The 63635-nt window shown below is 36.3% G+C and overlaps 2 protein-coding genes and 1 pseudogene across 2 annotated transcripts; 2 read left to right on the top strand and 1 right to left on the bottom strand.

Moving 5' to 3' along the window:
• The first annotated feature begins 25847 nt into the window (after window positions 1-25847).
• On the top strand, window positions 25848-31399 carry LOC145048871 (long chain base biosynthesis protein 2a). Its single transcript, XM_078997496.1, has 12 exons — window positions 25848-26117; window positions 26215-26280; window positions 27241-27329; window positions 27489-27634; window positions 27732-27856; window positions 27939-28032; window positions 28134-28297; window positions 28409-28570; window positions 29274-29400; window positions 29493-29659; window positions 29789-29896; window positions 31003-31399. Exons 1-12 carry the CDS (start codon window positions 25992-25994, stop codon window positions 31096-31098), a joined length of 1470 nt encoding a protein of 489 aa, XP_078853622.1. The 5' UTR covers window positions 25848-25991; the 3' UTR covers window positions 31099-31399.
• Window positions 31400-36331: 4932 nt separating this feature from the next.
• On the bottom strand, window positions 36332-48302 carry LOC145045085 (putative sucrose-phosphate synthase 1; annotated as a pseudogene).
• Window positions 48303-49204: 902 nt separating this feature from the next.
• LOC145045084 (uncharacterized) lies at window positions 49205-55770 on the top strand. The gene is made up of 3 exons (XM_078993434.1): window positions 49205-49375; window positions 49721-49931; window positions 50842-55770. The coding sequence occupies exons 1-3, from the start codon at window positions 49205-49207 to the stop codon at window positions 55602-55604; spliced, it is 5145 nt and encodes a 1714-aa protein (XP_078849560.1). The 3' UTR covers window positions 55605-55770.
• Window positions 55771-63635: the final 7865 nt, after the last annotated feature.

The following is a 63635-nucleotide window of genomic DNA, read 5'->3' as shown; positions in this document are numbered from 1 at the left end:
TTAGTTATATAAAAAAAAAATTCTACAACACTCATCATCTACTTAATATGTATGGGTTCAATTGAGAAAATAAAAACGGTTGAGAATGAGGGAATCATTCTCAATCACTCATTTTATTCAAGCATAAAAAGACAGAGTGGCAAACTTGTAAATATAAGAACAACCTTTAATATCAAATACGTATCTGTAGTTCAAACTCATTCATCGTTCATCATCCAAATTTCTTCTCCAACTTTCAACAATCATCCAGATTTCTTCGATTAAACCATCATCAATCCATTTTTTTTAATCGGGTAAAGCCGTAAAGGGGATACAAAGCAGATGATGTCGAGAGGAAAACGAGAAGCGAATTGATGAACGAACACAGCGGGCTTTGCAGCAACCCTTCGTTCACCTCCCATCGTCGGCAGCAAAGGAGACTAAGGTGAAGATTCTTCGGTGCTCGTCTTCGTCTAATTACGAGGGAGAAGCACGGAGGTTCGTCGCCCGACTCGTAAACCGAGATGGTCTTCGTGGTTTTGACTAAACCAAAGGAGGAGGTGTTTGGTTTTGCTAGGAGATTGGGTCGGACGTCCGTTGCCTCTCATTTGCTTCCTGCCGGCGAGAAATGAAGAGAGAGGGAGGCGAGGGAAGATGGCATCGGTGTTAGTGGGTCAACGAACCAAGGCATAAAGGGAAACCGAGGTTCCAATCGACGGAAATAGTCTAGAAGATGGTGGCTTTTGGTTGTGGTAATCGACGGGAAGTGCTGAAGGATCTCGATGGGGCAGTTGCTGCTTCAATTGGTACGGTCCTCTTCTCGTTTCTTTTATTTTGATTGTAAATCAGTTAGGTGGGTGTTTGGGTGATCGATGTTTAATGGGTGAGTAAATGGGGGAAAAGGATTTGATCAGGTTTGGTGTGTTCATCATGAACAGATAGAGAAAGGGGTTTGACTAGAAATCAACGATAACGAAGGGAGTTTAGTTTGTTTCATTTGACAGGAAAGAAAACAGATGACAATTATTTCATGGATGTTTGTTTGCTATTGTTTAATCTTGTTTGGATAGAAATGTATGGTGTGTTTGGTTGGATCATTTGATAGGAAAGTCTATATGCTATTCATATGTGAATAACATATAAAAATTATATATATTTGTGAAAATACATTATAATATTCATATATGAATATACTGTGTAATATTCATATGTGAATATACTGTATAATATTCATAAGTGAATATATCATCTAATATTCACAAATGAATATACTATGTAATATTTACATGTGATATACCATGTAATACTCTGTAATATCCATATATGAAAATATTGTCTAATATTCATAAGTGAATATACCATCTAATATTCACAAGTAAATATAATATGTAATATTCATAAGTGAATACATCGTCTAATATTTAAATATGAATATACTATGTTTATTATATGCTATATTCATATAGGAATGATACTTAAATTGTAAAAAAAAAAAAAAAATAATCATAGTTTTTATTCATAACTGAATAACGAATGTACTGTAGTAAAAACCTGATTCATTTTTATTCACTTATGAATAACGATAGCTGAAAATATAAAAAAATAAAATTTTTATTTTATTTTTAAAATATAATAATATGGATGTCTATTTGTAGAGAATAAAAAATCATGAATTTTGGTATATTTAAAATCAATTTTCGATAAAAATGGCTTCTTAAAAATTAAAAAAAAAATTAAAAAACTATGTTTTTGTATATATTAAGGTAAAGATTAGCATAGTTTAAGGAAACATGTTTTGTTGGAAAACACATATCATTTCCTTTTCCATTTATGCTGGTACGACGGAGGCTTTTGCGGCAAAAATAAATGAGTGATTGAGAATGATTCCCCCAATCTCAACTTTTTTTTTCTCAATTGAACCCTCCTATATATATATATATATATATATATATATATATATATATATATATATATATATATATATATATATATATATAACATGCATGTTTTTTAACAATTTTACCCTCTATTCTTTAGTCATTTTGACACATTTGATTCTTGCAATCAAAATTTTTATATTTTTAGGAACCTTTTAATATTCAAAGTTTTGCCGCAAAAACTTTAAGAAATTGTCAAACTGTGATCACTTTTCTAAAAACTTGCTAATTTCAACCCCTTTAAATCTTTAGCCATTTTGACACTTTTGGTCCTTACAGTCTAAACTTTTATATTTTTTTCATGAAAAACACAAAAAACGGTTCGTGCAATATCCGGGTTTGTCCTCATATTTATTTTTTTTTTGTTTTTTCTCATCCCTTGTACTTTCTGTCGTCTGTCATTTTCTTCTTATTGTATAACTTTTATATATTATTCTGAATATTTATTTTTTTGTTTTTTTCCTGCCTCTATTTATCCGTCTCCGTCTGTGAAAATTATGGGTCGAATTATTTAACAAAAATGAATCTCAAATCAGACGCACTTGACCCATGCGGAACATGGGCAACATATCTAGTTATAAATATACAATATCGCATTCACACGTGCTAAGAGAAAATACCCATCTTTTTTGTTTAAATGGTTTTTTTAAAAATCGTTTGATTCAGTTCTAAAATATCATTTGCAGAAATACAGTCTCATAATCTTTAATTCAAAAGTTTTAATAATTCCAAAAGATTAGGTTGTGGAAAGTGGTCACAGTTAACCCATCGAAAAAATATTGTCATCTATGCGCCACATTATCTTCACCACCTTCCTACTAAACATTATAAATATTATAAATGGTTACCACTTCACATCATTTATATTTTTATTTTTTTAATTTCAAAACATTAGATTAAATAAAAAAACATAATTATAAACTTAATTAATCATTTTACTAATTAAAAAATCAAATAAACATATTATTAATTTTTAAAATTAAATAAACATAGTTATATATAGTTAAGGGTTTTACTTAATTCAAATAAAAGTGAAAAGGTATAATAAGATCAAGACAAAATTGCAAAAATGGTCCCTGTGGTATGCAAAATTTTGGGGTTTTAGTCCAAACCACGAGTTTTTTGGAACCATAGTCCTTTTGGAGTGGTTTCTATGTGGTTTTGGTCCCTGACTTAACTCCCGTTAAGTTGGAACTGTTAAGCCCCCTCACGTGCCTCACACGTGAGGGTAATTTCGTCATTTCATATGTCAGGGACCATTTTTGCATAGACGTTTTTTTGGAATAATTGACATTTACCCCTCATTTACTTTCCCCAACACTCGTCAACTCCCCAACTCCCTCCTTCTTGCTTCTGCTCCATTGAACCTGCAAAAAACCCTCGTTGCTTATCCAAACAAGATAATCGACACTACACATATAAGGGCATACGTTTAATACGAAATGGTGTTCGTAATGTGGCATATCAGACCAAAACACGAAGTTGTTGATGTATCAACTATATATGGTAAGCTGCTCTGTTTTCTTTAACTTTTATACTTTGCATTTTCTTATTGATTTAGAACAAAAAAATGCAAAATTTTAACTTTGTTAATATGTATAATTTTGATTTTTAGCTGGTGCACCCACATGGTTTAGTATTAAGCTTCATCACGGTGGGAAATTTACTAAATTACCTGATATAAAGTACATTGGAGGTGAAGTGCGTTATGTTGATTATCTGGACATTGATGAGTTTTCTGTGCATGAACTTGATGCCATAATGCTTGACCTAGGTTACCCAGACCCACGGAATTCTGAATTCGCTGATGAATCCCTAGTTATATACTACCATTTTAGGATACCCAATGGTGACTTTCAATTTGGTCTTAGAGCTTTAGGGAATGATCAGGATGTGATCAACCTTTCTAAATACATTTCACATAACAAGCTGATTGAGGTGTACACAGAGCATAGAAAGACAAATTTATTGACTTACTTCATGTCACCAAATGCAAAGGGTAGAGTTGTCATTGAGGAATTACCAGAAAATGATGATCAAGGGGCTAAAGTTGAGGTTCAAGTTCATGCAGATTCTCCAATGAAAAATGTGAACCATGGTAATGGTGAGCCTATTGGTGAGTTCATGTCTCTGATTCTTTTTGGGAGTAAGAATGATAGTTTCTCACCAGAGTATAGAAGGGGTAGTGTTGGGAATTCCAAAATAGGTGAAAGTTCTTGTAGCAAGAGGCTTAATTTAGATTATATTAATGAGGTTGTTCACATTTCAAAGGAAAAGAATGATGATATGGATGGTTCAACTAATGTTCAGGAGGCAGCAACTTGTGTTCATATTGATGAGATGGATGGTGTTAGGGAGGCTGCAAATGTTGTTCAAGAGGCATCAACTTTTGATGAAGAAGGCTACAACACCCCCCTGTTAATAATGTTGATCAACAATTGAATGAGTTATTTGATAACCTTATGGAAAATTTGATTGGGAGTGATGATGATAATGCAGAGTATGAAGGGGATGGAGAATATGAAGAGGGTAATCAAGAGTATGAAGAGGATGATGAATCTCAAGAAAGTTATCCAAATTTTGAAGAGTATGATGAATCTGAAAATAGTGATCCAGAGTATGAAGAAGATGAGAGACAAATAGAAGATGAAGATCATATGGATGACATAATGGATGTTGACAACAATATACAGGATGTGGATGTGGACATGGGAGACTTCACTCTCAATGTTGAAAGTGATGTGGAAGGTTCTTGTATAAATGTTGTTCATGGGCATGAACCTGAAGATATGGAAGTGATTAACAATGAGGAATTTGAATCTTTGGATGAAGGATCCGACCAAGACAGAGAGAGAAGAGCTCTTATCAAGAATTTGAGAAAAGAAAAAAGGTGCAGTCTTGGGGTAGTACATAAACAATCTTTTTTAGTTGGAGATAAATTTAATAGTAAAAAAGAATTAAAGGAGGCAATTGATCTGCATGCACTAGAATCAAGAAGGAATCTTTTCTTTAAAAAAAATGACAATGTAAGGCTTAGGGCACAGTGTAGAGGTGTTGTACCTGTCACCAATAAAGGCCAAGTGGGTAGTCAAGCTACCACTTCAAAAAGAAAGGGTAAAGAATTAAAGACACAAAAAGTAACATGTGGTTGGTACATTCATGCATCTAGGTCAAATCCTAAATCCGACTGGTTTATAAGGACCTTAAACCAAACTTACACATGTTTGCAAACAAGGAAACTCAGGGCTTGTACTGCTTCTTTAATCAACAAGAAAATCTTTGATCAAGTTGAGGCGAATCCAGATATACCTTTGAGAGCCATACAATATCACTTTCAAAAGACCTACCAAGTGGGTGTTAGTATGGACAAGGTGTTCAGGGCAAAGGATAAGGTAAGAAAGCATATAACTGGTGACTACACAAAGCAGTATGAACTGTTGAGGGACTATGTTCTCGAACTTCAAGCCACCAACCCAGACACCACAGTGAAAATAGATGTATGTTCTGAGCCTAACCCTGATTCCCCAACTAGACAGTTTAGAAGAATTTATGTGTGCTTGGGTCCACTGAAAAAAGGGTTCAAGGCATGCCTTAGGGACTTATTAGGTTTTGATGGTGCCTTCATGAAAGGACCATTTCCTGGGCAAGTCCTTTCAGCAGTTGGTCTTGATTCCAATAATGGGATTTACCCATTAGCATATGGGATTGTTGAGTCTGAAAACACAGAAAGCTGGAAATGGTTTTTAAATAACCTTGGGGATGACTTGGACCTTGGAAGAAACTCAAATTTTACTTTCATAAGTGACAGGAAAAAGGTAAAGTTGGAAGTAGTTTTTATATATTTGGTCATTTTAAGTGTGGTTGTAAGTTAATTCTAATGATTGACAATTAATTTTTGCAGGGTTTACATACTGCAGTTGAGCAAATTTTTCCCAATGTTGAGCATAGATATTGTATCAGACATATTCATGACAATATGAGGAAAAGATGGAGGCAAACAGAGTACAGAGACCACTTATGGAGGTGTGCATCAGCTACCACCATTCCTGAGTTTGAACATTTGATGAAGGAGTTTAGTCAGTATGATAAGGAAGCATGTGAATGGTTGAAGCAAATTCCTCCTAAACATTGGGCAAGGAGTCATTTTTCAGGTAAATCTATATATTCCAATTTGGTCCTTATGTCTTTCACTTAGTGAACTGTTTTACTTGTATGTGAATTGTATTAAATGTTTTTTAATTGTAATTTACACACAGGAAGAGCAGTTTCTGATGTGTTGATATCAAACATGTGTGAAGTGTTTAATGGGAAGATAGAGAAAGGAAGGGATAAACCTATCATTGGATGTTTAGAATTCATAAGGGAGTATCTAATGAAGAGGATATGCAATGTCATGAAGGAAATGAAAAAGGCTAAAGGTCCACTAACACCCACAGTAACAGACATCCTAGCTGCAAGAAAAACAGTTGCTTCACAATACATTGCTAGGTGGAATGGGAGAGACAAGTATCAAGTCACAGGAGCTTTGCAGGATCAACATGTGGTTGATGTTAGGAACAAAACATGCACTTGCAGAAAATGGGAATTAATTGGAATTCCATGCAGACATGCAATTGCAACTCTGAATGAGATGAGTAAAGACCCAGAGGCTGAGCTTGACATTTACAAATGGGTTCACAAGGTGTATTTTCTAGAGACATGGAAAAAGGCTTATTCTTTTAAGGTGGAGCCAATTAAGGGTAGATCCATGTGGCCCAAAAGTGAATGTCCCACAAAGCTAATCCCTCCTCCACATCGCACTTAGGTGGGAAGGCCTAAGAAAAAGAGAAGACAAAGTGAGGGTGAAAGGTTAAGCAAAAAGCAGAAGGCAAGTCAAGGTGATGGAGTGAATGTTGCACAAGAAGGAGGTTCCCAAAAACCAACAAATGATGGAGTGCAGAAGCTATCAAGGAAGCATATCAGTGTTACTTGTAGCAAATGCAAGAACAAGGGACACAACTCTAGGACCTGTAAAGGGCAAGGTGGGAATCAATCCAAGAAGTAATGTGTCATGCATGCATGGAGTTTTCTGTGATTTTGGTTGGTTATGAAAACTTGGTTGTTATGTTTACAATATTTTGTTGAAAATTTTTGGTTGGTTGTTATGAAAACTTGGTTGTTATCTTAGGTATGGTAATGTGTCCCTTTTGGTAATGTTTAGAATCTTTGGTTGTTATGTTTAGAAACTTTGGTTGTTATATTACAAATCTTAATGAAATGTGCATTTTGGTTATGTACAATTGGTTCTAATATATATATATATATATATATATATATATATATATATATATATATATATATATTGGTAACACATTCATACCATTTCTATTCATATGTTAATTCTAATACATTCATACCATTTTGGTAAAACATTCATTACACTTGCATCATAAAATTGTACATATATCATTATCATCATAAGTCACTACAAACTTGATCACATAAAATTACAACAAAATGACCAAAACACCCTTCAGAGTATACCCCTACACAAACCAAATATAAAAGAATACAATCACAAAGAAAAACCAACTTCCAAACATGTACATTTTCAGCTTCAAATTATCATCCTTCAATGCTCTGACATTTGCCACCAAAATGTTGTTCTTGCATATCAGTCCATTGCATTGATCCTGTAGCATGTTCATACCTCTAACCAACTCATTGCACCGTTCCTACACTGAATTCAAATTTCTTAGCAGACCAGGTATGATGGCTTTAGACCTAGCACACATTGGGGGATCAAGCCACCCAATAAACCCACAAACGGAATCATTCATAGGGCATGCAAAAAATCTCCTTCCTGGATTCAAAGGGGTCCAAGACGTTTTCACCACAGCAACTTTTCCACAAAAACATAGCACCATTTTTGTTGTAGCAGAGCTCAAGAAGAAGAAGGGTAGAAGAAAAGAGACGTTGGGGAAGAAGATCGCAGGAAGTGGGGGTATTTAAAAGGAATTAATCCAAAAAAACGTTTATGCAAAAATGGTCCCTGACATATGAAATGACGAAATTACCCTCACGTGTGAGGCACGTGAGGGGGCTTAACAGTTCCAACTTAACGGGAGTTAAGTCCAAGGACCAAAACCACATAGAAACCACTCCAAAAGGACTATGGTTCCAAAAAACTCATGGTTTGGACTAAAACCCCAAAATTTTGCATACCACAGGGACCATTTTTGCAATTTACTCTAAGATCAAATGATATAATCTTATGGACCAAATCTGTAACTTCAAGTAAAACAAATATAATTACGTTTTGGGTTGTCTTCTTTACCCAATTTGTAACGCCCCGGATCTCAGGTATTTATTTTATAACTTTATTTTTTCATCATGAAAAGTCGACTCGACGAGTTGGATGCCCTGACTCGTCGAGTAGGAATGGATTTGATCGTGTAATTTAAGTGACAAACTCGACAAGCCGGAGGTCATGACTCGACGAGTTGGAGCTGAAGGATGAAACTCTAATTTCCGGGGTTTTACACCCTATTTAAAGGATCATTAGCCTCCTTTGGCCTCCCTACACCGTCCCCTTGAGCTCTGAAACCCTAATTCATGTGTGCACTCCATTTTGTGTGATTTTCAAGCTTGGAAGGTGGTTTCCAATAAGAAGACTTGAAGTATAAGAGGATTGGTGCATAGAGGAGTTGGTGGATCTGACTCTTCTGCTTATTAGCAACGGTTTGAAGGTAACAAGTCGTTACCTTGACTTTCTTTCCTTCTGGATCTCTTCATGTTTAAGATTAGGGCTTTTCTAGTATGTATATTTGTAACACCGTAAATTTTCAGAACAAAATTTTCATTTAAAATCACATAATTCTCATAATGCATTTCACAAAAAATCTCATTTATTAAGTTTACAATTCAAAACTCCATAATTGTTTGGTTAAAATCCAGGATCCTCAAAAACGTAACTCTTTCACTTGTGTGTATAATCAAGTCGGCACCATTCCGTGATCCAGAGAAAACCCTAAAACACATAAAAAATAACACGGTAAGCACGAAGCTTAGTGAGTTCCCCAAAATACCACATACAACAAATTAGCCATTCGAGTCTATAACTCTGTAAGACCCTCCGGTCAATGTGTCTCAGCGGGACCCTCCAGTCCCACAACTCTAATGAACCCTCCGGTCCTAACTGTGTGGACCCTCTGGTCCTATCTCTGTGGACCCTCTGGTCCTAACTCTGAATAACACATATCATAAATCACACAGACATAATGCAGTAATATCACAGTACTCAAATAAACACATAAGACCCTCTGGTCACACATAGATACCACTCTAGGTAAAGTATAGTGAGAAGAGTCATCTCGCAAGTAGGTGAGCAAAGAACCTCGCGCTCGGATCTCGAACTAGCCTCCGCCTAACACAAAGGATGAATATCTCTAATTAATACTCTTTTCACGACTCAAATAACCGAAGGCTATTATTTCTCTCTCTAACTCTTTGAAGTGGATAAAAGACCATTTTACCCCTTCATGGTATCTAGTCAAATAACCGAAGGCTGTAGTTATTTGAAACTTTTTTATTATGTGTTTGCTGCACTTTTATATTGTCATTTGAAACTTTAAGCATAGCTAAAAGGGCAAGGGAACTTATGAGATCAAGAATTGATTGTATACAATTATTATCACTGTTAGCAAATCTAATTATGTGTTTTATTGTTGGAATATTGGTGTTCCTAATGTTTAAAGACAATTGTGGAGTTTTGCAAGAATGAAGGATTGGTTCTAGGTAAACAATCTCTTGAAGATTGAAGATTATTTAAGTTCAGATGGGTAAATTTTACATTTTCACAAATATGATATAATTTTCATGCATCTGAGTAGAAATTTAACTCGTTCAATTATTGAAGAAAATCTGTCAATAAGTGTAATATGGTGAAAATGATATCCCCTTGGTTTCTTTTTTGTTCATGTGTAATGGTATATTCTTTTGATAAATGAAATAACATAAATTTAAATCATTCATTAGGATATGGTAACAATGATATCCCTTTGTTTTTTTAATTCAGATCCAGAGTAACAGTTAGAGTTGGGGTCGGATCGGATCGAAGTCATAGTTGGTCATGAATCTGAAGCTGAAAGAAGCAGAGTTATGCTGACGAGAATGAAGCAGAGATGCCCAAGTTGTCGTTCCCCTTCTAAAACTGGAAGTAGGGACATTTTACGATCTGCTTGCAGATCTGGGAGAAAAGAATGAATATATTGTAACGACCCGTTCCCGGTATGTTGATTTATTGGTAATTATAGTGAGTTTTTCAAGAGGGACTCGGCGAGTTCTAGCCTGACTCGCCGAGTAGGGTCGCGCCTGAGGGCACGCGTGAGCCGGGGACTCGGCGAGTCCATATCCCTGACTCGGCGAGTCCATCTGTCTGGGTGAAACCCTAAAATCCCCGGGTTGCCCACTATTTATACCACCTTATAGCCCCCATTCTCTCCTCCCTCACCCTGAGAACGCAGTGTTAGAACCCTAAACCTCCCTTGAAGAGCTTATATGTGTTTTGGTGCCATTTTGTGAAGGTGTGAAGAAGGAGAAGAAGGAAGAAGCAAGGAGAAGTGTTGTAGTGCAAAGATCCAAGGCCAAATCAGAGTTAATTGAGGTATTTTCGGAGTTCCATCTTGTTATATGCTTTAAACTTCCATTAGAGCTCTCCTAAGAGCTAGTTGATGCTTGTTCCAAGCCTTACACTTGCATGAACGTCTTATTAAGTCGAAATAGCTATGGATCTGAATGTTGGGGTGTTGTAGAGCCCAGATCTACTGTCTTTTTGGAGTTATATTGCATGATAACCATAGATCTACCCATTTTGTGCATCTTTTAGCCTTATTTCCCTTATTCATGAGGTTGTACACGTAAAGTTGGAAACTTTACGTGGTAAATCAGCTTATTGGACCCAGATCTATCAATTGTATGTGTTGGATTCAAACAAAATCAAGTAAAAATCAGTTGCATGGCGGCAACTCGGCGAGTCGGAAGAACGACTCGACGAGTTGGGTCGCGAGTCCCGAGTTCTTCAGTTTTATCAGTGTCGAGTGGACGAGGTGAGTTAGAGAGTGGACTCAGCGAGTTGAGGGTGAACTCAGTGATGGAAGGACTCGGCGAGTTGTTCATCAACTCGGCGAGTCCAAGGCAATCTTCTTGGGATCAAGAACAACTCGTCGAGTCTGTTCATCCGACTCGGCGAGTCGGATGAAGATTGTCTGAGTTCTTGGATCAAGAGGGTACTCATCGAGTCGATGCCAGACTCGACGAGTAGCAGTGAGTAAAAGTGAAAAGTGAGAGTAGGACTCGGCGAGTTGGGTGGCCCAACTCGGCGAGTCAGCCCAAAGGAGAGTTGACTTTGACCGAGGGTAAAAGAGTCATTTTACCCCAAGCGCAGTGTTTAGTATTTGATTGAGTGTGTTTATGGATTTGTAGCCGAGGAGATTCAGGAGCAGCCGCCGTTAGCTTTCCGAGCCACACACTCAGCAGCCAGCTTACGAGGTGAGTTTCCTTCCAGTAGGAACGGGTCTAAGGCCACAATGTCGGCCCGTTCAGTTAGCAGTAGTTTCCGGATTTAGGTCCGATGCAGTAGTTAGTATGTTCGATGCCTTCGTGGTTCGAATAGGATTTGTGTGCTATGTTTTATGTGTTAAGTATTGTGTTCCGGGCCACGGCCCGATGTAGCATGTCGTATATGTGTTATGCTGGTTGATGTGTTATGCTATGCCATGTTCAGTCAGTCAGTTCCGGACTTCGGTCCGATGCAGTTAGTTCCGGACTTCGGTCCGATGCAGGGGACAAGGTCCCAGTCAGTTCCGAACTTCGGTCCGATGCAGTTAGTTCCGGACTTCGGTCCGATGCAGGGGACAAGGTCCCAGTCAGTTCCGGACTTCGGTCCGATGCAGTTAGTTCCGGACCTCGGCCCGATGCAGGGGACAAGGTCCCAGACAGTTCCGGACTTCGGTCCGATGCAGTTCCGGGCTTCGGTCCGATGCAGTTCCGGGCTTCGGCCCGATGCAGTGGGTAAGGCCCAATATGTGTTTATGTGTTATTGTATGGTATGTGGTAGTTTGGGGGAGCTCACTAAGCTTCTTGCTTACAGTTTCAGTTTGGTTTCAGGTACTTCCGCAAGTAAAGGGAAGAGCTCGGGGTGACAGCATAGCACACACCACAGCATAGCTTTTATCCTAGGGATGTCTCTTGATGTTTTGGATTGATGTAGTATGATACAGTTTTCCGCACAATATTTTATTATGTTTTGGGGATACATCGCGTATGTTTTATGTTATGATACTTATATTATGGTTTTGATTATATGGAAAAACGAAATTTTTTTGGGTCGTGTTTTTGGGTCGTTTCAAGTTGGTATCAGAGCCCTGGTTTGAGGGATTCGGATACACTTCCGGGTGTATCTGAACTCAAACTAAGGGAAATAAAAGATTTTAGTAAAATAAAAATGTGTTACAAAAAGAATTTTGAAAGCACTTAGAAAGAAAGAATTGTTTTTAACAAGATAGAGGTGTGTGCATGCGGTCAGCCGAGCTCAAGTAAGTACTCCCAAATTACCCATACAAGTTATTTGTTCAGTTTCAGTTTCAGTAGAACAACATGCTAGTATAGGGCTAAGGATCTAGGAGAATGCCTTATGTGCCTGCTTATGTGTTACAGCTTTATGAGTATTGCATGCTAGAATTGAGTAGACAGCAGTAGGATAGCCTGTTTAGGTTATGCCTGATAGTATGAGCTTAGCATCCTATGCTAGTGCAGTTTCTTGTTATAAGAATAGTTTTGCCTGAGTCTGTTTCCCTTGTCCGAATGATGCGTGCTTCGTGCTTGGTGGGGTTCTGAGTAGTGGGAGTTAGCCATTAGGTTAACACGTCACACCACATGTGATCAGGTTTGAATAATCCCAGAGTGTTGGAACTGGCCCTATTGCGCAGCTCTTGTTTGAGTCCAACCGTTGTAGGGACGGATCTTTTACTTGAAGGATTATCTGATCCTCATCACATGTGATGGTGTTTAGGTGGTGGCTAACTGGCATTATGAGGAGACCTACATCAGCTGAGGACCAGTCGCGTTGAGCTTGAAGTTTCCCTAGGGCAAGCCTAGGATGAGAGTAGCAGAGAATGGCAGTAGTAGAAGTGACTTGGTGGAGTCAAGGCAGTTCTTGAGGAAAGTACGGATAGATGTGGAAGGTAGTAGGGGCCCATACTACTGAAAGCAGAGGATCCGTACTCGAATTAAGGAAGGCCAAGACAAGACCAGGAAGCTAGTAGTAGTATCATGGTCCCTTGAGATATTTCAGTGTTCTGATGTTGTTATGATATGTTTCAGAATGGTAGTTTTGCGTCCGAGGCCAGCAGCCGACAGTTCAGATGCCGGAGGGGGATCAGGATCGGGATCAGGCCCGGAGGCCGGGCAGATGGATGAGCAGACTAGGGAGTTCCTTTCTTCTGAGGTTACCCGCATCATACTAGAGCAGACTCCTGTGATCTTCGGTTCGATCAAGGAGGGTATTTTAGAGCTGATGGATGAGAGATTGAGTACTTTCCGTGCTGAGATGGCGGCCGTGATGGGGTCGCGCACACTTACGTTCAGGGAGTTCAGGGCATGCGGGGCTCCAGACTATCATGGGGCGTGGGACCCCATAGCGAGTACCAGATGGTTGGCGGATGTGGCCAACGCTTTCCGCACTAGCAGGTGTCCCGAGGGGGACAAGGTCAGATTGGCGTCCTGTCTTCTGAAGGACAGGGCACGGGATTGGTGGGAGGAGGTCGGACATGCCATCGGGGATGATGCGGCATTGGATGCCATGACCTGGGCTGATTTCTCTACCAGGTTCAGGGCGGAGTTTGCACCAGTCATTGAGGTGCAGCAGCTAGCTAGGGAGTTTCAGGACCTTACCCAGACTACAGAGACAGTGGCGGAGATCACCGCCAAGTTCAGGGAGAGGGCCCTTCTTGTTCCTCAGTATGCAGCCGATGAGGAGATGAAGAAGGCCCGTTATCATGAGATGTTGCGGAGTGACATCCGCATGTTTGTGAGCCGGTCCAGTTGTAAAACGCTGGACGACATGATTGCCAGAGCTAGAGAGAGGGAGATTGATCTCGAGATGGAGAAGAAGAGGAAACCGGAGGCGTTTTCGGGTTCAGGCAGTGTGGGCAAAAAGCCCAAGGTTTCAGATCACAGGTCTAGGGGTCAGCAGAGCCACGGTCGGTGTGGCAAGTGTGGGAGATTGCACGAGGGGGCGTGCAAGGCAGGGAGTTCCGGCTGCTACAAGTGCGGTCGGACTGGGCATTTGAGTAGGGATTGTACGGCCCCTGCTACTACGGTTACAACATCAGATCTGATTTGCTTTCAGTGCAATCAGAGGGGACATAAAAGGTCCCAGTGTCCCAGTTTAGCTGCAGCAGGGAAGGTGGTTGCACCTGCCCCTGCCACCTTGAGGATTACGGATGGCCGGCAGGGCCGAGCTGATGCGCCGGTGGCGAAGAGCAGGGCATTTCAGATGACAGCAGAGGAGGCGTGAGCGACTCCTGATGTGGTGACGGGTATGAATCTTTCCTTCATCTCTAATTGTTATTATATCGTTTGAATATTACTTGATGATATGTTTTATTTAGGGTCGTTCTCGGTGAACGGCATCCCTGCGTTGGTATTGTTCGATTCGGGGGCTACCCGATCATTTGTATCGCTTGCGCTTAGCAAGAGATTTAGCAGAGCTCCAGGGGAGCTGGATTGTCCACTAGAGGTTGAGATAGCAGATGATAGGACCGTGAGGGTCGGCAGAGTACATAGAGGGTGTTCCCTTCAGATATTTGATGAGCAGTTTTCAGTGGACCTGGTTCCTATTCCCCTGCGTGGGAATAAAGTTATTTTGGGCATGGATTGGCTGAGCCCCAATGGGGCGGTGATTGATTGTGAGCTACAGCTAGTGAGGGTTCGCACTCCCAGTGGGGGAGAGATAGTGATTCAGGGCGAGAGGCCCCAGCGAGGACCGATCTTTTATTCCGCCACAAGGGCGAGGCGCTATGTTCAGCAGGGTTGCGCCGGTTTTGTAGCTTACGTCTTGGATGCCCGGGAGAAGGGCAAGACGACGATTGATGATGTTCCTATTGTTCGTGACTACCCGGATGTGTTTCCCGAGGATTTGCCGGGGATACCTCCAGAGAGGCAGGTTGAGTTCAGGATCGACCTAGTTCCTGGTGCGGCTCCGATAGCCAAAGCACCGTATCGACTTGCTCCCCCTGAGATGCAGGAGTTGTCTACACAGCTTCAGGAGCTGTTAGACAAGGGTTTCATTCGGCCGAGCAGTTCGCCTTGGGGAGCGCCGATCCTATTTGTGAGGAAGAAGGATGGGTCGCATCGTATGTGCATTGATTATCGGGAGTTGAACAAAGTAACGGTGAAGAACCGTTACCCACTTCCGAGGATAGATGACTTGTTTGATCAGCTTCAGGGAGCGTCTTGGTTCTCCAAGATCGATCTACGCTCCGGTTATCATCAGATGAGGGTTAGAGATGAGGATGTACAGAAGACTGCTTTCAGGACCCGGTATGGTCATTATGAGTTCGTGGTGATGCCATTTGGGCTCACCAATGCCCCAGCCGCGTTCATGGATCTCATGAACCGCGTGTGCAGACCGATGCTGGATCGGTCGGTGATAGTGTTTATAGATGACATCTTGGTGTATTCCAAGACACAGGGGCAGCACGAGGAGCACCTGCGGGAGGTGTTGGAGACTTTGAGGAGGGAGAGACTTTTCGCAAAGTTCTCCAAGTGTGAGTTCTGGTTGCACGAGGTGCAGTTTCTTGGTCATCTCGTCAACCAGAAGGGTATTTTGGTAGATTCGGCCAAGATTGAGGCCGTGATGCAGTGGGAGGTCCCGAGGTCTCCATCTGAGATTCGGAGCTTCCTGGGGTTGGCAGGGTATTATCGGAGATTTATTCAGGACTTCTCCAAAATAGCAGTGCCGCTCACCCGGCTAACCAAGAAGTCGGTGGTTTTTCGTTGGGGGCCTGAGCAGCAGGCGGCGTTCGAGACTCTCAGGCAGAGATTGTGCGAGGCTCCGATCCTTACCTTGCCAGAGGGAGTAGAGGATTTCGTAGTCTATTGTGATGCTTCGATCACAGGTATGGGAGCAGTATTGATGCATCGAGGGCATGTGGTAGCTTATGCCTCGAGACAGTTGAAGCCTCACGAGGCTAATTATCCTACCCACGATTTGGAGCTGGGGGCAGTTGTGTTTGCCCTCAAGATTTGGAGACATTACCTTTATGGGGTCCGCTGTACTATTTACACGGATCACAAGAGTTTGCGATATCTTATGGATCAGCCGAGTTTGAACATGAGGCAGAGGAGATGGTTAGACGTGCTGAAGGACTATGACTGTGAGATCCTTTATCATCCAGGGAAGGCCAATGTGGTGGCCGACGCCCTGAGCCGCAAGGTGTCGACGGCCCCTATCAGAGATCTGTGTATGAGGATGATAGTGATCACTCCGTTGTTGGAGCGGATCAAGGAGGCTCAGATGGAGGGCCTCAAGGAGGAGAGGCAGAAGTGCGAGAGGATAGTGGGCCGAGTAGCTTCGTTTGATTACGACAGTCGGGGTTTGTTGACGCTTCATGGTAGGGTGTGGGTACCGTACTGGGGTGGGGTACGGCAAGTATTGATGGACGAGGCTCATAAGTCTCGATTTTCTATCCACCCAGGAGCGACGAAGATGTATCGAGATCTTCGACCTGATTATTGGTGGCCCTGCATGAAGCGAGATGTCACTTGGTATGTGGAGAGATGTTTGACCTGCTGAAAGGTCAAGGCGGAGCACCAGAGACCTCACGACAAGATGCAACCGTTAGACATTCCCGTGTGGAAATGGGAGGATATCACCATGGATTTTGTCACCAAACTCCCCAGGACCGCACGCGGGGTGGACTCGATATGGGTAGTAGTGGATCGGTTGACGAAGAGTGCCCATTTTATTCCGATTCAGGAGAGTATATCGGCGGAAAAGTTAGCCGATATCTATGTGCGAGAGATTGTGGCACGTCATGGAGTGCCGGTATCGGTGGTGTCGGACCGAGATGTTCGTTTCACGTCCAGATTCTGGAAGCGATTCCACAACGAGATGGGTACTCGTCTCCATTTCAGCACCGCTTTTCATCCTCAGACTGACGGGCAGAGCGAGAGGACGATTCAGACTCTCGAGGACATGCTTAGGGCATGTGTTTTAGATTTTGGGGGCAGTTGGGATACGTATCTTCCGTTAGCGGAATTCTCGTATAACAACAGTTATCATGCGAGTATTGATCGACCTCCTTTTGAGATGTTATATGGCAGGAAGTGCAGGACCCCGATTTGTTGGGGCGAGGTCAGTTAGCGAGTTATAGGGAGCACCGAAGTGGTGCTCAAGACGACGAAATTGATCCAGCAGGTCCGTAGTAGGCTGCAGACTGCGCAGAGTCGGCAGAAGAGCTACGCCGACAGGAGGCGTTCGGACTTGGAGTTCCAGGTGGGAGATATGGTTCTTCTGAAAGTCTCACCTTGGAAAGGTGTCATCAGGTTCCGGAAGAGGGGCAAATTGGGCCCCAGATTTATTGGTCCTTTCAGGGTTTTGGCCCGGGTGGGTCGGGTTGCTTATCGGTTAGATCTCCCTGAGGAGCTTAGTCAAATACACAACACCTTCCACGTGTCGCAGTTGAGGAAGTGTTTGGTGGATGAGACAGCAGTCGTTCCCTTAGAGGACATTCAGGTTGATAGCGGCCTAAATTATATCGAGAAGCCGGTCCCGATTCTGGAACAGAAGACCAAGACCTTGAGGAACAAGGTAATTCAGCTAGTAAAGGTGCAGTGGCAGCACCGGAAGGGGTCTGAATGGACGTGGGAGGCTGAAGAGGAAATGAGAGCGCACTACCCGGAGTTATTTTCAGATCCAGCCGTAGCAGACTTCGAGGACGAAGTCTGAGACAAGTGGGGGAGAATTGTAACGACCCGTTCCCGGTATGTTGATTTATTGGTAATTATAGTGAGTTTTTCAAGAGGGACTCGGCGAGTTCTAGCCTGACTCGCCGAGTAGGGTCGCGCCTGGGGGCACGCGTGAGCCGGGGACTCGGCGAGTCCATATCCCTGACTCGGCGAGTCCATCTGTCTGGGTGAAACCCTAAAATCCCCAGGTTGCCCACTATTTATACCACCTTATAGCCCCCATTCTCTCCTCCCTCACCCTGAGAACGCAGTGTTAGAACCCTAAACCTCCCTTGAAGAGCTTATATGTGTTTTGGTGCCATTTTGTGAAGGTGTGAAGAAGGAGAAGAAGGAAGAAGCAAGGAGAAGTGTTGTAGTGCAAAGATCCAAGGCCAAATCAGAGTTAATTGAGGTATTTTCGGAGTTCCATCTTGTTATATGCTTTAAACTTCCATTAGAGCTCTCCTAAGAGCTAGTTGATGCTTGTTCCAAGCCTTACACTTGCATGAACGTCTTATTAAGTCGAAATAGCTATGGATCTGAATGTTGGGGTGTTGTAGAGCCCAGATCTATTGTCTTTTTGGAGTTATATTGCATGATAACCATAGATCTACCCATTTTGTGCATCTTTTAGCCTTATTTCCCTTATTCATGAGGTTGTACACGTAAAGTTGGAAACTTTACGTGGTAAATCAGCTTATTGGACCCAGATCTATCAATTGTATGTGTTGGATTCAAACAAAATCAAGTAAAAATCAGTTGCATGGCGACAACTCGGCGAGTCGGAAGAACGACTCGACGAGTTGGGTCGCGAGTCCCGAGTTCTTCAGTTTTATCAGTGTCGAGTGGACGAGGTGAGTTAGAGAGTGGACTCAGCGAGTTGAGGGTGAACTCAGTGATGGAAGGACTCGGCGAGTTGTTCATCAACTCGGCGAGTCCAAGGCAATCTTCTTGGGATCAAGAACAACTCGTCGAGTCTGTTCATCCGACTCGGCGAGTCGGATGAAGATTGTCTGAGTTCTTGGATCAAGAGGGTACTCATCGAGTCGATGCCAGACTCGACGAGTAGCAGTGAGTAAAAGTGAAAAGTGAGAGTAGGACTCGGCGAGTTGGGTGGTCCAACTCGGCGAGTCAGCCCAAAGGAGAGTTGACTTTGACCGAGGGTAAAAGAGTCATTTTACCCCAAGCGCAGTGTTTAGTATTTGATTGAGTGTGTTTATGGATTTGTAGCCGAGGAGATTCAGGAGCAGCCGCCGTTAGCTTTCCGAGCCACACACTCAACAACCAGCTTACGAGGTGAGTTTCCTTCTAGTAGGAACGGGTCTAAGGCCACAATGCCGGCCCGTTCAGTTAGCAGTAGTTTCCGGATTTAGGTCCGATGCAGTAGTTAGTATGTTCGATGCCTTCGTGGTTCGAACAGGATTTGTGTGCTATGTTTTATGTGTTAAGTATTGTGTTCCGGGCCACGGCCCGATGTAGCATGTCGTATATGTGTTATGCTAGTTGATGTGTTATGCTATGCCATGTTCAGTCAGTTAGTTCCGGACTTCGGTCCGATGCAGTTAGTTCCGGACTTCGGTCCGATGCAGGGGACAAGGTCCCAGTTAGTTCCGGACTTCGGTCCGATGCAGTTAGTTCCGGACTTCGGTCCGATGCAGGGGACAAGGTCCCAGTCAGTTCCGGACTTCGGTCCGATGCAGTTAGTTCCGGACCTCGGTCCGATGCAGGGGACAAGGTCCCAGATAGTTCCGGACTTCGGTCCGATGCAGTTCCGGGCTTCGGCCCGATGCAGTGGGCAAGGCCCAATATGTGTTTATGTGTTATTGTATGGTATGTGGTAGTTTGGGGGAGCTCACTAAGCTTCGTGCTTACAGTTTCAGTTTGGTTTCAGGTATTTCCGCAAGCAAAGGGAAGAGCTCGGGGTGACAGCATCGCACACACCACAGCATAGCTTTTATCCTGGGGATGTCTCTTGATGTTTTGGATTGATGTAGTATGATACAGTTTTCCGCACAATATTTTATTATGTTTTGGGGATACATCGCGTATGTTTTATGTTATGATACTTATATTATGGTTTTGATTATATGGAAAAACGAAATTTTTTTGGGTCGTGTTTTTGGGTCGTTTCATATATATTCCATATTTTCTAATATTTTACGATGAATATACGGCCTTATACGAAATAGAGTTTGAGTCTATTTTAATTGCATAAAAAATGTGAAATCGTAAATATTTTTTTGTTAAAAGTCTGATAAAGGTTAACGTAGACTAATACATTGCTATTAATGACAAGCCCAGAAACACAGGCGTTACAAAGATTAACCTGGAAGTAATGCCACTAGGATAGAAGAATCGGACCTTTGTGATTTCTGAAAGTTGACCAGAGGCATACGCCAAATACCGGAGATGAACAGGTGATTATCGCAAGAAAACCGTGAAAGGTGAAACCTAGCTCCAACTAATTTGGCACCACCGGGTTCAACTGCCGCCTTGAGAGTTACTGGTTTGCTGAGTTCAGGTGTAGAGAAGATGGTTATGATGAAAATGTCTTTAGGTTTTGTTGATAAAAACATAGATGAAGATGTTTGAAGAGCTCATGAACCCATTTGATGGTCACCGTCGTCAGTGCGTTGGACGAAGTCATCGAGGTTGGAGAACGCTAATGTCACCATCGCCGACCAACGGAGGCAGACAGAAGTTGCATATAGGAGAGGGAATGAGAGGGAGGAGGGGGCGACCGACGAAGAGAAAGAAGATTAACAAAGATCAGGGTTGTTATAATTCCAAGAACAAAGCGGTGGATATTCACACTAATCTAATTGTTATTGGTTAAAATGACGGTGTCATCATACAAAAAACACTGAGTTTTAGAAATGAAGACATGTGTAATCCACTTTTACGTCTAATATAAAATATTTATTAAGTCAAAGAAAACAACAAAGAAGAAAACAAAAACCACAAAAATTTGTTTACAACCAATCAGATGCAAGAACTGTTCACCTGGCACTTTAAAATTAGTATGTATATAATAAGATCTCGTTCCCAACCTTTCGTTTGTTATAATACACACCAAATGTTTGTTATTTTCAATAATTGTTTGGTCGCTGATTATCTTCGATTATTTTACTTGATGACCCATAGTTTTGATCTTAGAAATTCCCTTGATTTATAACCATATGGGCTTGGTTTATTCTCTATTCTTGGATTTCCTGATGTTCTCATACCTCATACTTGATAGATTGACGACTCTTCTTTCATATGTTGCATTAAGACAAAATGAAAATAGGATGCAAGAAACTAAATTTCGTCACTATACACATCAATTGTTTAACTTTCATTCGACTTCGACTGTCTTATCTTGGGCCTCACCATGGTGCGAATTTTAGGGAACACCCTCCCTTTTTCACATCACCCAAAGCTAACACTACAAGTTCCTCCTAAAACCAAAGAGACCCCTACTTCTTCACATACATATACCTTTTTTTACATCATCTGTCGTTCAAAAAAAAAGTTTAACTTTTATCCTAATATGTATTTGATTTTAGCAAGTAAATGATACCATTATGTAATTAAACATAGTATGATGATTAATAATATATTAATCTTTAAAAAGTTGAATGCATTAAATTGATTAAATATTATAGAAGTAAAATAATATGAAGTTGATGTGAGAAATCATTAAGTGGTGTAAAGCTAAATGAAAAGTATCATGAATAATCACATCCAAAGCAAAAATAATTAAAAAACAAATCGAATTATTTATAATGAAAAGTATTTAATCTCCATTAAAAACCACCACAAAAAATATAGCATGAAAACATTTAAACATTTTCACCTCACTTTTGAGCTCCTAAGATTTTCCATGTATACCCAAACAAAAACCAAAAAATAAAATGAAGATTTCGGATTAATCAGAATAAGAAAAGAATATAGAAGAAAAAAAACTACAAGGTATTAGGAACATCAGAATCCAACCTGTGTTGCAACTCTTTCACCTTCAATGAAAGTTCAGACTTCTGTTCTTTATAATTTTGACTCGAAGATGTAGAATATCCACCAACAACCTGAATAAAGCAAAACATGTTTCTTTATTATTTTGATACAAAAGTTATAGGATAAAACCATATTTTTGTTATATATATATATATATATATATATATATATATATATATATATATATCATGGGCACAATTAGAAATAGTACCTTCAAAATACAGCAAGTTGCACCCTTGATCACTTTCATCACTGCACGGACATCCATGGTCTTCTTGTTGTCCCTCCAAGAAGTTGAATTTATAAACAAAATAATGAAGATGTTAAAATATCATGTAGTTTGCTTCTACAGAATCAAAAGAAATAATGCATTACCAACAAATAGGGTGTTGGGTGAACCTATTTGACAGGAAACATGATCAAACTTGTACTCACTCCCATTGTGTGTGTTTGGATATGTATGCATTATGGGTATAGGTTCTTAAAAAATGAACCCGGGCAGGGGTATTAATGGCAGCACACTCAATATGATCTCTTTAAACATCTTTGCTTTTCTCATTTCATAAGCAAACATATCCTAATCATAAACAAAATACTATTAATACATAAAAACACTCACTAATAATAAGAAAATATAACTTTTGGCTTACCTTTAGAATAGAAACAGGTCGACTTTCTTGACCAGGTTGAGGATGTCATTCTAGAAGAAATTTTTCAGTTTCAATGGCTTCATGGATGTAAGGATACATATTAATTGCAGTTCTTGAATGAAAATCTCCACGAGCTTCAAAGGCATCCAACATGCTCTTACAGTTTGCAAAATGAGCAAGAATCCGAAGCTCCATCTATAAACCATATATGAGTTAATTTTTATATAGCCAATTGAATTTTTTTATTTAAAATTAAAATTTAACTACTTTACCTTTCAATAATCATCAACAATAAGAGAGTTCTCAAGTGCTGCTATAAAAGCCTGACGAATCTTGCATCTATCCTTCTCTAAAGCAGGTTGATTCTAAAATCAAAGACAAGATACATACACATGTCTGATCAACTTCATATTTTAATTTATCTTATTAAAATAAATGTAAAATATATGTAACCTGAAGTGCTATCTAATTCTTTTTACAAAACCATTGCAATAAAATCAATGGTTTAGTTTTTCAAATCAAACTAATGAAGAGACATCATAATTACCTTCCATTTCTGGTGACAACTACAGTCTGTGGAATTGCAATGTTGGTTACCATACCATGACATACCTTACAAGTCATAATTACCCTACCATGACATACAAACACAAAATCAAAATCTTTTTAATTTATTAAAGCTAAAGCTAGAAATAGAAATCCTTTTTGCTTTACTAAACATACTGATTATTATCTCTACATTGTTGGTTAGTGGTTACCTTAACAGTTTAAAAAACTTCTTCAACGGGCTTAGCAGTTAGCAACATCAATCTCATATTAAAATTAGTATATTGCTAAAAAATTTACATTGTTTGAATTTTTCAAGAAAAAAGAGTAATATTATTACCTTTCAGGGAACTCCTACTGCTTTGTCTTTGACGAAAGGCTTCATGTCAAATAAACTTTATTTGAAATTACCATTGAGACTACTTTTGGTTTTTTGTTCAATGTAGAGATGAATGTTGACTTTTAAATCAAATTACTTCTCAAACACAATGTACAAAACATCACATAAAAAGTAAAACATACAATAAAAATTGTCTAACCAACAAATCCAAATTGGAAATGTAATTTAATCTGATCAAGGCGTCCCAAATCTTTTCCCTGCTTATAGGCTCTTGAAAATTATCATACATCAAGAAACACACCCCTTTGAAGTAAGCTTCCTTCACATTTACACTACCTACCCCAATCCCCTTCATAATGGAAAAAAAATACAAATTAAAAAATTAATTTTCAAAACAATTTATACAGATAATCAATGAATGGGCTGGATGTAAAACATATCTACTAGGTTTGAAGTGGCGATAGAAAGGAGCCACTCCATCAAATTTGATGTAAAATTGATCAGGAGAAAAATGTGCAGTTTGTGATAATTTTAAGGAAAAAAACAACAAACGTAAAAAAAAATCTTCACAATCAACATATAAAATTTTTGTGGAGCTGGGATACGCTTTAGAGAAATAGGTACTGATTAATTGACCTCTGATTTGAAGAAAGTAATAGTTAGGGATTTCTTTCACCATCGGCGATTTAAGATGGTGGAAAACCTGCAGATGGTGGTGGGTTTTTGGAGTCTAAAACCCACACTTCATCTTCCAACTCAGAAGAACATCATCGGGTGAGGAAGACGTCGACCTCCTAAAACATGAAGCATGAGGCGGAAAAAGCGATGGTTGAAATCAGTTTGCTCTTCCCTCCATCATCGTGTTCAGACCGGAGGAAACCTATTGGAGGTGTGAGTGTAGATTAAAGCGGTGGGGATGAGGATTAAAGGTATCCGACAGTTGAGGCGGTCGACTAACCACGGTAGAATTAAAGTAACGAGATGAATAGTACCAATGGTTAGGTACTGTTCATAAGATAGTTGTGCTTTAATTATATGTTTAATTAAAAAGGATGTTAAATAAAAGCAAGATGCTATATTAATCAACAAAATGGAAGTAAGAAAGTTTATGAAAAAATTGTGTTACTATTTGTGCATGTAAAATGACTTGGTAAGAATAAAAAAGTATGAAACTTTCATATTCAAAAACAAAACTAAATGAGATTTGATGATTGTGGTTTACCTAAAGCTACAACACATATTAGATTATGATTTTACTGTCATAATATAATTTCATAATCAAGTAGATCTTCAAAGTATGATGTATTAAATGGAATTAAAAGTAAAAATACAATATCTTAATAGGTAGAATTTTGAAAGTTCAATGTTATAAACATGGGGGGCGTTGAGCGAAGGCAAAATGGACAAGCTTAATTTTTTTTTTTATATATTTTTATTTAAAAATAAGAATTTATAATAACGATAAAAACCAAATTTTTCTACTTCATCTTAGGCCTTTGAGGATATTTACTTTTTCAAAACCCGTCCTAGTTATAAATAAGAATATAACACCTATCTCAATAGTTGATATGCAAGATGGATGGAGAATGTTTGAAGTTCTACTTGGACGTGAAATCACGTGACATCAAACATAAACTCTTGATTACAAATGCAAGTAATATTGCATTTTATTCCGCAAAATTAGGTTTTTGATAGCCGATGGATTTGTATGTGTATCATGGATAAAGAGGCGATATTTTCAATACTTTAAGAAAATAATTAGAATAATACTTTAAGAAAATAATTAGAATACTTTGTTGGCTTCCTCTTTTTCCTACCTTTAATGTTGTGGTCTATATATAAAAAAAACCAATGACTTCCTATCTTAAGATACTTTTGAGTCATAAAAGTTACTGTTTAAACTCCTACTGCACCGTGCAACTTTAACACCTTTAACTATACTTACTATTATGATAGAAACAATATCTATTTAATCTTGAAATCTTCAACTTAAACTAATAAAAAAGAATCTCTAAACAAAGATTAAAATAGTAAAAAAAAACATAACATTTTTTTAAAGAAGTTAAATATTGTTTTATATTTTTTATTCATCTTCCTATCCATATTAAATATATATCATATTTAATAAAATTAATAATATTTTAATATATTTGTTATCTTGTTAACAATGAATTGAAAGAAAATATTGAAGAATATTTAAATTTTCATTTATTTTATTTAGCCGGATGATAACAGTTTAATGGGTTAGACAAGCTCAACTTGAGTTGACGGATTTTGTCATTTTGCTGGTTCTAAACTAGAGCCCATTAGAGCCCAATTGGTGAAAAAAGAACAATTAAAAGTAAAGGGGCTGAAACTACAATGAAGTATAAGTGTAGGGATAAATTATATAACTTAAATCAATCGAAAGCCACCGGAAGCAGAAAGTTCCACTTCCTCATATCCAATCACTTCTTCTCTCCTTCTCTCTGAAGTAGCCGGCGTTGTGTTTCCTTGCCGATCTTCGATCTCATAGCAACTTCGTTACTGAAGGAACGTCATTTACTCGTCAAGATGATCACGATTCCGTATATAACTGCCTTGACAACCTACTTCAGCTACGGATTGCTCTTCGCTTTTGGTCAATTGCGCGATTTCTTCCGTAATATCGTTGACTGGTGGAAAGCTAGCAATCTTCAGGTGCATCATATCTTAGTTTTGCTTTTGCTTAGGTGTTTCTCCCATTGAAAAGTGTTGTTAGTATGCTTAAAATGATCACTCTGTTATGTATTATCAGGGATATGCACCGATCTGCTTAGGGCTAGAAGATTTCTATATTCGCCGCCTCTATCTTCGTATTCAGGTAAACATAATTTGCGGCTTTGTTGCTCGGTTTGTTATGCTTGTTGATATAAATGATGCAGTTAGAAACGTTTTCAGTTAGTTGATTTGTTTTTTGTAATTCATAAAGCATGATTGGGATTGTTTAATTAGTAAGGGACATGCTAAAAGGCTAGTTTGATCAACCAGAAAGGAATATGCACGTTATTAAATGTATCTGGGCACGTACCGAGGCAGATCCCTGTAAAGATGCGATTTGAGTTGGATTGGGATCTAACTCACGAGATGGAAATCATAAAATGGAAGCTCAGATAGGGATCTAGTGCGTACTTGAATTTGCCTGCAACTCCTCAACCAATTTACAAGTAATCGTTGATTGCTCAGAGAGGGGATCTAATTACCAAATTTAGTATCGAAAGGATTCATTAATTCAGGGGTGGGGGTTGTTTGGATGTGTGTTTAAAGTGATTGTTTGCAATAAGCAATTGAGTGTTTGGCAAAAAGAGATTATGATTAATTGATTATGATTTTCTGATTATTTTGGGTCAAAATAGTTAGATTTGGACAAGTAGGTAAGGAATTTCCGTAAGCTGATTATTGAGATAACTGTAAGCTACCTAACAATCCTTAATTTAATCAATGGATTATAAGGGATATTGATTTTTATCCTTCAAGTTGCAATAACTACTTTGTAAATCCACATCTAAACACACTGGGAGCTGTAAGTTTGGACATGTTGGTTATTCCTAAAAGGAGTCAAGACTACTTTGTTGGACAATGCGGACTATATATATTTTTTTGGCAAAAATCAAGTTTTTCTTGATATTGAATCTCTAAAAGATCCAATGGGGATGCAATTGTTAGTCTCATTATCACCCTTTTAAGTAAAACTCTAGTAAAATTATCTGTCTGCCTGCTTTTCATGTTGATATCTTGTTTAATTTTCTTGCCTGAAAAATTAAGTTTGCTTTTTAATATGTAGGATTGTTTTGGACGACCTATATCAAGCCCCCCTGATGCTTGGTTTGATGTGGTGGAGCGTGTTTCCAATGATAATAACAAGACACTCAAGTGAGTGTTTAAACTTTAAACACACATTATATGTTTGCAACATTATTATGACATGTTATGATTTATGTCCTCATCAGTCCTCCTTGTATATAATGAAATCTTTAAAAAAGTTGTCCCCACTAGATATCCTAAAATTACCAAATTTATATATTTTTGCAGGCGAACTAAAAAAGTTAGCAGGTGTCTTAATTTGGGATCATACAACTACCTTGGATTTGCTGCAGCAGATGAATATTGCACCCCTCGTGTAATCGAGTCTTTGAAGAAATACTTTGCAAGCACATGCAGTAGTCGTGTTGATGGAGGTATAATTCTTTTTGACTATTTGTAGTAGTTTTATCATGAATAAAATTTGAATTCCTTTTTTTTTTTTTTTTTTTTTTTTTGTATAAATTTATTTAGGCACAACAGCACTGCATGCTGAATTGGAGGAGGTGGTGGCTGATTTTGTTGGAAAACCAGCTTCTTTAGTTACTGGCATGGGTTATGTCACTAACTCTGCTATCCTTCCTGTCTTGATTGGAAAAGTAAGTCCTGATATATCATAACTAATCAATCTCTATAACATTTTTTTTATATGGTTTTTCATTTTTATGTGGATTTTCACAGGGAGGGTTAATAATTAGTGATTCTTTAAACCATAACTCTATTGTAAATGGTGCTCGAGGGTCAGGTGCTACAATTAGGGTATTTCAGCATAACAGTAAGTCTATCCACATGGTTAAGGTTCTATCTAAAATACCCACATTTTTATTTTTATTAATTGTATTATATTGACTACTTTTTTTTAAAAAAAATATAAAGCACCTTCTCATTTGGAGAAAGTTTTGAGAGAACACATTGCTGATGGACAACCAAGAACACATAGACCTTGGAAGAAAATCATTGTTGTGGTTGAGGGAATATACAGCATGGAAGGCGAAATTTGCAAGCTTCCGGAAATTGTTTCCATTTGCAAAAAATACAAGGTGATGCATTTGTTTTAACTTTTAAAATCTATAAAAATAAAATTCCAGAACATGTTATTACTAAAAAACTGGACACTGTTCTTATTTATATGCTGCATATATATGTAACAGGCGTACGTGTATTTGGATGAGGCTCACAGTATTGGAGCAGTTGGGAAAACAGGAAGAGGGGTGTGTGAGCTTTTAGGTGTGGATACTGCTGACGTGGATGTTATGATGGGAACTTTTACAAAATCATTCGGATCATGTGGTGGTTATATAGCAGGATCAAAGGTCTGTTTCGTTTCACACATGATTTACAGAGGGTTAAAGTGGCAAATTACAGAAAAATCATAATATTTTTGGCAATTTTGCGTTTCAACACCTTAATACTTTATATTTATTTTCTCCAAATTAATCCTTTTGACATGATATATAACTGGTCAAAATGGTTAATTTGGAAAATTACCTTTGAAAGCTGATATAACATAATTAGCAGTGTAACCTCAAACCTTATATAACATGTGAAAAATGTTAATTTGAAAAAATATCTGAAACTTCCGTGGTTTGATTCGAAAAAGGACTAAGTTACATTTTTGGTCCCTGAGTAACGAGTGTAGCTAGTTTTTGGTCCCTGTTCCAAGTAAAATGACTATTTTTGGTCCTTGAATATAGCTGAAATTTGCAATTTTGGTCCCAAAATATAGTCGTTTTAGTTGGAGCAGTGTCCAAAAACGTTAAAAAAATCTCAAATAACGACCAAGGCTGCAAGAGAACTATTTAGGACCAAAATTGAAAAAAACAGCTATACTCAGGGATGAAAAATGTAACTTACTCTGTAAAAAATTGAGTATTAGTGGAATAGTGGTTAAACCACAAAACTTCCCATGATATAATATAATATATATATTTTTTGTAGTTGTTCCCTGATAAAATGATTCTTGTCCCATGTGATAAAATGAAATATGTGCTGTTGACATATCTATTTGGATTCCAGGAACTCATTCAATATTTAAAATATACCTGTCCTGCTCATTTATATGCAACATCCATATCACCTCCTGCTGCTCAACAAATTATATCTTCCATTAAGGTTATTCTTGGAAAGGATGGCTCTAGTCGAGGTCCAAATAATTATAATTATAATTCTCAGCACTTATTTAATCATTCGCACAATAATTAGCTGACTTTTTTACTTTTTATTTGTCCAAAATAGGTGCTCAGAAGCTTGCTCAAATTCGCGAGAACAGCAACTATTTTAGATCAGAATTGCAGAAAATGGGGTTTGAGGTTTTAGGGGATAACGATTCGCCTGTAATGCCTATAATGCTTTATAATCCTGCAAAAATCCCTGCCTTTTCAAGGGAGTGTCTCAAACGGAATGTATGTTTCTTGTATTTCTATTTTCTTTTCTTTTTTTGTTAAAAAAAAAAAAATCTTGTTATGAATTATGTTTTCTTAAGGAGACTATGGTTTGTGAATTGTGATTGAGCTGTACTTGTATGGTGACAGGTGGCGGTTGTTACTGTTGCATTTCCAGCGACTCCTCTACTGTTAGCTAGGGCACGTATATGCATTTCTGCTGCTCATACACGGGAGGACATGATAAAAGCCTTAGAGGTAAAAACTTTATCTTTACCTTTACCTTTACATAATTTATTTTTTTAGGTTTTCTTTTTTTATAATTTCTTACCTTTTGGTTGTTTTACATTTGTTATTGGGCTTGCCTCGTATGGTTGTTAGAGCATCCACAGTGGTGAATCTTTTTGTTACAGCTTTTTGTGCTCTCCACCTTAACAAAAATCTTTCATCAGCTTTTTCATGGGTCCCACCAATTTTAATTTATATATATATATATCTTTAATATTACAATTACAAAAAGTGTTAAAACAATAATAAATATTAAAATAATAATAAGTGTTCATATATTTTTAAATATTATGAAATTTCTGATGTTATACTATTTATGTATTTCTAAATGTTATCAAATTTCTAACTTTTTTATATTTGTATTTTTACAAAACTAAAAAAATATATATGATATTTGATATTTTGAGCGTTATGGAATTTCAATTTAAAAAAAAAAAAAAAAATATTTATGCCTCCATGTAATTAAAATAAAATAAAGTTTAATTGCTATAAAATTTCTTACACTTTATGAAAAAAAACATATAATAAAAGATGAAAATGATGTAAAATAAAAAAATAAAACGAATGTGAATAAGTTGCTTGTACAAGTTACACATGAGTGGGGTTTTAAAAGGAAAATGACCCCCACCCAATGGTCATAAGCTTTTTCAAGCATTAAAAAAGCTAATCTTAAAAAAGTAAAAACCATATTGTGGATGCTTTTATAATTTATACATACGGGTCAGGCTGGTTAAAATGGGTGAAGTTCAAGGCTGGTCAAAACGAGTTGAGAGTCAACACTTTACATGCCTACACTTTTTTTGTCAAACATCTTAGAATTTCATAAATATCTATGTATTAAATATGCTCCCAAAATACCAGTACAAAAGTAATACTCCAAAGAAAGCAACCGAGTTAGTTTTTTTCTTTGGTATCGTACATTTGAGTATGTATCAATAAACCCAAAATTGACAAAATTTGGCATATGATATATTTATGTGGTAATATAATTAGGTGCTGTATGAGTAGGTTTGTTTACTGCAATACAATGTAGTAGCATGTGTTTTGAGTATAACATAGTGAGGTGAATCTGTCAGGTTATAAGTAGAGTGGGTGACATGGTGGGCATAAAATATTTTCCAGCGGAACCCAAGAAGGCACAACTTGAACAAGGCAGAACGAAAGTGGAGTAAAATGTTGGTTTTCAATCTGTTAAAGCCGTGAATGGAATTGCAATTGCTCTTCCAAAAGTGTAACTGTATTTTAACTCACCATATTCTACAGATGCAGCTACAGCTATGCTATGTCCCTCTCTGTGAGTGTGCGTTTTAATTCTTGTACCTCTTACCTTCTCCAGTCCTTGAAACGTTCTTCACTCCAATCCCATGCTTGGGCATGGGTTTGTTTCGTTGGAGAACAAAATGGGATACCAGTAAATATTTGTATGATTTGTTCTTGTTTTTTTTTCTTTATAATAGATTCTTGGTCTCATAATTGCTCCTTTTGTATTGTATCATTAGTCTTGTTATGGTTTAACGCGATTTTTCATGGATATGATTACTCATCTTTCATGTCTTTTTTGTACCTACTCCCATCTAAACGCCGTATAACCTTTTCTAATTCAATTCATGATAAACGCAGTTTAATATGCTCTGTTCAGTCTCATTAATATTAACTAATGTTTATGTCGCTATGGATGGTTTGGTCATTTCTTATAGCCTTAAAGTTTTATTAGTTCATGAAAACAAACACAATGTTTATGCATGATATATATATATATATATATATATATATATATATATATATATATATATATATATATATATATATATATATATAAAGTGAATATACCCTTAAGGGTATGTAAGTTTAGGTATTCAAACTGACTATACTACGTTGTTTTGTTATCATATATACATTGTAATTATCAAATGTTCTTATAATTCAATTTCTAACTTGATTTATTTCCAAAAAATTTATAAACTTCACATTCATCTGTCTCTTACATTATTTTCATTTTCAATTATCATATATATATATATATATATATATATATATATATATATATATATATATATATATATAGTTTAGTAGGTGTTCGACAAAAAGATGTGTAACAGGAAGATAATAATGAAATTTTGAAAAGCTTGAAAGTAAATCAAGTTAGGGGTTGAAGTTTAACAATATTATAATGAATTTATCAAACAAAACGACGTATTATGGTAGATTTTGGTATCTAAGCTTATATAAACTTCTGAAGTCAAACACAACTTTAGTTAGGCCTGACAATCATGTCGTGTTCGGGTTTGCGGGTCAAAATATATTAACTGCACGCCATGGGTTAACGAGTTTGGAACATAAATCCATATATGACCCGTCAATCCATTTATTTATACGGGTTCATAGGTTGGAGGGTTTGTGGTCAGATTTGAGTTCGTGGGTTGGATCGCAACAGATGGATTGTCTACTGTTTTTTGCCTCTGTAGTTCACGTTCAAGCATCGACGTCGTTCGATAATAATTCAATCATTCATGCTACTGTTCTTTGTGAGTTTGTTCTGTCTGTCGTTCATCACAGAGGGGAGAGCGAAAGAGGGCTTCTTCAATTTTGTTTGTGAGATACTGAAATTATTTAGGGCAAACGCCAAATGCCAAATGATCAATGGTATCGGGCATCCTACCCTGGTAAAAAGTATAAACTGCATAGTGTATAATATTTAATACATTTAAAAAATATATATATATATTTTTTTATTAAAATTCTAAATGGCGGGTCAACTCGTATATTTTTAAGAAACTCATGTATGATATGTTTAATAAACAGTTTGATGGGTTGAAAAACTCAACATAAACTCGTTTATTTCGTGTCGTATCGCAGATTGTATTGAGAATTGTTAATTCTAACTCTAGCTTTACTGATGGTGATGGCCTAAACTAAAAGTAGCCGATTTCATGACTTGGCAAAAGGAAAATAGATAGAAAGACGATCTGAAAATTTAAAATAATAATATAAATATGAGTGTCATAATTTTTTTAAGTGGGTAGGAGGATGATAGTAGAGAAAAAATTGAAGGATATTTGATTTCTTTTAATACTATTGTGATTTTTCTCTGGTTTGGACCAGAATTGTAGTGCTTGCAAGACGAATTGTAGTGCTTGCAAGACGAATTGTAGTGCTTGCAAGTCTTGATGTATTAGAGTTATGCCACTTATTTTACTTGAAACATTTTACTTTAGGCATTATTAGACATAGATTTAGATTCGTCAAGTTTATTCTACTAACTAGTTTCTAACCCGTGGGAACCACGGTGACAAATTTAATTAAACTTTAATAGTAAAAAAAAAATTCAAAATTATTAATCACTTATTTTAAATAAATTATTAATTAAGAGATTTTTTTAGTTATATAAAATTATAATCATTTATTAAAATAAATATGTAAAATTATATCACTTTATAATTTGTATTAATTTTATTTTAATTTTTATCTAATGTTATTAATTTAATGTAATTAGAGTGAAATTTAAAATTTGAAATTTGAAATGAATAATCAATAGGTTGACAAGTGGCATGCATTAATTAAGAGATATAATATGGTGACACATGGTAAAAGAAAAATAAAATATGCATTAATTATGAAATCTAATATAGTGATACATATCAAAAGGAAAATAAAACTATTATTTTATTAGAATAGGAATTATGAAGTTGTCCACTAATTGATACATGTACTCCTCACCATAAAAAAACATGCAAACATCACATAAAACATTTGATTGGGAACCATACATCAGGCTAAGCCGCTACAAAATGAGGTAATTCAAAACCAAAACAACTGTATTGATGAAACTAAAATCTATTATAATTATTGAAGATAAGTTTACCACATGTCAAACTCTAATAAGTTTTGACATTTATTATTTTATAATATTTTTTAAATAAATAATATCCACACATCAATTTATGGTTTTTTTTTTTAAAATTTTTAAAATTAAAAAACTACATAATACTTATATTTATATATGTAAACTATCAAATGTAATAAATATTATACTAAATTGCAATTAATATGTTTCTTTTTTCAAAATTTAATTCATTATTTCAAAATCTTATTTAAATAAAATACTTATTATTTATATTTTAATATTTTTTTAATCAACTCGTGTAATACACGAGTTTTATGCCCAGTTTCATTATAAACTAATACAAACTAGAGGGAACTTAGTTGCGCCTTTGGCACTTTGTTTGTTTTTTTTCCCCCTTATTTGAAGTTGTACCAAGTAGGAGAACATATTATTATAGAGTAAATTACTGAAATCGTCTATGTGGTTTGGTTAAAATTGCACGTTTGGTTCATAACTTTTTTTTGCACTCGGATCGTCCTTATGGTTTGCTTTTGTTGCATTTTTCGTCCCTATGGTTTGGTAAAAGTTGCATATTTGGTCCATAACTTTATGTATGTAAGGGACGAAAAATGCAACAAAATCAAATCACATGGATGAAAAACGCAACAAAATCAAACCACAGGGACGATTCGAGTGCAAAAAAAAGTTAGGGACCAAACTTGCAATTTTGACTAAACCACAGGGACGATCTCAGTAATTTATTCATTATTATATTAATAAAAACAAAGTGACACACAATTACTATGAAAGTACTCATAATTGAGTAACAAAATTCATTTTTTTTACTAAATTATGTCAAAAAGTTGCTATTTATGCTCAAGAAATATGAAGTTCATGGTAAAGTACATTGCTATCACCGAAAATTTGCCTAATAAACAATTTTAATAATAACTAATTAAAAAAAATAATTAATCAATCATATACATGATGTATTTAGCAACCCTATACCAATTACACAACCGTCAATCATAGATAATAGTTAAAGAGTAAACCTGATTAAAAATTGGAACACTTTCTAAGAATTGGGAAAAATTTATAGCGAGTTCCAGTCCTTTGCAAACGTCATGGTATCATGGCCTGCATATAACACACACACACACACACACACACACACATATATATATATATATATAATTATATTACAATCTTGTTACCCAAAAGTAACTTGAAAATTTGTTTTATACCAAAAAAATGTAACCTGTTTACTTGACTCTTTTATGTAGATCCAATGATTTAACGATTTCATGTCTTAGGATCCAAAAGAAGTTACAAAAATAAATATCAGTTAATGGTTAACTGCTTATCACAATAAAATAAAGTAGACAAACCACATGTAACATGAATAAGCATTACCTTATCGTTAAGGTTGGTAATTTCATCAATTACTGCATAATAAAAGTTAAACCTCTCTTTAAGTACCCAAAGAAAATATAACTATAACTTTTATATATCATTTCTAGCTAATGAATACAAAAGGTATCGTACCTGTTGTGATGAAAGAATAGTTTCATGACTTGGTCTTTGACATATGATGATGCTTCAGGCCACCATGGCCATCGAAATCACTTTGTTGCGTGTTAGAACTCTGCCAATCAATTTAAAATAATAAATCAGCATTCTGAAAAAAAAATGATTCTTACTCCATCATCAACAGCAATTGGTTTTCCAAAGCGATTCAACTCAGCTTCCGGCTCTTTAAAACTTTTATTTATCGGGGAAATAACTCCCGATATTTTTGCTTTAATTACAGATTCCAAATGATATTAATAAAATCATCCAAAAAATAATGATATTATAAGTCATTGCTTTTAAAGAAGAAAAGATCAAAATGACCTTACCTGTGAGAGAAGCTTTGGTAGATATTCTAAACCCATTTTACTCACCAGTTGTCCATAATCAGTACTTGTATAAAAATACTCTTGTTCCATTCACCTTGCGTATATCATATCAATATTTTTTATAATATCAACTTCTGATATGTTCATAGTTCCTACCCATGGATGATTTAGACGATAAGCTCTGCCTTCAAGAACATTTGAAAATGGCAAGAATGTAATTAATTTTTTAAATATAAGACAAACTTTGTAAAAAAGCAAACACCACATACTTTGTATAATTTTACTCATCAAATATAGGGCAGTCTTCTCCATGTATAACTGAACATGAAAGAAGATTAGATACAAGTTAACAAAAACATAAAGTCTTATAAGATAGAGAAGGAAGCATACATTTCTACCTTCATGTCAAGATCATACATCATTCGAACCAGTTGCTAGTCATAGGCATAAAGATACCGGTTGCAATTGTAGTAGGAGCGACTCAACCAATTTAGAGGCTCTAAGCAAACAAAAAAATTAGGGCCCTTCATGTAAGCTAACAGTTTCAATCTTGATACCTTTAGTTTTATAAATCAGTTCTTTTACCACCAAGCCAAGCTTCAACTTGTCTTTGTATCCCATACAATACGTATATATACATATATAACACAATAAGATTTAAAATTGGGGGCCCTAAGCCCTTGCTTAGTTTTGTAAATGGTAGAGCTGACCCTGAATTGCAGTCCTAGGCAATAGGCATGAATATAATAAGTTTGTACTATGGTCGGACTGTAAACCTGTAAAATCACATGTAAAAAACATTGAACCCAAAATTAAAGACATATAAAACAACAAATGTAGCTATAAAATCGATAAAAAAATAATAAAAAATAAACTTCAGTACCAAATTGAAGCCAAATAAAAGAAATACCTACATCCTTCCATCCATGATTGAATAGCGACCCGTTGAAATCAATCTAGTAAAATTTATAAAAAATAAAATAAAATAAAATTATTCAATAGTAAACTAAGATGATACGGAAATCCATGAATCTTTAATTACTGATGTGAAATCGAAAAATTAGGGCTTACTTGTTCCACGAAGATAGAATGACAAAAGACGGCTGATAGGTTGCCTATTATATCCGGTCAATCAAGAAAAACGTCTAAAAATTCCATGATTTTATTGGAAAAAAGTGAAGTATATAATAGTGGATAAAAGATTAAACCAGAAATTGACAAGAAATTTTAAATGTTTTTTTTTCTTCGTGATTCTCCCAAAAATAACACAAAATGTACATAATATTGGATTATGGATAAAGGGTATTTTTGGAAACTTACAACCATATGAGGCATGAACCTTCCATAACAGCTAACATTCCGCCTGATCCTAACTCTAAGTCTCTTTTCAAGCACAGTGTTAAAATCGTCATATAATCTCCATTGTTCATCTATTTCTTGTCTAGTGCTAGTGATAACTGATGGGTTTTGGTCATAAGACATCCTATGTGCTCATACAAACCCTAAAGCTTGGATCTAGGTTTCTCTATTGTACATGCTTTGAATCCAAGACTATAAACCCTAATTCTAACATATGGAAATCGACATTAACATATAATTAGGTTTAAGAACATACCTTGATTGTTATGTAGCAATAACAATCCCAATTCCACCTTGGATTGACTTTGGAATGCTTAGAGTCACAAGTGTCACTCCTCTAATGGCTTACAAACACCATAAGCAAATGGAGAAGGTATAAAGAAAGAGGTGAGAGGTTAGAATTTGTATTTAGGACCTCTTGGGAAGGGATACACGAATTCATGACCCTAGGGGTGTTTATATAGGTGTAGAGATAGGGTTTCAGTCATTATCCTTATCTAGTTGATTATCCATTAAGCAACCAATAAGATAATCCTTGAATCCTTATCATACTCGAATTCTAAGGCTTTCCAACCTTAAATTCGTCCACCATATAAATAAGATAATCCTTACCTTATTTTGTAACTATCACATAATTACAAATCAGCCCCTCTAGTTTAATTAATTACATTTGATCACAAAACTAATTCTTAATTAATTATTGACCAATATTAATTAAACAAATATGATTTCTCCTTTAATATATTATTCTTATAACATATTAATAAATCATATTATCCTCTAATTCTTTATTCATTTCTCCAATCAAGTTGCTTTGGTGAAGGCAACCCAAAAGGACCATGCACCATCGGGTCAAGTACATACCAAAATAGTTATGGACTTAGACACTAATCCAACAGTCTCCCACTTGGATAAGTCTAACAACTATTCTGCGTATGACTTCAGATCCTGATCTGCAATTGTAGCTTTCCAAAGCCGCTGTCAACTCTGATCATATCAGATACGCGTGTCCTTAGATAAGGGATCATATATTCCTCCATTCTAGATATCGTATGAGATATGATTTCTAATCATTCTCTTTGTACTATATCTCGATTTCCGATTTATGATGACAGACTAACTGAACAAATCAAATTAGCCCTAGCACGGCCGAGCATTTACGTATGTCATCACTAAACCATCGAGGGGCCCAAAGATATCGCTTTTATCCTACTTTGGATAAAAGGAACGGATAAACTTTGATACAATGCTTGCTTGCACTTACTAACCAAATCACCCACAACAATATGTTTTATAACACCAAGTTACTAGTGCGTTTACATATTATCAATGTGCAACCGATTAGCAAGATACAACTCACACATCTCGGTTTCAAGAATATAAGATGTTATCGTCTCACTAATCACTCGTAATACAATTCATGGAGTGATCCAAGTGAGCGTGGATTTAATCCAATGCTTAAATCATATTCGTAAGCACTCATGAACGTTGCAGCAAACATTTTCTTATGTCTAATACTTTTCTAGACAATCCACACACCAATTCATGACAGTCTTCATTCATATCTACTTCCAACATATGAACGACTGTGGCCCGTTTGAATAATTCGATTATTCTTAATAAACTCAATTATTCTGGAAGTCAAAACATGCAAGGTGAAACACAAGAATAATACTAATCCCATATGGCCTCAAACCTTTGAGTATAAACAAAACACGTTTTATTTATCACCATATCGATTACTCATTATTTGTCGTTTCGGGTAATCAACTTTTTACTTGAATCATTACACTTGTCCCATGCTCCTAGCATGCACACAATGTTTACCTATGGTTCTTACTTTTGTGAAATAGACAAATTGAACACATTTCCAATCATTCTCATTTTACCACTCCAAATCCATTTTCTTAAGTGTAAGAATATCAAATTCTTATTACTTATAGAATATACTAGATTCCAACACTTTATGCAACGATCCTTTTGTAATGTCACTGCACCAAAGTCTCAAAGACTATTGCCAATGATATTACAAAGTCCTCTAACGTAGATTGTTACAAGACAATTCCTTAGATATGATGTCTCTCACTCAAAGTACATTCCTTTGAACATCCTTTTGCATAAAAGTTTCTAATCTAGACATAGATTTTCAATATTTACTTCCTAATATGAACACGCTTCCATATTTTCCTCATGACAACTCATTCTTAATAGAATCTTTTCTATTTGTAATGATGTCGATACGGTCCATCCAATATGGAAACATTTCCATATTTTCCAATACTATACTTCCAACTACTCACAAGCGACCAATCCTCGTCGAACTTTGGATTGTCCTTTGATAGTTGTTTAATTATTTTAGTCAAAACCGATTCTAGTCCCTTTTCCCTCTAAATGCACTAGACATTTGGAAAATCTTAGAATGGTCAAACATTAAATCATTTGCAATCGATCCTATACTCGAAGTGTATGGGACACGACGCATAATGTTTTATTTGCTATGTTCTCAAAATTCGAATTGTGAAGAGGCATGCCGTAATCATAATCGAAACTTTAAGAACACACTATGCACCTTTGACTAAATTTATTAACATTCCACAACCTAATCCTTTAGATTTGAAATGAAGCATAATATTCTCTCCCTTAATTATAGCAAAACAACCTTTCAACTCTTACAACTTTGCAAAGTATGACTCTTGTTTTCTATAATTAATATTGCCAACTATGCAATACTTGCCTTAATAATCATACAATCATAACATTTATGCTCCCACTATCATGATGATTATTATGAAACATAACACTTATGCTCCCACTAGCTTCGACATGTATTAATAAACATCTTAACTTTCAGAAAAACAATACTTATTGAATTTCTTAAGTTCATGTTTCTAATACTTAGTGCTTTGATAATCTTTATCAAAGCTTCTTGAACTTATACACTTTTGCCTTAGATAGTTCATATGTGTGTCTTAACAATTAATACTAATTGCCAAACCTCACAATTCAAATTATGGAAAGGGATGCCGTAACCATGATCGAATTCGAGAATGCAATTTTACAATCACTATCTTTTAAAATCTTTCTTAGTGAAAGCATTTCCTCACAATCATTTTCATGAAGGAGGAAATCTTATGACACTTAGATTTAAACGGTGTATGTGTTCCTATCCATGTGAATTTGTTAAAACTAAAGTTTACGACAAATTCAAACTCATATGGATCGAACTTCCTTAATCTTGATTTCTTGCCTTATGGTAGCACAGCTGCCCACCACGTCTTCCAAGTAGTTAAGCAGCTCACCTTTTCCTATCAATGTACTTTCCATTGATCAAGGTCCTTGCCTTTTATGCATTCAAATGAGAACTCATAGGACTCACATGCATAATTAACTCGATTGGATTGGCACAGAAACAAAATAATGTCTTCACGATAGGTTGTAAACCTCAACTCGTGTGCTAGTGATAATCAATAAGGTTTATTTGATTTGTTCTTGAAACCTTTCAAGACCATTAAGACTCCCACTGACTCCTTGACATATAAGATTCTCTTGTCAATAACATTTCTTGACAAACAAATATTTCAAGAGTTAGTGTAGCTTATATCAAAACAAAACACTCCATAATTTTGGTCTTAGTTGGTCTTTGTCTTATCCAAGACATCACAACTTTCCACAATTTATGAATGTTATAAACCTTCTTAATACTATTCACTCAATGTCACAATCTTGACTTTAAGACTTTTTTTTTGGAACGAAGTATGATTGACTTCTTGATTTGACCATTTCTTCAATCTTTGATTCCTCTTCTTGGACATACAATTGTACCAAGACTCATTAGAGGATCAATTGAGATATGGTTCTTAATCATTAAGACCTATCATAAAGCATAAAAGCTACTCTCCCTTCTTCTTAGAATGGAGAAACTCTTATCTTTCTGCCTACTTGATTCTTCTTATTCGTTTTGCTATTGATCTAAACCCTTTAATCAATTCAAAATTACACTTAATCTTGTAAGTGTAATCATATTTACTAAGCCTTTAGTAAATCATGACGAATATCTTTGTTACTCTTATGGTGAACTTGATCAACACACAACTTTGTGTACTCGATATCCTAGTCCTTCACATGACACTTTGTCAATGAATTAGTCTAATTTCCAAATACAAAATTTCTCATTCATCGTGCATCCATGTTGCATGATTCCAAGTTTCTGTCCAATTTGAAACTTGGGTAATGAGAAACTCTCCCTATTTGGTAAATTCTTGACATTTCCATAAATAACATAACTAAGAATCATATCCATTCGTTGTAGAAATATGCAAACATCAATTTTCACATAACGATTTCATTGCAAGGAAGTAAACAAATAAATAAATAAGTCAAACAAAATTTATTTTATTTATAAAAGCAGCGGAAAAGCATTTGTCCTTACAATGCACAATCTATTGAAAACTATGTAAAAAGAAAATTTCTAACAACTCTATCATAACTATCTAAGCTCAAAATCCAATCTTCAAGTCCATGCGATCGAGATCCATCACTTGTGATTAGATTCATCTTGCTCTCTTATCAAGCTTCCTTTCTTTTCACCGATCCTTCAAAACATTCAAATGCAATCTTATCACATCATGTATTAAGAATCAATGAATAGGAACTTAATGGAGTTAGATAGTGGATTCTTACCTAAAGCGTAGTCATACTTTTGACTCTCCCATCTCTTAGATCTCTTAGGTAAATAGGGCAACTTCATCTCCAATGCCCCTTCTCTTGGCAATTAAAGCAAATTGACTCTTTTGGAACAACACATGGAACTACTTCAGACATCGCCTTTCTCTTATGATCAAACTTTTCGATCATTGCATGTCTTTCATTGCCATCGTCTATATCCATAGAGGTCTTGAAGGCAGATTCACCAATCAACTTTGCTTTTCTATTGTGCCAAACCATTGCTGATTCAGCAACAATAAGCATATAGGTGAGATCTATAAGGGGGACGTCGCGGTTCATCATACAGTACTCTCTTACGAACTCACTATATGAGTTAGGAAGTGATTGAAGAACCCAATCAACAGCCATCTCTTCACCGACAATGGATCCCATCATTCTTAACCTATCAACGTGTGACTTCATCCCTAAGACGTGTGCACACACCGACTTGCCCTCTTTATGTTTACTTGCCAAAAGGGCTTGAGTGATATTGAACTTTTCAATTTTACAATCTTGTGGGTTAGGGAGAATAATTGGAAGAGGAGGAGGAAGTGAAGCATGATCTCTTGTTCCTCGATCGAATCGTGGAATATCATCTTCATGTGGAATGCTTGTTCCACGGGATTTGGGAAGACCATAGTTGTCGAACTTTGACATCGGGAGAAAAACGAATTCAAGTTAGTTGATTGATTGAGTCCTTGGTAAATCACCCAAATGAAATTCCAAGGCTAGGACCCAACACAATATCCTACAACTCGGGAGAGGGATGCCGTAACCCAAATTGCAGAACATTTGAAGGTAAGTGAATGACGATTCACTAGTTTCCACCATGAAAAATGAAAAAGAAATTTAAGTTTTAAATCTATGAAAACTCCTAGATCCTTTGAGATTCATTGAACATTTCAATGGCATGTTTAAATCTCGATATGCCCCTCTTGTTTGTGATTGGGATGCCGAGGATCACAAAGCGGGTGTGAATAACCATGCAAACTACATGGTGCGCTCACATGTTACAATCACCTATTCGATGTGCCGGTAAACCACACACGCTCCACCGAACTATGACAAACATTGAGTCACCCTTTGCTACCTTTGCTTAGAACCATTTAGTGTGCCGGTAAACCACACACGCTCCACTAACGTCTTCGCAAGGGCACAAAGTGTAATTTCATGGAATTGCATCAATTCACTTTTGCCTAAGTAACTAAGATTGGGAATTTGAAAAACATTTAGTTACTTTGTATTTCATTATACTTATAATGGAAGGTTTCGTCCTATCCTACCCGTTCGGCTAACGACCCTCCACTAGTCAAGAGTGCGGTGGGTAAGAGTGGATACCCATTCAATCGCCATTTTATAGGCAATTTCCTTAAACACCCCTTATAGACCAGCTACGTGAATGAGGCCTACTAACGGTAAGACTGACTTTTACTCATACATATATATAATGTTAGACCTTTAATGTTATATATATAGTATAGGGTGTATTTCACACTTTTGAAATACTATATGGTTAACTTTAACAATTACACTTTTAATTAAATTAAATGGTTAACCTAAACTTTTATGGATTTATTAAACCTCTTTTAATTATACTCCTTAATTAATTAATAAAACCATAAGGGTGTGATTTGAACTGTTCAAAACATTACTAGGGTTTTAGAATTTAACATTTCTAATTAAACCTTTAATCAACTTTTAAATTCCAAAACTTGATGGCAAGTTTTGAAACATTTCAAAACATTAGGGTTTTAACTATTTAAATTTCAAAACTTCAAAACTTTTGGGTTCAAATTTAAACTATAAAACCTAAAGGGGAAAATATGAAACTTTTCATAACAACAAGGATCAAATAACAAATAATCTAAACTAACATTTAGTTACATAATTATCCATATTTGATTTGTTTAATGATTTCTTGCAAAACAATTTATCAATTTACTCAAAATAATTAATCAATTATCTTATAAGGAAACAATTATCTTATAAATTGATAATTATCTTTAATTAGATAAAAAATATAGTCATATATATCATAAAATCGGATTTATATTGATCTAACATGATAAGGTAACTATCCAAATGCAAAAACAGCAAGAAATCCCGAGATAAGCATTATCTGACGCTCGAACTCGCCGAGTACCACACTGTACTCGCCGAGTTGAGGTCTACTCGCCGAGTACACTGTGGTACTCGCCGAGTTCCTTAGCCATAAAGCCAAAAAATGATTTTCCAGTTGTACAATGCATCAATACAATTGAAACCAAGCTAGGCTCTGATACCACTGATGGGTTTTGGTCATAAGACATCCTATGTGCTCATACAAACCCTAAAGCTTGGATCTAGGTTTCTCTATTGTACATGCTTTGAATCCAAGACTATAAACCCTAATTCTAACATATGGAAATCGACATTAACATATAATTAGGTTTAAGAACATACCTTGATTGTTATGTAGCAATAACAATCCCAATTCCACCTTGGATTGACTTTGGAATGCTTAGAGTCACAAGTGTCACTCCTCTAATGGCTTACAAACACCATAAGCAAATGGAGAAGGTATAAAGAAAGAGGTGAGAGGTTAGAATTTGTATTTAGGACCTCTTGGGAAGGGATACACGAATTCATGACCCTAGGGGTGTTTATATAGGTGTAGAGATAGGGTTTCAGTCATTATCCTTATCTAGTTGATTATCCATTAAGCAACCAATAAGATAATCCTTGAATCCTTATCATACTCGATTTCTAAGGCTTTCCAACCTTAAATTCGTCCACCATATAAATAAGATAATCCTTACCTTATTTTGTAACTATCACATAATTACAAATCAACCCCTCTAGTTTAATTAATTACATTTGATCACAAAACTAATTCTTAATTAATTATTGACCAATATTAATTAAACAAATATGATTTCTCCTTTAATATATTATTCTTATAACATATTAATAAATCATATTATCCTCTAATTCTTTATTCATTTCTCCAATCAAGTTGCTTTGGTGAAGGCAACCCAAAAGGACCATGCACCATCGGGTCAAGTACATACCAAAATAGTTATGGACTTAGACACTAATCCAACAATAACAATCTCCAGAGGCATCAAGACTATTCTCTTCACTTTCAATTCTTCTCATGATCTTATAAGTAGCATTGATTTCATCTTTTTATCAATCTCCCCTGTCTCAAAAGCTGCTCCAACTTATCTCTTCCAAGTGAATGACTAGTAAAAAGCATGGGAACATTTAGGCCGCCTGACAGCCTGGCAACTGAGTCACCAGCATCAGCATATGACCATAAATGGAAACAGGCCATACATGGTATCCACCACCAACTTGCTCACCCAAAACTTTGGACATTTGGATGATGTGTCCAAGTGCTCCATCAACAAGTTTAAGGATGTGTGGCCATAGAAGCTCTTTAGGGACATATTTATCTTTTGGGCCAAATGGAATACAGATTATATATGCTCCACTACTTTCTCCTATTTCATCTATCATTTTCCATCTGAGTTTCTTGGAGATAACATTTATGTTGGTTCTCTATAACTCCAGTCCATTTCTGGTGAAGTTACTTGTCTTGTAAGTAAATCAACTCCATAGACACCTGGCATCAACGTTCATCCCCTTGCTAGTTCCACTACATACTTCACCTGATAGAGAAAGCACAAATAATTACTTCAAATCAACAAAAAGGAACAAAAGGGTAAGATTGGAATTACTGAAATGTACCTGTCCACCTGTATCAGAATCATGACCTAGCTCCATTTTTTCACCACGTATTAATCCATGAAGACTGTAACATAAGTACATGACAAGTGATTTAATGTAGGTTAGTTGATTGATAAGGGTAAAGAGGGAAAAAGAGAGAGATATGATTGTGATTGTACCTTATTAATACAAGATAGAGTTTTTTTCCCTTTTGTGTATTGGCCCATGCTTCCATGGCATCCAAGGAGGGTATTCTGGGCAAACGACCTTTGTGGCTTTTGTTGGATTAGTGTTTAAGCCTGTAAGTATATTTGGTATGTACTTGACCCGGTTGTGCATGGTCCTTTTGGGTTGCCTTCACCAAAGCAACGAGACAGGATAATTATATATATATATATATATATATATATATATATATATATATATATATATATATATATATATATAGAGAGAGAGAGAGAGAGAGAGAGAGGGAGGGAGGTTATTATGATTTATTAATATAGTATATGAATAATATATTAAAAGAGAAATCATATAGTTTTATTAATATTGGTCAAGAATTAGTTAAGAATTAATTATGTGGCTAAAAGAGATTAATTAAATTAGGGGGGGGCTGAAACTGTCAATTATAAGATAATTGAGTTTGGGCTGTGAATCCTTATGGATATAAGGGGGACGAAATTTAGAGTGAAATCCCACTCTAATTTCGTCCAAGGGGGCCTTATTCCAGAAGGTTCTTAAGCTGCTTAGGGCTAAGTCATCCAATTAGGGTAGCCCTGTCGAAAATACCCGTTACCCGAATTATCCGCCCGCTTTTTTCGGGTATCGGGTAAATCGGGTAACGGGTAAATTTTTCCGGGTAATCGGGTTACCCGATTTTTTTCGGGTAGGGTAAAGGGTTCATTTTTTGGGATTCGGGTATACCCGAATTACCCGAATTACCCAAATTATTTTAAAAATTCATTTTTTTTTTGTAGAGCTTGTACGATATAGCAGATATTTGATCACGCTTAAATTATACCATTATTGTAAAACATAAATATATTTATTATGACAATACGACACTAACAATATTAAAAATAATTTTTAAATATCATCACGGTCTTTAAAACTTAACTGTTTTTTCTTGATTATAGGTTTTATTGCAACTAACAAACTCATTATCTTAACGAAACTTCAGAACATGGCAAAACTTATGGCTACATTTATCTTAAACATTTTAAACTTTTAAATTAAGATCTTTAGGTATTTATTTTTTTTTTAACATCTTATTAGATTAGATTAAGTTGTTAAAAAATTACTTGATATCTCATGATTTATTGACTAAAAAATCTTAATGTTCAAAGCTTGAGTAACTTCGTTTATGTCTCGTTTGTTTATATAAACAAGAGTAATAAAACACGACATATTTATTTTATTAAATTTATTTTCAAGTGAAATTCAAAAAAAAAAAAATTATATATTTCGGGTAATACCCAAATTACCCAAACCCGATCCGATACCCGAATTACCCGAACTTAGTTTGGGTAGGGTAACGGGTAATTTTTCTAACATGAAAAACCCGAATTACCCGACCCGAATTACCCGAAACCCGAAAAAATTACCCGTTCAACACCCCTAAATTAAGGTTTTAACTGAAACCCTAGCAGCTCAACTATTTAAGGGAGCCTAAGGTTACAGTTTCGGTTACACCAAGAAACCCTAGAGTTACTATAGCTGAAATTATGCCTCTCTCATTCTCTCTTCTAGATCATCTTCTTGATCGTGGTGTTTGTAAGCCCTTAGAGGTATTACACTTGTGATACTAAGCTCCTTGAAGATTGAAGATTCTTGCAACTATTGAAAGGTATCCTCTAAACTTGTTTTTATTATAAATCTCGTTTTTATGGTATGCTAGATTAGGGTTTATAAACTTTGGGTAAATTTGCATGTATAATAGAAAACCTAGATCCAAAGCTTTAGGGTTTTGCATGTGCACATATGATGTTTTTTTGCTCAAAACCCATCAGCTTTCACCATACATCATTGATGCTTTCTCCTTTTCCTCCCTTCTAATAAGTCTTCTAACATATATGCAACTGCTTCTCTGCGGCCTTTTTCATGTTCAATTCGGCGTTTAGCCACTCTATGGTTTTCCTCATTCTCAAGCTGATGAACATAATGAAGATGTTAACAATGTTGGAAACAAAAAGGTATGAATAGTTTTTCGGCCTATAATTATGTATGAAGTTCATCAATCTACATATGTTATAAGTCTACATTCATTTCTCTGGATAATATTAATCACCAATAGTTCACACGATTGTTCAGATGAAATTCACCAACTGAATCAACACTTAATTGCATAAGAAAAAAATTTAAGTAGAAAAAATTAACAATTAAGTAAACAAAAGTTGTAAAAACCTGTTTTTTCTGACGACCTAAATTACAAATCCTCCAACACATATTCTTAAGTCTGGTGTTCTTCTCTTGAGGATTCCTCGTCGCTTGGGCCTACATATACATACGACGATGTTTAATTCCCAATTCCAAAGAAAAAACAAACAAAGCAACATAAACACACACAATACACAATACACACCACAATTCGATTCAATTCGATTCCTCCAAACGAAGTAAAAAGCATAACAGAAGTATAGGACAATAGACAGACACATATATCCGAGACTTACTTTAACCCAATGAATCGGACTTACTTTAACCCAGGAGCGATGAAGATCAATCTCATCAAAGCCGATAACGTTTCCGATGGCAAGAAAATATCCGGGACCTCCATTTACCTAAACATTTTATCGTATATGGTGGGAAAAGAAAGAGCTGGAGAGGTGTCGATGAGGAAAATAACTAATACAGGAAGATGTGACAACCTACTTACCTCCATCAGAAGCCTTTCGCCATTTCCGACATGAGATTGTATAAGACGAATTACAACACATACCTAAAGAAGAAACAGAGACGACGAAGAGCAAAGGAAGAGAGACGCGGAGGCAAAATAGAACACAAAGAAGCGAAAAGGAAGAGTAAAGAAGAAAGGGAAAAAAATAAAGAAAACATTAACGAACCGTATTGGAGGACAACGGCGGCAACCGGGTGTGAAGAAGAGAAGATAACGATGACAAATTGTATGGCAGTCTGTGCGACAAAATGAGAAATAGAACTTTCAGTGGCAAAATAAGAAAAACAAATACTTCCGTGCCAAAATAAGAAAATGAGAAAAGACAACTGTAGCTAACATTTTGAGAATTAATAATATATATAATAGGAAAAACCTGTTTTTTGGTATAAATTTTAAAATAATCTAACGCTAGCAATTCGTTCTTGTTTCTGTTGGATGTCATTTTACAACTAAAAAGATCAAGGGTCGTAGTTTTCTCAATTTGGCTAAGGTGAACTTTGGAAATGTCAATATATATTTTTAAAAAAAAATTACAGTTTTGAGTTAAATGTTAAAAATATAATGACTTTCGTATGATTTTCTAAAGTTTAAAAAGGTTAATTTGTAGTTAACGTATTTAGCAGGGGCTAGAACTGAACCTTGCCAAAAGCTGGCCGGCAAAGGGAAAGAGTCTCATTTTCTCAAGACTCGGAATTGACGAATCATTTACAGTCGCTTCTCCACTCCTTTGCGTTGTTCCTATGATCTACTCGTCCTTCCTCATCAATCTTCTTTCCATTTCAATCTACATAGTATGTGATTGATTGATCGATCAGGTTAGGTAAGGTCTGTGTGTTAGTTGTTTCTGATTTGAGACAAATCGTGCATTGTATGTTTGTACAATTGCAATGGCGTCGACGAATACGGCAGCGAGGAAACATGTTGATGAGATACGGAGGAGGAAGTTCTCCATCGGCGGAGAACTGAATCCGTTAACGGAGGATCTTCATCAGGCGGTTAAAAATCTCTCTGCGGAGCTTTACGCCAAGGATGTGCATTTTCTTATGGAACTAATTCAGGTATATGATCTTGCATGTAGTACTTGTTTAATTTATTTTTCTCTGTTATCATTTCAAGTAGAATATATAAGTGTTCAAACATGGTGTTTTCGCTGTACATATTATGTTTCCGCTCTGAATTCTGATTGTTCTGTCTATAAATGTTTATGGCGGTTGATCGGTCACTGCTTCTTAAATTTTAAACTTGATCACTTCAAAAATCTCTGAATTCTTTTGTAATATATATATTTTAAGAATTGTAAATTGATTTTAAGTTTTTATCAATTAAATAACCGAGTTAACTTGCTAAAAGTTATGGCTCTGTTCGTGACTATAAGCTGTTATTGGTTTAATGCTATTTCACAGAACGCGGAGGATAACGAGTATCCGGAAGGGGTTGATCCTTCTTTGGAATTCGTGATTACGTCCAATGACATAACAAACACCGGAGCTCCGGCGACACTGTTAGTTTTCAACAACGAGAAAGGATTTTCCGATAAGAACATTGAGTCGATTTGTAGCGTGGGACGTTCTACTAAGAAAGATCTCCGTAAGCGTGGTTATATTGGCGAAAAAGGTAACCTCTGATGTTTATTTTACTTTTGTACTCGTATTATTTTTTCTTCTGCATCTTGAATTTCTTGCAAATAATGGACAATGGTGCACATTACGTTGATGATAAATTGTAATTCGGTAATCTTTTTTTTTTTTTTTGCTGCTGACTTAATACTTAATAGGATCATCTATTAAAAATGACTATGGTTACATGATGATTGCGTTAATGTAATTAAAACGTTTTTAAATATTTTTGGATAAAGTAACTATGTTTGTTAGGTATGTGAGAAAAGTAATTTGTCTTCTTGGACATAGAGAGGTCAAAATTCAAGCTTGAACATCGATAGTGTGTTTGCCTGTTTGGACTATTTCTCTAACCACAACTTGTTCTAAACATCAACATCTTTTAAAATTCACGTTATTTTCATGTTATGAAAGGATTTTTTTTTCTTTTGTTGATGGTCCTAGAATGATTTGAACAAAAACTTCTGGCGTTTCATTTTTAGGTGTATCTAGGGATTTCAAAAAAAAATTCCACCTCAAACATTGATGCTTATGTTTGAATCACCGAATAATTTTTTTTTTGCATGTGTGATCAAGCTTGATATTTAATCTTAACCCAGTTCCGAATTGACAACAAGAAGCTTCTAAGCATGCATGCATAACAAAGACAATGTTGTTACATACGGGACTGGTGGAGTATTTTTATTTATCAAATTGGTATGGATGAGAGTGATTCACATAGAATGATTCATGTTAATACCACGACACAATTCAGCAGCCTCTATATTAAATTAACATTAGATGATTCTTAGTTAACAGGTACATGCCACATGCTTATGGATTTTTTTTTTTTTTTATTTCTGACCTCTGTTTTTGTTTGATCTATTATTTTCACTTGTTCTGAAACATTGTCTAATTTGTGATTGCAGGAATTGGATTCAAGAGTGTGTTTCTGATAACAGCTCAGCCTTATATTTTCAGTAATGGATATCAGATAAGGTTTAATGAAAAACCTTGTGAGCATTGCAACGTGGGTTATATTGTTCCTGAATGGGTGGTGGAGGATCCAACACTATCTGCCATTCAAAGTGTATATGGTTCTGCTACTTCCCTGCCTACCACAACTCTGGTATTGCCTCTAAAACCAGAGAAAGTCAAACCAGTCAAAGATCAGCTTTCCAGTGTCCATCCTGAAGTTCTCTTGTTTCTTTCTAAAATAAGGCGGCTTTCTGTCAGGAAAGATAATGAGGATCCTAGGCTCGACACTGTTAACGCAATATCTATTTCCAGTGAGAAAAACTTTTTCACATCAAAGAGCATGGACGCTGTTTCTTATACAGTTCATCTTACTGCTGATGCTGATGATAGTGATGATGAAGATGAAACAGAATGTGGGTACTACATGTGGAAACAGAGGTTTCCAGTGAAGCAGGAAAACAAAGTTGATGTTAGAATGGAGGTAGAGGAGTGGACAATCACCCTGGCTTTTCCAAATGGGGAAAGACTCAGTAGAGGTTCAACTTTGCCTGGCATCTATTCCTTTCTACCAACGGAAACAATCACAAATTTTCCATTCATAATCCAAGCAGATTTTCTGTTGGCCTCATCAAGGGAAAATATCCTCTGGGACAACAAATGGAACAAGGGAATACTCGATTGTGTGCCTCTGGCATTTCTAAATGCATTTACCTCACTGGTGAAATCAACAGAAAATGCTCCTGTTTCCAGTCTCCCAAACATGTTTAGGTTCTTACCTGTCTATGAGTCATCTCATCCAAAGCTGAACCTTGTCAGGGATGCCATTAAAGAAAAGCTGATGAACGAGGCTATTGTCCCATGCGAGTCACACACTGAACAGAAGTTGTTTTGTAAACCCAATGAAGTTGGCAGGCTGAAGCCTGCTTTTTGGAGCATACTCAAAAAGGCAAGGAGACAAGGTGTTAGTTTTTCCAATATTTCGTCTCATGGAGCATATCTTCTGGCTTCTTCGTTTGATAAAAGTGATTACAATGTGATTCTGGATTTTTTGGAAATCAAACCTGTAAGCCATGAATGGTATGCCAAATGCATTGGGAGCTCCAATCTTGTAATGGGTGTCTCAGAGGATGTTTATATACAGCTTCTGTTATTCATTGCCGGGAGTTGGGGGTCTTGTTTTTACAAGACCAACATGAAGAATACACCACTGATAAAGTATATTGGGCGAGATGGCAAGGTTGATGTAATTACTCTAGTCTCTGGTACAAACAAGCTGCTGGCTGCTGATTCTGATTCTGATTATTTCTCATGGTTGATAAACTGGAACACCGAGTTCCAGTGTTCACTAGGTAAATTTTTTCTGCCAAAAGTCACACAAGAAGCGATGCAATCATGTTCGAAGAAGACAACACTAGTGAAATGGCTTAAAGAGAAGGTGAAGGTTGAGTTTGTTAGTGTTTGTGAATACGCTGAGCTTCTTGGTTCTTCACTAAAAAGTAACAGCAAGCTGGCTGTGATTTATGCCCATTTCCTACACAACTCTTTACAAAAGGATTACTTGCGGATGTATGAAGTTCAGAATCTGTGTTGTGATATGCCGATTGTTGATAACTATGGGCAAGTAACCAGAGAGCATAGGGAAGTTCTTGTGCCTGCTAATGGAAGCAAATGGGTGGAGCTGATCGGTTCAAATCCTTGGAGGCAGCATAATTATATTGAGCTGGGTGAAGATTATACCCGTAGTATGACCTATTTTGGTGATGTCACATCAGGGAAAGAGCTTGTTTCATTTCTTCAAAAATATGTTGAAGCTTCTGATGTTCCTAATCTATCCCCCCCTAATGCTGCTATTCCTACTCTCTCTTCTCCTCTCACTAAAAAGAACACATTCTTGCTTCTAAAATGGCTACGTAATTTAAGGTTATCAGAGGTTAGTTTACCAAAAAGGTTTTTATCATCAATAAAAAATGGCAGCTGGTTGAAGGTTTCTTTGAATGGAAGTCCAGGCTACTGCCCGCCCTCTGAGTCATTCATGTTAGACTCCACAAAAGCGAGTCTTCTACAGAATGGTTCTGTGCTTGTTGATATTCCATTGGTGGATGAGAAATATTATGGTGTCACAATGAAGAAGTACAAAGATGAGTTAGAAACAATTGGTGTTAGGTTTCAGGATTCAGACGCCTGTAAATTTATTGGTAAGCGTCTCATGGATCTTGCAACTTCTTCACAGCTTACCAAAGACAATGTCCTTTCGATACTGAAGTTTATTGAGTATCTAGGAAAGCATTCTATCCCCTGTGGAGAGTTCATCAAAGTTATTAGAGAAAAAGAGTGGCTTAGGACAACTCGAGGGGATAAGACTCCTAGCAAGTCTGTTTTGTTCACTCAGGATTGGAATGCTGCTTCACAAATTATTGATATTCCGTTCCTTGATCAAGATTACTACGACACAGAAATACTTTCTTACACGAATGAACTTAATATGCTGGGTGTGGTTGTGAATTTTGATAATAGTTATCAGCTTGTTTTAGACAACCTCAAGTCCTCATCTTCATTGACTTGTTTGTCTCCTGAAGCCATGTTACTGATACTAAGGTGCATACAGAATTTGCAATCATCGGATAAGCTTGTGCAAGCGATTAAAAACAATAAGTGCTTGAAGACAAACTTGGGTTACAGATGCCCATCTGAATGTTTCTTGTCAAACCCTGAATCTGAATGGGGTTGCCTTCTTAAGGTCTTTGGATCATTCCCGGTTCTTGATGAAAAGTTTTACGGGAGGTCTATCTTTTCTATGTTGAACGAATTAAAGAACATCGGTGTGATGGTTGATTTTGAGGATGCCAGCAAAGAATTCTCCCGAACTTTCAAGCAACAGGCTTCGCTATCTTCAATCAAAAAAGAACATGTCCTTTCGTTTCTGCAATGTTATGGAAAGCTAATGAAACTGGAAATCAAATTTTCTTCGGATTTCAAGAAGTGCATACGAGAAGAAAAATGGATAAGGACGAGACTTGGTGGCTACAGACCACCAAAAGAGTGCATTCTTTTTGGTGCTGAATGGGAACCAATTTCTACAATCTCCCTGCTTCCCTTCATTGATGACAACTTTTATGGCAATGAGATCCATAACTATCACACCGATCTCAGGGGGTTGGGTGTTATCACAGATTTCAAAGATGGAGCCAAGTTTGTGGCTAATGGGCTTTTCTTACCTCAAGATTGCAGTAGTCTTACTCCTGCTAATGTTTACGCCCTTCTTGATTCTGTCAAGAAACTGAAAGAAGAGAGTGGAACAGATCTTCCTGCTGAATTCCTAGAGAAAGTTTCTCAAAAGAATTGGTTAAAAACCTATTTTGGCTACAAACGTCCTGATGAGTGCTTGCTTTTCGATTCTTCCTGGGATTCCTTGTTGAAACGCAAAGATGGTCCTTTTATCGATGAAGGATTCTATGGAACTCGCATTGGATCCTACAGAAAGGAGCTTAATGTTTTAGGAGCTATCACCGATTCCAACAAGGAATGCCAGTTGCTTGCTGGTTACCTTGAATTCCACTCCAACTTTGAAACAATTGGTCGTATCTACAACTACTTGTCTACATTTAAGTGGGAGCCAGTTGATGAAGACAGTAAAAGGATATGGATCCCAAGAGGAACTGACAATGGTGAATGGGTACTGCCTCAAGATTGTGTTCTCCATGACAAAAACAATTTATTTGGCGAGCAGTTGAACGTTTTGGAGAATTGCAAGTATGATGGCAAAATTTTGGACTTGTTTGCAAATACTTTGAATGTGAAGGTTCATCCCTCGATTGATGACTACTGCAAGCTTTGGAAGGCATGGGAAAGTTCAGGAAGCCAAATTGTAACACATAAAGAATGCTGCGCCTTTTGGGAGTTTGTGGTTCGAAACTGGAACCCAAGAACAGAAGATACTTTCGAGAACAACTTATCCAAACTCCCTGTTTTAGATCCTAATTCGAATGGAAGAATTTTTCTGTATGACAAGCGTGATGTCTTCATAGGTGATGATCTTTTCTTGACAGATCTCTTTACAAAAACCTTCTCTCGTCCCATATTCGTATGGTTTCCTCAGCCAAGTCAGAAAACCCTAACCCGGGCCAAGCTTGTTGACATCTACACCAAACTTGGTGTCCGGATCTTGTCCGAATCTGCACACAAAAACATATCTGATGTTGATGATGCTGGATTCGAGCCAGTGAATTTGAAAGAAAAGATCAACAAAGAGGGTTTGTTTAAACTCATTCTTGCATTTCTTGCTGATCCTAATCTGAAAATGGAGGCAGATAAGAGACATGAAGCTGTTAGCAGTGTGCTTGCGATCGAAGCTTTTGAGACACCGGAAAAAATGCCGGTCAGATACAGCTTGACTTTTTCATGTGGAGAAGTTGTGGATGTGGAGCCCAGGAGAATGATCCGTTGGGACAAACAGCACTCCAAATTATATATGCAGAAGATGGAGAGATCTTCTGGTCATAAGAATGTTATTGAATACGCTTCTCATTTTGCTGAAGAAATAGCAGAGGGAGTTCTGTGGGATAATGAAGAGCTTGTTCCAGATCTGTGTGAGCTCATAAGGTTGGGGTTTCTGTTGGAGTTTGATGAGGAAGCAGTTGAGTTCCTCATGAAGATCAAGAATCTGCAGATCTTTTTGGAGGATCAAGACTATCTTACTTCCACCTTCTCATCTTAATTATGAGGTATGTGTCATATTTGATGCTTCATATATTTTTACTTTATTCCTTCATTTGGTTAATTGGTTTTGCAAGTGTTTGATTTATCTGGTTTTAGATTTTTGCTCTGTTTTTAGATAATGCTTTATGCCTAATAGGAACACTTAGCCAGTAATGATATTTACATTCCCCTGATTTTAGATTTTTGCCTAATCTAATTTGATATAAAAGTTTTATTATATACACATATATTGTTTTTGTGCATATTCCTTGTTCGGTTAACTTTTTGTATGACTTGTATCACTCCTTAAATGATTTTCTTAATGCTTAAATTCTCGTTCAGATATTTTCAATTATCATATTGTAGATGATATTTATAAGCGCTATGTTTTATCATGATTGATATTCAAAACCTTTTCATACTGATGTTTTTGACATTATGTTCATATAAAACATTTGTTATAATTCAGTTTGGTATTATGTATGAATAGTTCGTTAGATAGTCTTGACTCTTGACATCACATAGTTCCTGTATCCTAAATATTTTACTCTATGTTTATTTTCTTTTTAAGCATTATATTTTAGATAATTCTCGCTTTATAGCAACTGATTTTCTTTGGTTGACCAGCTAATATTCTGATGTCAGTGTATGTTGCTATTTCCTGCTGTAGCTTTTTCTATACAAACTTTTGCATTCTGTAAAGTGGCAAGCAGTTTATTGACTAAGCTTTTACCACTCTAAGTTGCTTCAAGTGATTTTGATTAATCTTACAGAACAAATGATGAAAAATGGTTATCTTAATGGTAATACTTTTTCATGACTTCTTTCTAATCAGTCAAGATATTTGCATAGAACCAAAGATTGTGCACTACAAACAAAAAATGCCAATTAGTGACGACAACAAAATGGTCATTAACAATAGAAAGAGTTGTCAATAAGTGATTTAGTGACCAAATATCTGGTCGTCACTTTTCGTCACTATAGGTCCATATTTAGTGACCAAATATATAAGTGGTCACTAAATAGTGACTAAAATATAATGGTCACGAAACCTGTGACAACCGGTTTCGTCACTAATTAGTGAAAGTTGTTACTAACTTATATAATTAGTGACCAAAAAAAGTGGTCACTAAATAAATATTGTTAGAGATCCAAAAAAGTGGTCAGTGTTTAAGAAACTATGAGAAAAGACAAAATGCTATAATTGAGTTGCTATATATTTTTCATAGATATAATTGAGATATAATTGGATAGAATTTTCATAGATAGAAGTAGAATGTTATAAATAACATATCATCTAAAGTATGACAGTATTTCTTACATATAGATATCAAATTTTTACAAAACAAATATTTTAAAATTAAAAGACATCAAAATAAAAATAAACATTTTCAAGTGTCTTCATAGCCATCGAATTATGGTGCTTTGAGAATTTTCATGAACGGATGATCCCTTTTTTTTATCTGAAAACCAAAGATAAGTGAAATAGTTGCTTCTGCATTGACTATTAATGCCGCAAAAATTGTAAAAATTTAGGTCTTAATGAACAGACTCAAGTCCCTAAATCTCTTTATAAAGTTGTTATTTGTGTATTAAGTCAAAAAGAACTACTCATACATACACCTTATCCATTGGTGTAGATGTTTCTTTTTTTACTTAACGTAGAAAGAACAGCTTAATTGAGAAAGTGGGAACAAAACTCTCAACATTAATTTACATTTTCTTTTTGTTTCCTCAAATATTTTCCACATATCATTTCTTGACAAAACTTAATGGAGGCGAAAAAACATAAACAAGGCTTTATTGTCCTCATTAAACCATGTTATATATATATATATATATATATATATATATATATATATATATATATATATATATATATATATATATATATATAATTCAATAACAAACCTTGATTCTTTTAGTTGCTCATTTATTTAAGTTCTTCTGTAACGTCCGAAAAATACAACTAATTTAAAATTTTCAAAACAACCTGATTTTCACTAAATTGTTTACAAAAAGGTTTTCAATACAAATCATTTAGAGTATTCACAGAATCACATTGCTACAAAATCATGAGGAGCGGTACGATCGCGCCTTCGCCTTGCCACGGTCTCCTGAAGAACCTGAAAAACATTAAACCACAACTGTAAGCCCGAAAGCTTAGTGAGATACCCCCAAAATACCAACCACGTATACGCCCTTCCAGGCTGCGACCTTCCGGTCCAAAACATATAAAACATACATAACATAACAGAACATAGAACAACCATGCATATCGGGTCTACTGTGTGACTGGTCCGCCGTATCGGGCCTTCAGTCCACCGGATCCATCCTCTAGGTCTAGTCATGTCCTTCGAGTCTACAGTGGGGTTGGTCCGCCCGCATCGGGCCTTCAACCCACCTGGTCCACTCTCTGAGTCTACAGTGTGACTGGTCCGCCCGCATCGGGCCTTCAGTCGGCCTGGTCCACTCTCCGAGCCTCGGCACGTCTGGTCCGCCCTGGGTATCTTGGCCTATAGCACAAAGCAGGACCCGCCTCAACCCATCTCTAGTCCAAACAACCATGTGCACAAAACATACAATCATATAACAGTCATAGCCAACAAACTGAACAAACAGATCACATAGCATATCATTACCCTACCCAGGTTACCAACCTAACCGGTCACTACATATCATCACTTTATATATCGGGGAACTAACCTTAACAAGGTCTCCTAGCATGTACCATCCTAGCTACCATGATGCAGACACATCAAACAATAACATAATAACCATATCCGAATCTCAATCCAATAAAGGGCCGGTCTTGGTGCCTTAGACCCTGTTGATATAGTGAGGATAACTCACCTCGAAACTGCCGGCTGAAAGGATAAGATCCCGTTGCTCCGAACTCTGACACGAACTCCTCCACTGAACATCAAAACATACAACTCAATAAATACCCTTAATTACCAAAATACCCCTGGAAGACAACTGGTCAACCTTGGACAAGTCAAAGTCAACCCCTGACTGACCCTACTCGCCGAGTCAACCCGATGACTCGCCGAGTCCTTATGCTCAGAACTTCCCTCAATTAGCGACCCAACTCGCCGAGTCACCCCAAGACTCGTCGAGTCCAACAACTCTGAGTCCACTCGCACCCAACTCACCGAGTCATCCCTTGACTCACCGATTCATTGACTCAACCATAAATATTGGGACTTCCTCGACAAGACTTGCCGAGTCCAAATGGACTCGTCGAGTCTAAGGCTATCTTCAACCTACTCGCCGAGTTGTTCTTCCAACTCGTCGAGTTCTAGGCCATCTTCAAGCAACTCGTCGAGTCCACCCATGTGACTCGTCGAGTACCACCGGTCTGAATCCATACAGAAGCATCTCAGGCCATGCAATTGATCCAAAACATAGATCCAACCTCCTACAATCCATCCATCACGTAAAGTGGCAAACTTTATGTGAATTTAAAGAGATCTAGGCCTTATTCACCTTAGAACCAAGGTTTGGGACATGATAGCTCCATTAACAACACAAGAACAGGGGCTTTAATGCTCTTAAGATCTTCTCCACTCCAGATCTGAGGTAGCAACCTCAGATCCATACCCCAAACATCAAGATGCCACACAACTAAGCACCCCACACAACCCCAAAATGAGAAACTAGGAAAACACAACCCAAGAACGAAAGTATTACCTCCAAAAGATGCCTCAATAGCAACCAAACTCGAATCCAAGCAAATCCCTTTGATCCAAGCCACTTCTCCTTCAAGATTTCTTCAACCAACACCTCTCCAAGCTCTAATTTGCTCCACAAATGGACTCTCCACGAATTTAGGGTTTCTGGAACTCAAGGGGGGAATAAGGGAGGCTGTGGAGGGGCATAATGCTCTTTATATAGGGCTTAACCCCGAAAATTAGGGTTTTCTCCATACAGCACCTACTCGCCGAGTCCATCTTTGGACTCGCCGAGTAGGCCACTTGATACGCGACCATAGTCGCGACCTGACTCGCCGAGTCTATCCATGGACTCGCCAAGTCACCCTCTGAAACTTACACTTTTAGCCCTTCAACTCTACTTTTGCGATTCCGGGATGTTACATCTTCTCTTGGCATGTTCCAGCCTACAAAAGAATTTCTCATTAGAATAATGCGTAGTAGCATTGAGAAAAACAATAGAAGAGGCTCTGGTTTCACAATAAAAAATATACATAAATAATTTGATGAAAACATTCTTATTAGTTAAAAATCCTGAAAAAGAGAGAAATTAACCGACTCAAATACAACAATTTAACGATATCTGGATAAGAAGCATTGTATACATATATATTCTTTCTTTTTTGGACAGAATAAACTATCTAAATGATACCAAATGACCATTTTACCCTTATATTCAAAACAACAAATCTCATAATATTCATCAACTTTAACCAAGTTTTTTTACTTAAATGATTAAGCCATTATGTCGAGATCAAGTAAAAACGAAACAACCAAACCATGTATATTCGTCCAAAATAAGTGTATAACTCATTAAGTAGAAAAGAAATAGTAATGTACTTACAGTTCTTTACCGCTAATAGAAATGTACTAACAATGTACTTACATTTCTTAACAATATGGCTACATAAATGCATATTAATTGATGTTATTTGTACAAAAACATAAGTACATAATGTTGTAAAAGAAGCATGTACATTACTATTATGGTTTACAAAACAAAGTACATTACCTATGTTGGTAAAAAGAGGGAAGTACATTGCTTTTTCTTACCATTATCGGGCATATATAATAATCCATAAAAATTCATATGAATAAAGGAAGTCAAGGCTTATTCTGTTCAGAATTCTTGGAAGCACAAATCACCCGCACCCCCATCCAATTTTAACCCTAGAAGTTTCCTCGTAATTTCAAATTTACTGCAAAAAGGGGAAAGACCAAGTAAGAACTTTATTATTATCAAAAATAAAATACCAAATTAATAAATTTGCAAATTATTATCAAGATTACAGTTTAAGGTAATGATTTTTTTCTATACTCGTATTCATAATCATTATTTGTTTTAGCATTTGTGAGTTATAAATCATGAAAGCTACAAGCCTACACTCACCTAACCTCGTTAACAATTTATATTAACTATTTATATAATTATTTTTTAGTACCACATAACTAGTAGCCTAATAGACTATGCTTTCACTAAATAGATTCACTCCCTTTTAAAGGAATTATAACACCCAAAAATATATTATGTAGAACGAAGGGTTAAAGCTCATTTTACATAAGAACCCTAAACCCCAACATGATTTGTGTTCATAGTTAAATATATTAGCAAACAAAGGAATTTATGCTTAAAACATATAGAACGTACATAAAATAAACTGAGACATATATGAAGTGGTTATTCAAAACCTTATGTCAACAAAAGTTGGAGATTTGCCTTTTTCCCCAAATTGTTATCCAATCCGATTAGAATACAATAGAGGAAAAGACCCTATATTTGTTCTACAATAAAATTTACCAGAAGATATAATGTCCATAATACACATCATTATAAAAGCTCTCACTCCAGGTGTGCCCCTATTTATATTACAAGAAATGATCAACATCATCATATTAATGTCATCTTATGTTAATATGCCAAAACGTGATCATTTATATTATAGATTATGAGGTTTGGGTCCCGTTGAAAGGTTATTTTAGGTTGGAGTTACTTTTCAGTTTTCACTAAGACAAGAAGCCTGATTATTAATAACAATTATAATATGTATCTTAAATAAAAAGAATAAGAACTCACCCTTAATCGCATTATTATTTTGACTACTCTTGAATACTTTAGAAGCAATGTTATACATGTATGAATTATTCCTATACTCATGTTGAATCCAACCCAAATGAAGAATCTGAGACCTGATATAGTAGGTTCTTGCTTGGTAGAACTGCAAGTTGTTATCACTTCCTTTCAACATGAAGAATCCAATAACCAAAAAAGGTTAGATTTTTAGAAAGATAGAAAATATAAGAGCACTTAGCAAGAATAAAGCTTTTAATTAAAAACAATTGGTTGCCAATGATAAAGAGTAAGAATTACCCATTACCTTTCCTGCTTTAGATAACTCATGAACATCAAATTCCATTGCCTTAATCTGCAAACAACAGATTGACAACAAAAAGAATTTTTATGGAACACAATAGTCAAACAAAGTCAAAATGATAATATTCATCCAAAATATGCACATGGTAAGTAAAAGACAGTTCTTTGGTACCTTCATGGATTAGCCTTAGGCTCCACCACTTTTTTTTTTATATCTTTCAATCTCCTGCTACTTAAATAACTAACAGTACAACCAAGGAATAAATCAAGGATAAATACCGATCAAAGCTTTTACATCTTCATTCCAATTACTTGTGAATTGTGATGAGAAGATAAATGACACTTTCACCTTCATTTTGATTACCTATGAATCGAGGTGAGGAGATAGAGGACATTTTCACCTTCATTAGAACAAAATGAACACCATAACAAATAAAAATCACAGTTAATAAGCTTGTTTTTACCATTCTTTACACTTAATATCATTTTAGGCTATGTACCTTTCTATGCATAACAACATAATTAAATTCTTCCATACGTTGCTAATGTATATACACTGATATCAGCTAAATGGTTAAATTATCAACTTCAAATGGATTTGGAACTCTAAAACAAAAGGTAGTTACTGATTTACTGTAAAACAAAGATCAACAATCAACAATCTAAATAATCAAAGCAAGAATAAAACACCTTGAGAAAGCCACTGTTCCCTATGAATGTCAAGCTTGTTGGATTCAATTGTCAAAATTGTGAAAATAACGAAAAAACAATAAATAAAATTAGGTCAATTGATGGTGCTCATAAGAACATAGATTCAATTGTCCATCTAACCTTCTTTGGAAATCTAATCCAGTCGATGAGAGAGAGAGAGAGAGAGAGAGAGAGAGAAGGAGGAGGAGGCGTCGGTCAGTGGGAGGATGAACCTTACCACAGACATGCTGCCGTTTTTGTGCTTTCACCGCAAGTAAGAAGTGGCAACGACATCGAGGCGAAGGAATTCCTTCGCCATGATGAATTCTTCTCGGACTTTGTTGATGACATCCTCGATGACTTGGATATAGATGGTGGTAGTCATCGAACTTGCCATTTCCCAGATCCTTGAAACTCTCGGTTGACACAAAAACCCTAAGCAGTAGAAATTGGATTTGGAGTTGATGAATTAGAGATTAGGGAAGGTTTAGGGCTTGGAGACGGTGGAGGAGAATGGTGGTGAAACGATGGAAGAGGTTTGTTTGCATACCATCTACATGTCTTGTTACTCTATCATTCATAGTTTAGGGTAAGTCCCATTTTCACCCTTGTGGTTTGATGACATGTATTTATTTGATCCAATTTATCTACTTCTAACATATGTTGGTCAGTGACCACTATTTAATGATCAATGATCTTTTTTTAGTTTGAATTTCAATGACCATATTGTGTCGTCACTACATACCGTTTAGTTGGGTTTAAATAACGAATTTTTTTTAATGACCACTATTTTTTGTCACTAAGTCTCTAATGCAGTGACCATTTTTTTTTGTCATTAAAGCATCCAATAGAACAACCATTATTTTTAGTCATTAAGAGCAAAGGGTCGTTGGCCTAGCGGTAAGGAGTAGCTTTTTCAAATGAGAGATCATGTGTTCAAGTCTTACTAGGAGACTTGGTGGTGTTTAAAATTAGATTGAGAGTAGAATAGTTTGCCGTTTAAAAAAAAATAAAAAAAAAATAAACTAGTTATGATATTAAGTAAAGATTGATTTTATTTTACGGTTAATGACCAGTGATGAAAATTATAGAACTGATCACTAAGCTTATAGCATTACCAAAATTAAGCAACGACTTAATATAAGGTCACTAAATGATGATGTTAGTGACAGATTTCAGGTGGTCACTAAAAAATTAATCACTAAAAAGGATTTTTTTTGTAGTGGTGGTTGATTTTGGTAGCAAACATGTGGATTCATAATATACAAAGATTTGA

The sequence above is a fragment of the Lactuca saligna genome, chromosome 5 (assembly GCF_052625555.1).
Source record: "Lactuca saligna cultivar CGN05327 chromosome 5, ASM5262555v1, whole genome shotgun sequence".
Taxonomy (NCBI): domain Eukaryota; kingdom Viridiplantae; phylum Streptophyta; class Magnoliopsida; order Asterales; family Asteraceae; genus Lactuca; species Lactuca saligna.
The sequence above is the reverse complement of the archived record's forward strand: the minus strand, read 5'-3'. Positions and strand labels throughout refer to the sequence as shown.

What these genes read in the sequence shown, in the direction of transcription:
- LOC145048871 (XM_078997496.1), top strand. Translation starts at nt 25,992, where the DNA reads ATGATCACGATTCCGTATATAACTGCCTTGACAACCTACTTCAGCTAC. An exon ending in GATAATAACAAGACACTCAA is followed by an intron (nt 27,330 to 27,488) that starts GTGAGTGTTTAA and finishes ATATTTTTGCAG; the next exon opens with GCGAACTAAAAAAGTTAGCA. An exon ending in CCATTTGCAAAAAATACAAG is followed by an intron (nt 28,298 to 28,408) that starts GTGATGCATTTG and finishes TATATGTAACAG; the next exon opens with GCGTACGTGTATTTGGATGA.
- LOC145045084 (XM_078993434.1), top strand. Translation starts at nt 49,205, where the DNA reads ATGGCGTCGACGAATACGGCAGCGAGGAAACATGTTGATGAGATACGG. An exon ending in TTCTTATGGAACTAATTCAG is followed by an intron (nt 49,376 to 49,720) that starts GTATATGATCTT and finishes GCTATTTCACAG; the next exon opens with AACGCGGAGGATAACGAGTA. An exon ending in TGGTTATATTGGCGAAAAAG is followed by an intron (nt 49,932 to 50,841) that starts GTAACCTCTGAT and finishes TTGTGATTGCAG; the next exon opens with GAATTGGATTCAAGAGTGTG.